The following is a 70,395-nucleotide window of genomic DNA, read 5'->3' on the forward strand; positions in this document are numbered from 1 at the left end:
TTACAACTGACCTGATTAAACAAAAGCAATTTTAATGCCTATGTTGCAAAAGAAGTTTTTGCAGTGCAGAAGAATATACACTGTATATACATGTAAGTACAATGTTGTACATAGGTTTTGTACATTATAAACTGATATTATTATTACTATTGTTGTTATTATCATTATTATCATCATCATCATCATTATTATGTGGTGGTTTAGTATGCTGCAACTTGTTTTAGCACGAGTTATGTGTGACTCTGGTGGTACCAAATGTCAGCAGTTATTCAGATCTTGTTTCCATTCTCTTCATAAAACGTTTGTGGAATCCTAAATGTTCGCAAAACATCAATGAGTGTTGTTTGTGCAAGTGTTACAATGTAAGCACACAAACACACACACACACATTTTAACATGTTTAGTTGTACAGCACTGACACTTTTAGCTCTCCGTAAGCCCACTTCCTTTTACAACCCAACCAATGGACTCTGTACTTGAGGGGGAGTCAGATGTCCATGTAAGAGAAAAAAAAAACATACCTGTGATATCAGGCTTTGTGTCCGACATCAGCTGGTTGGTTCCTGATTCACTTCCTTCTACCGACTTCCTCTCTGAGCGGCTCAGGGGTTTTGTACGGACAACCTCAAACGTATGGTGATTGCCTTTGTCCCTGAAATAAAGGATATTCATTCAGAGATCACTTACCAGAAGTTTTGATTTCAGTCACTTATTATTTGCCCTCTGCCGAGACAAAAGTCACTAGTCACACAAACAGGTATGAGAGTAGGAGCACTTTGGTTCAGGAAGAACAGAAAGTACACGTCATTGAAGTTATCATTAAAATTGTTTCAAGTTGAAGTGCAGGGGTAAAAATCATTCATCCTCTCTCCATAAGTACAGGTACTGGATTGAGATCTACTGTATTGCCGGATGAGATTCAATGCTCGTTTGATCTACATTTGTACACCCTATTGATTATGGAACATCATCTTCACACAGATTCTGTCATAATATCAGTGGTTGTGTGTGAAGTTAAATGGGCAAGATATTTTTTAATAGTTCATGAGAAAACATTGAAAGTTAAATTTTGCAGGGAATCAAAAAGTTAACAGATCTACTCATCTGTAGAAGGTGCAACTATAATGTCAAATTCCATGTCTAAATTTCTGGTTCTATTCTCTTCATGTATCCTTCATGCTATTCTACAAAGTGCGTTCTCAAGGAAAATTTTACAATGGATTACCAGTGAAAATGTACTTTATTTCAAAAATAGGTAATAGCTTTCATTGGAAATTACTTGTATATTGGATTTCTGTACTGTTTGGAGTCACAATTCATAACCTTTCCTTCATCATATCATTTGCATGTAAACATCATATATGACTCACAAATTTCACTCATGCTTGTTTCCTTTTCATTATTGTCATTTCTCTCACAATTTCTTTCTTGAATCTGTCCTTTTATCTTTTCAGTGACTCCCCTGTTTTCCCTTTTTCTGTTCTCTGCATGCCTGCTATGGCAAGGAAGAGAGTATTCCCATTTTATGGCAACCAACTGTGTTTGATAACTAACATACTAAGTATTACAGGACAGGTCAAGTAGAGTGAATTACGTGGTGACAATGTGCGCCAATGGGGTCATGGAGTTGGTGTCATACTGCACAGCACTCACGGCCCTGTTTCCCATAGAATAGCGCGCCTTGGACAGGTTGAAGAATCCCTGCATGACGAGAATAAAATATGAGCTAGTGTAAATTTCTAATGTAGCATATATCACATTACTCTAAAGATAAAAAGAAACAAACATGGAGGAAACTCTTGGCATGAGAACAAACAGACTAAAATTCTAGCTGTATGCTCAGTCATTTAACATTACATGATACAAACAAATCAACAGTAGTTAAATCATCACAACTTTGTTTAAATGTTTATACATTGCAGTTGTTTAATAGGTGGCAGATATTTGTATTGGGCACAAAGGGACAGGAATTTGTAACTATAACAATGGAAATGTTCTGAAGAGCAAGACATGTTTGATATTCTGTGGAAAAAGAACAAGAATGAAATATTGCTATAACATTTTTCTATTTAGAGAATTCAACTGTAAGAAAGGTGTGTACGTAGTACAAATGTGCGAATAATTTTATGTGTCTGTCATTTTATGTGTCATTTATGCTGAATATTTGGGCAAACAAGAAGCTACCTTACCTCTCTCACAAATTTCTCGAATCTTCTCCTCTGTTCAGACAGATCCTCCAAGATCTGGAAATAATTCACAGCCAGTTCATCCAGCTCCTCACACAATGCAGCAAGATCCATACTGGCTGTTGATGGTGGAGTTCTCGAGTGCGGTGTCAACTACTGTAACTATATGTAGCTTGGGTTGCTGCCTGTCAGCTTCAATTCCCCTCTTTGTATCCTTTACTACAGCTTTAGATTGTTACAGTAGGGAATAAAAATGTTTATTGGCGATTATACAACACCTATTTAGAATGTAGCTATCCGATTGGTCGATTGCCTATCATGTGACATTTAGTGAAAAGTTACATCGCACGCTCTGGCTGTCAGCCGTGCAATTTTGTTTGAGCAAAAAGTTCCATTGCACGGCTCTGATGTCATAATAAACAAACATGTCATGTGCCACGCGCACTCAACAACTACAAGCGCGCTTACAAACGCGTAGTTTTGTCACTCATTTTTGTAAACAACTTCGTTTCACATAGGTACGTACACGGTGACTGTGACTGTGAGGCTACTCATTCGTCTTTCATGGAAAATGGTAACTATACACAGCCCTGTCGCTGTACACAAGTGTAAGTCGCGACAGGGCTGTACGGTGTGGACACTACGTAATCTCAGTATTCCGGGGCGCCGACTCGATTTTGAATATCCTGCACCATATTTGTTACTAAGACTACATAAGGTGAAAACTTTATCTATTTAGCTACCGTTTTCAGCTATTGATATTGATATGGATAATATTCATTTTACAACTTACCAAAAATTGCACTTTTAATCCTGTACGCCGCATAAACCGTAGAAATCGCAGAAATGATTCGAAATGTCGGCGCAGCACTGGGCAAAGAGGGCGCTGTCGACTTTGCGGGTGTACAAACTCTAGCAGCGCAATTTGCATCGTTCAAAGCTGGGAAAGGTTTATATTGAAATGGCCCAGCGATGATCACAGCATTCCGGGTTAAGATTGGACTTTTTGCTCAGCGTATATTGCGTGAAGGCTCACTATGGACTGAAATACCATGCTCACAGTCCAAGCATCTCGATTCACGCGAGTGATTCGTACAATTTGTGATGAGAATGTACAATGTAGAAATTTCCAACAGTTTTGTTGTTGTGTGGCCGTGTTCGAGGGGTCTACTAGATATGTGTATGGGGTTTCGTAGATATGTGTATCACACACCGTCAGACGCTGTGCTCGCGTCTGGACGGGCTAGGAAAATGGTTGCCATTTCTGTGCTAAATTCAAGAATCCGTGAGTACCAAATCTGTTGACGTTTGAGGTGTTGTATTAAACAAGTGTATGGTCTTTACTCGTGCAATGGAACAAGATTTCGCACTCGCTGAAAGATGAGTCGCACTAAACTCCGCTTCGCCTCGTTGAATAGCGCCTCTATCTTTCACCTTGTGCGCGTGCGAAATCTTGTAGTTGAACCATCGCACTTGTGACCATTCACTATTTGTATACTAATCCACAGCTGTTAAAAAAGAGGGTTTTATCAAACTGCCACATATCCAAATCAGGGGCGGATCCAGGAATTCCCTACAGGGGAGGCGCCTTTACAAAAGTAAAGGGGGCGCAGGCACCCTCCCCCATTTTTCTTTTTTAATATTTCTGTTTTAACAAAAAATAAAGAGGGGGCACCCCCCCCCCCCCCCCCCCCCCCGGATCTGCCACTGCAAATGACAAATTTCACATTTTACTGTGGGAGCCAGTTACATCTGTACGTATTCAAATGGAAGCAAATTCAAGTAAATTTTTATTCAAGTTGGATTTCATGCGTGATACTACCCCGTACGAGACCAAAAATCCTAGATACTATCCGCAGCCAGAATGCGATGCGTTCGGGGTGGTTGCAGTTGATTAATTACCTGCTCCCCAAATTTCTATCTATGGCCCTCAAGTTCTGCTGGAACAAACTGTGTCAAGAATGGAAAACATACTATGCTTGGAAGTTGAAAGAGTAGGCTCCTACTTTACTTAGGTACACAGTGACCACCTGACTTATATTATCTCAGTTCGGGAAACCCACTCACAAGGGGGGCCCCTCCTTATAAGTAACCCGTCCCCCTTATAAGTAACCCCGTCCCCCTTATAAGTAACCCCCGGGGCACCCCTTATAAGGAGTCTCCACGCTTTTTTGCAGTGCAACGCGAAAATGAAAGGACTGCGGCAATTCGCTTGATTATGTCCATAAAGCTTCACAAGTTTCCTAGTTACTCACGAAATTTGAGCAAAATCGGTTTGAGGCATCATATCTAAAATCATGGATTTAAATGCGATGTCAAACGACCCATGCGAATGCTGAAATGCGAGCGATTACTGGCGTGAGTGTCGCCAGGCGCGGCGGCGCGGCAATGCTTGAGTGCAGACGTTGCGACCGAGTACTAGTACGTACTCAGTCGCCACGTCTGCACCAGAGTATAGAAGCGCACGCATCGTGCGCTCTATACTCTTTGGTCTGCACTCAAGCATTGCCGCGCCGCCGCGCCTGGCGACACTCACGCCAGTAATCGCTCGCATTTCAGCATTCGCATGGGTCGTTTGACATCGCATTTAAATCCATGATTTTAGATATGATGCCTCGAACCGATTTTGCTCAAATTTCGTGAGTAACTAGGAAACTTGTGAAGCTTTAGGGACATAATCAAGCGAATTGCCGCAGTCCTTTCATTTTCGCGTTGCATTGCAAAAAAGCGTGGAGACTCCTTATAAGGGGTGCCCCGGGGGTTACTTATAAGGGGGACGGGGTTACTTATAAGGGGGACGGGTTACTTGTAAGGAGGGGCCCCCCTTGTGAGTGGGTTTACCGAACTGATCTTAACCTTTATTACTTAATCCTTATGTTATGTTTGCATTCACATTACTAATAATACTAACAAGTTATTTAAACTGATCGTTTAATAGCAGAAACAAGTCAATGCAATGTCAATGACAATGACAATGTGTAACAATAGATTCTACATTTCCCAGTTGGCAGTTAGTTACATAGACCGTAGTTAGCTAGATAGAAAGACTCACAGAAGTGGTGACAATAGTACAGGTATTAATCATTCTTATGAAATGCACAAATCAACTCACCGAATGTACAAGCAGCAGGAGATGATCCTTTTAGGGCCTATCTCTGATTTTGAGGTTTTCTGCTGACGCTAGCTTAGCTGTCAATATTGTAGTTGATGTACCTGTGTCTGTGTAAGTAGATGATTTATCTGCGATGCGATGGGTGCTTCGCGCGATCGCGCGCGCACAAGCGGTCGTACAAGCGCACGTAAAACTGCATTCAGACTGTACTACGATCCTTGGACGGCCACGGGAAACGGCTCGCCGAGCCAGATGGATCCGGGCTAACTCGGCCCACGGGACAACTCGTCCCACCCGTCGAGGGTGGGCCGAGTTGTCCCACCCGTTGGTATCGATAGTGATCGTGAGCGCTTGTCTGTGTTTGAGGTTATTAGGTGATCCGAGTATCCTCTCGGATCACCTATTGTATCTGTACGGATTCTTTCTTCTTCTTCTTCTTTATTTCTTTCTCCTCAAATGTTGTGCAGAGGTTAACTCAAAAAGTCATTCACCTATCACTTCTAAACTGATACCATATATGTATCACGTCATAAGGACGACAGATCTAATGTATCACTGTGATCAGTCAACCATGACGTCACTATGACGTCATTATCTGAAAACACGTTCACATTCGTATCTCATTAATGGAATGGATTTTCTCAATGAAATTTACATATCATATAGTTCAAGTCAAGCTCTATTGATATATTTCATAGAATTTAGTCACGTTCATAGTAAACGAGCGCGTACGCGCGCGTTGAAATTTTAACATGCTCCAATCGAGCTCAAAATTGTTTTGCACACGTTTCAGGTCATTTGGAGTATTTCAGAAAAAATTGACGGACGCGTACGCGCGCGCGCATATACGCACGCACAGCTCATATGCAATAGAAATTTCCCGTTTTTTCACACGTATCGGATGTCTGAAATGTCAAAGAATGTTTCTACCAAGTTTCAAGTCAATCCGATTCAATATGACGTCATACGGACCCGTCAAAGTTGAAATTCCGCGCGCGCGTCAATGGCGATATACAGTGCAACAATGCCAAAAAACCGCCAAATTTAAATCCGATTTTACTCGTCAGGATGGACGGTGACCCCCCATTTTCTTTACATATTTTGAAAGCTGATGAGTTGTACATATCATTTCATGGGTTGGCGATACTGAAAAAATGATTAAAAGATATCAAATTTCTTAAAAAAGTAAAAAAAGTAAATTTTCAAAATGACGTCATCAAAATTCAAGTTCACTCGAGCGTATCTCACTTATCCTTTGCCGATTTTCACCTAACTTTCAGTATGTTGTAGCTTATTTAATGTTCTTTCATATTTGTTATTACAAACTTTTGATTGGATACGTCATCACCTCGTAAAAATGGATTAAAGTATCCTTGTAAAATTTGACCAGTTTACGTGTTATCTCTATGGGAGAGCAGTTTTTCTGGAAGTGAAAATTGACATGACTATCTTTTTCTAGCACTAGCTCACTTATGCTTCGGTGAATTTTTTCCAGATTTTAATATGTTGTAGCTGAGACTTTGGGCTATCGTAATGTGCCCTTCGTTTTTTCATACAATGTCGGGATCACGTCAAAAAACTTACTTGAAATTAAAGTTTATCTTCGATGTATTGAAATATTTCTTTCTTTTTGCAATGTTATGTGCAATAACTCAAGAAAAACATACCCTATCACCACCATATTTTGCACATATTTAGTTCATGTCACGAACATTATTTCATAAAATAACAACGACTTGATCAGACGCCATCTTGGGTATGTAAATTAGGGTCAAAGGTCATAGATGTTTCATCCTGTATCTTGGTGAATACATGTCCTATCTTTCCCATATTTTGCACACGTAAAGACCATGTTACAGGGATCATTTCATAAAATAATCACTTTTTGCCCAGATGCCATCTTGTCTGTGCAAAGTGGGGTCAAAGGTCATATGTACTTCTTTTTCTATTTTCGCTATGACGTGTTATCTCTATGGGAGTGAATTTTTTTAGATGTGAAAATTGACATGACTCTCTTCATCGAGCACTATCTTACTTATGCTTCGGTGAATTTCTCTCAGATTTTAGTATGTTGTAGCTGAGACTTTGTACTATCACGATTCGAATCATTGATTAAAAAAGAAATCGGATCACCTTAATTTGTCAGTGATGACAAATTACAATCTCTAGTTTTGTCTTTGTGACGCCTTTTGTAACCGTAACTTTTATGGAATTGTGCTCAGTGGTTTCTGTAAAGAATATTTGCCAACCTTTGGGGGATACAACGACGTAAAAATGAAATTTCAGACGTTTTTATCGCGGTTCGCGATCCCCATAGGTTCACGTTCATTTCGCGCGGTGGGCTAACTCGGCCCAGCTAAGTTTTAGCTGTTGTTTTGTCAGTAAATCTCCGTAAAAATATCAATTTTATCATGTATGAAGGTGTATTCAGGGTTCCTTCAACTAATTTCATCTTCGAGGGAATTTAATTTTGCACATGTTTGGTGAAATGTTGGATATTTGTTCGCATGATTTCATCTTTGCCGTATCCGCACCGCACCGGTCTCGCCACCAGCAGCTCGCTCACGCATCACTGTGGCAGAGCTGAGCAGCGCCATGGCCATGCCCACTCCTCTCGGCGAGGCACGGGGCGGCGCGGGGCACCCGCGCGAACGGCACAGAGGGAGCAGCCAGCCACTCCGTAAACGTCGCTACGGATACGGGCGGTGGTTGAAATTGGAGGAAAAGGCGTCATTTGCTGCACTTCCCAATTTTCTCGCGTGAGTACTAAATTCTATGCAGTAGTCAGTTGGCATTTTCCTATCCATTGTCTTGAACTTTGAGCTGAGAGCTAGAGAGGGAGCAACTTGTTTCAACTCAACTGTCTGTGTTTTGCTGCAACGTCGCGTGAATTGGGCTGAGCTGGTGTGCTACCGCCAGCCAATGCCAAGGTGAAAGGGCAAGGGTTTCTGCTAAAGGCTGGGCATATTGCTTGACTCTTTTTTTTTTTTCTGATTTTTTTTTTTTTTTTGTCTTTTATTTTTTTCTGATATTTTTTTTCCAGGATGACTCAATAATATGTATTCCAACCTCATGCAGTTTGCAGTCGTCATTTTGCTGTTTTTCTGTCTATCCCCCAGCATCAGCGTTATTATTATTATTAATGATTGATACTGAATTAAAAAAAAAAAAACACACACACACAACACACACATAAAATAACGATTTGGATGCATGCTGTATTATTGGCAATTATCACGTGACTCGGATGGCACTATTCGCTATGTTGGGACACTGCTCCTTAATTTACGAATATGTAGCATTTGTGAAATAATACGAGTTTTGATATGTGAAAATGTCACTTTTTTGTGTCTGAAATGATTTACTAGTACTATGGTGAAGTCTGTTTTCAAAGTGATATTTATTCAATGTACTATAAAAACAGAAATACTGTTGTTACTGCTAATGATTGACAAATTGCCCTACACGTACATCGATATAAATGTTTATGTAAATATGATGATTTATAGAGATAATTATTACATCGATGTAGGGCAATTTGTCAATCACTTGCATTAAAAAACATCTCGACGGAAGAATTTCATGAATTTGAAGAAATACTGTTATACCAGTACTGAAATGAATGGAATATATAACCTTGTAACGAAAGCAGCAGATAAAGCAATAGTAAATTACATTGTGATCGAAGTACATCTATGTAGCAACCTAACTTATCACTTTATCATTGAATTGTCATATAGACTGCACCTTGCTACTAACAATGAATACTATTGGCCCTGAAATTAATTTTACATTAGTACATGTATGTTCTTTCTTTCTTTTACGCCCAAGTACCAGGTATTACTTCTCTGGCAGGATAGACCAGTAAACTCTGTGGTATTGAATTGCATGCAGACTTGTGCAGGATGGATACTGCAAGTAGTAGTAGGGCCTGGTAGGGGAAAATATGACCAGGTAAGCTCTGAGATTGTAATGTAGTACTAGTTTTGGAACTACATTGCATTAAAGATCAAAAGTGGGATTTTTTTTTTGTAACACCTATAACTTTCGACAAAGCGTAACATTTGCTAATATTTCACATTTTTTCTTACCTGTGCCTAAAATTGTATTATGATGGCCTGCTATTATGTAGGCCCACGGTAAGACAGCAAACTTGAATTTGTTGAGCTTCTTGGCTATTTCATTCTTTTCAATCTCAGATCATTATATTTTGTTCAGTTTGTAATTGTATAGGTTCATAGGTTGACACACATTCTCATTGACCTGTATGCTGTTTCTTTTTATCGCCCTCATTCCTTTCCCATTCATGTGTTCATCCCTTTCACACCACACCTACTCTTTTGTTTAACATTCCATATTAAGTTCGGTAGTCCGAACTTAACTTCCCTTGTCCAGTCGGCCACTACATTGGGATGTTCGACAGTGACATAGAAAAAGAAGAAATAAGTTCTCACCTCAGCTTGTTGACACCTTCGTCCAGTTTATTTTCATTTGTAGTCATAGTGAGTTGGTTTTTTACATTGTAGTTGGTCTCTTCCATTCCTTTTACTCTCAATTTCAATTTCAATTTACATGTATTTTCATATTTCTCATGAAAATAGTACAGACAAAATAAAAATGTACAGTAGTCTGTCTCAGCATGAAGTCAAAGGTGAGTTTAGAATTGGGCTATGGTACTAGAAATATGATGGGGCCTATACATACCAGCAAGTTTGTTCAGCTGCAACTTATACATGGAGAATAAGCTCATCAGGAGTCACATTCCAATAGGGCTCCTACTGAGAACCAGACTGTGTGACCATGGTAACCGGCAAGCTGCCACGTACAAGAATTCTGAAATCAGTTACAATAACAAAACACCTAACAATGATGTCAGAGCATTAATGTGACCAGAAACTAATTTTTTGTGTAGCTTTGGTTTGTTGTTGTTGTTTTGTGTAGCTTTCCATATTTGTAGTTTACTTTTCAGACATACCCCTAATGAATTATCCACATTTAGTTTTCCACACAACCTAATTCTCTCCACTCACCTCCACACCTACGTCCTCAAACTCTTTTGATCTGTTTCCATTTATGTTCAACTTCACCTTGTGATCACCTGTAGGCCCTACCTTTATTTTCCATCGGTTCCTTCGGTCCTCGGGTGAAACTACTTTCCTCCTTTCGTTTTTGGTTGATTTGTCTATCTTATGATTTTAATATGTAAATTAACTACCCTGGAAAAAGTAAGTGGGTAGAATTAAGAAAGAGTCTACCACAGGAACTGACCGAGAACAGATCTGCTTTCTTCAGCCCCTACAGCTATAGTGAATATTCAGTTTTGAGAGGACATTGTCTAGTTTTGCGGAGTGACTGAGCATAATGTTGGACACCGAAATGAGTGTTACAATAATGCAACATTTCATGAAGTGTATCTGGATTGACATATGTACAATAATCTCATTTCCTGCGATGCACCTCACCTGGGGCAGAGTTCATCAATTGGCAACTATCTGGTAAACTACATGTATGTTTTACAGGTAGGTCAAGAGGTGAAAATGTAGAAGAAAGCAAAATATCGACTGAAGTAGACCTCTTAACTGAAGTAGGACTGAAGTCAGTGTCGTAATGGTTCCATGACATTTGCTCCTGCAACAATTGTTCACTTGAAATTCTGCATGCTAAACCAAACAAAAATTCTATGAAGGAGCATTACTCTAACCCTACTCCTATCACAATCCTAACCTTGATCCCAAGTCCTTGGAGAAAATGATACACCAGAGCAATTGTTACAAGGTCACAGGAACAAATGTTGTATTACCGTTATAACACACTATAAAATGTGGTGGAATTGAATTCACATTTTATGAATGCACACTATTCACTGATGATGAAGTGTGATGACTCTAAAAAAAAAAAAAAAATGATGTTTTTGTCACATATGTTTTTTAATCCATAGTACAGCGCTACTTGAGACTTTCTTTTTTATTAAAGATACCAAATTTGTCTACATTGAACATCAGTGTAGATATGCACACACTAGTTGTTCTATGTAAATATGAATTCGGAAAAAAAAAAATACTGGTGTGCAATTCACATGAAGTATGCAGTGTTTCAAATCAAATCTCATTTGACACTTGACAAACACATTGATCACGCATAAGAAAAGAATGGGTTGATGGAAGAGTGAAAGAGAGACGGGGAAAGGAAGCGGAAATATTGGCAGTAGGCGATCTATAGAGCCAGACGAAGAATCATTAAAAAATACTGAACTTTACAATGCAGTTGTGGAAAGAAAGCTTTGTACACAGATGATACTTGGTAATGTGATAATTAAAAATGAAAGCATTATTTCAAGTCAAATGAGAATGTTCTGTTATTCAAGAAAAAAAAAATAGAGAGGAAATAATAAAGTAATAGATGTTAAAATGACAAAACAAAACAAAGCAAAACATACTTTACATGCTCACATTAATATTATTCAACATTTGCTGTGATCTTGCAGTCTTGGAAAGAGCAGTACCGGTACATTGTAATCAAGGGCAGGCAGGGCAACAGTCGAAAGGATGCAATGGCCACAAAACAACAGATTCTTTTGTGAAGGAAGATGAGAGCTTATATGCGTGACCTTACGGATGCCTACCAGTGCATGTTGTAATGTTTCTTTTGTGACCCTGCATGACTGCAAATTATGTAACACTTTGAGTACCGTGCTTGAGAAGGAAGACCATTTGAGAAGCTATTCATCTTTGCTGCTTGTTTAAAAAAAAAAAAAAAAAAATGTGCATGAATTCAACAGTATGAGTGCAGGACAAGCAAGGATTTGAGAATTTTATAATCAGCCTTGTTTTGTACAAATAAATAAAAATGTAAAAGATTAACACATATAATAGGGATAAGGCATGGAAAAGATTAAGATATGTTTAAGTCAAAGTTTGGTTCAATAGATCATCACAGTATACATAACATAGATACAGTAGAGGGAGAGAGAGAGATTTACACTGTATTAGGAAATTACAAAAAAGAAAAAGAACTTGACGGTTGGCCATTATCGTGCAGGTACAGGTGGCAGAGGATTTTTCTCTTGAATTACGGTATAACCCATGGCAAAAATGGCAATGTCATCAAAACAAAAACAATTCCTTTTTATTTTTGAAAGTACAGACAAAAGGTAGGCCCTACAATCATAAACAAGGCCAATCTAGCTAGCACTACACCTGTACATTTCATTACCGGTTTCATGATATCAACCATTCAACCAAACCATCCATATCTACAGGTCAAATAACTGACCACTGGATATCAAACAATTTATTAATTTCCACGGTAATGCCCATAAACAGACTCACCCCTTGACTTTTGCTTGTTTTTATTAAGAAAAAAGGTAACATAAATTGGACAGAAATAACTTTTGAGTAGAACGCGGATCTATACATAAAATCAGCAACAACAACAGCAACAACAAAACATTTAACAGTTAAAATCAAATGCATATAATGACCGTCATGTAGTTCACATCGAATGATCTGCTACATAATTTGATTTCTTGTCTACTGGGGATACGGGTACGGAGTGGCTGGCTGCTCCCTCTGTGCCGTTCGCGCGGGTGCCCCGCGCCGCCCCGTGCCTCGCCGAGAGTGGGCATGGGCATGGCGCTGCTCAGCTCTGCCACAGTGATGCGTGAGCGAGCTGCTGGTGGCGAGACCGGTGCGGTGCGGATACGGCAAAGATGAAATCATGCGAACAAATATCCCACATTTCACCAAACATGTGCAAAATTAAATTCCCTCGAAGATGAAATTAGTTGAAGGAACCCTGAATACACCTTCATACATGATAAAATTGATATTTTTACAGAGATTTACTGACAAAACAACAGCTAAAACTTAGCTGGGACGAGTTAGCCCACCGCGCGAAATGAACGTGAACCTATGGGGATCGCGAACCGCGATAAAAACGTCTGAAATTTCATTTTTACGTCGTTGTATCCCCCAAAAGTTGGCAAATATTCTTTACAGAAACCACTGAGCACAATTCCATGAAAATTACGGTTAGAAAAGACGTCATAAAGACGAAATAAACTCAAAGACAGACGAGCGCTCACGATCACTATCGATACCAACGGATCCAGGACAACTCGCCCTCGAGACAAGTCACCCCGGAGACAGCTCGCCCTCGATTTTCGAGGGCGAGTTGTCTTGGGTCCGAGGGCGAGTTGTCTCAAGTGGCGAAGGAATATACCTCAAATGATTAATTTAATTTCAGACAAAATAAAAGCTGCTTCAAAATAATTTTGCATTTATCTGCCTAAGTTAAATATCAGAATGTACACAGTTTCTATTTTCTCCGATTAAAATCATTGTTAAGATGAAAATTATGGCATTCTGAATCGCATTTTCCCAGCCCTGAGATCGCAAGAATTGCCGAATCGTCATGTCCGATCTGAGCTCGCCTCCTGATTCCCATCGGTAAACTGCAGTAAATTTTTTGACTTTGAATGCACCTCTTAGACTTCATTTATGAATCAGGTTTGTATTATTGATTAATGATGCTATATAGTAGGTTGAATTCGATTAATATTTTACTTTCTTTGTTCATTCAGCAGAAGAAGAAGTAGAGTCAATATCGCCCTCGCCCCTTTTTCTCCGGCTAAACTTCTCTGGCCTCCCGTTGGCTTTCCATTACCGGCCGGGTTTAACTAATGGGTTAATGGATTTAATGCGTCGCCGTCTTCACGATTTGAAGTTGAATTTGATATAATTTTGATGATGAACTTGACTTATAAAATATTTCTCCCCTGTGAGTGGCTGTGGGTGAACATAGCCCTAATCTAACCTGTGCAATTTAGTACAACTTCACTAGTCTTTTGATGACCATGGCATAAGTTAGACCTAGATCAAGGTACCAGGGTAAAATCACGGTAAAGTCTGAGTGACTTAAAATTTTACTAAAAATACTAACGGTACCGGTAGTCAATCAGTGAGATCTAGATTTCTAGATTCTCATTACTGCTTACTGGGCGTCATGCGCCATCATGAGTATATGACATAGGAAATTCAGGTAGGCCCATCGGCCTACCACAACTTTATACGGCCATGGTCATAGTCTGGACTAAAACTGTTAGTCTGGATCTGGATCTGGATGTGAGTACAGTGCAGGACCGACCTTTCGGTATAAAGCACCAGCTGAGAGAGGGCGCGTGGTTTTTAGTCATAATGGAGATGGCTTTTCTCGAGTTTTGCTTTAATTTAAAGACTTCTGGTGATGTACTACTGACAACTTCAGTGGGAAACTGATCGATGAGTTGTTTTCACACACACACACACACAAAATTTTTAGTTGCTCTGTTTTACAAAGTCTTACTGAATACACTTTGTATGATTTGTAACGTATTTCTCTACAGTTAATTGTCTACATTACAATCTTTGAATTTCTTGGCTGTGATGTTTCGCTTTGGTCTTATTTTTGAGAGAAAATTTTCAGCCATGAATTGTACATATGTAGAAATCTATTGTGTGAAAATTTTAGCAAATTTGAGCAATGAGAACTTATTTTTTCATATTTTTACAAATTGCTGAGGAAAAAAAAGACCGATCCACGCCCGTGTTATACTGCATGAAGGTCATATAAGTGTTCAGTGTTCATATTTCAATGCTTGTTCAATTTCTAAAGATATCATAAGCAAAAACATAGTATTTTGGCTTAATATGTCATTGTTTGAGTGTCACAGCTTGGATATCAACTCTAGTCATAATAAATCTCACATTCATTCTTCTGTGTTTACAAATATGAGAATGGATCCAAACACTGTGCGCACATTCAAGGTCAAACTGTACAGATAATTTTTTGATGAAAAATATCATATCTTCCAAAGTACCAGCTCTAATTTCATAAAACTTTGTAATAATGGCCACTATATGTCTGTTACCTGTTCCTGAAAGTTTCACCTCTTCACTCTTTGACATAAGTGAAATATGATAAAATATGTAAAAGTGGTTTTATTTGAATTCAAAATAATGCCTACAAAATTGATCATCCATTTCAAGAAGTGAAAATATGACATTTATTCATAATTTGTGATATGTCATAGCTGTGTGCTGGTAATGAATGAAAGGGATATTTATCAGGAATATCTAACAGCAATATCAGATGAAAAAACATTCTTTCTTTTTAATGAATTTTTCCAATATATTAGTCATTTCAATGTAATTCGACACCCCTAATTAAAATGCTAATTTATGCACAGTTTAATGCAAAATTTTGACTCTTTCTTTACATGAAATGAAAATTTGAACAGTCAGCTACAACATAAAGCAAAAAAAAAAAGCATTTTCACAAAGTTTTTTTCATTTTTCCCCTGTTACACAATTGCATACCCTGATTGTGCTATTGACCAGTAGGCATACAATAAATGTCAGGACAAATGTAATTCAGCGATATGATATCCATTTGTAAACTGCCCTCTGCCTGCATGGTCCTTGGAATACTGTAAGTTATGTAATTGAGTTGGGGGGCAAATTTTATGAAGTTATTTGTGTTTAGACCTCCATATATTATTTCTTAAATAGCCTACCAGCATTTTTAATGTAGGCAGTGTATACTGACAAGCGTGTGTTTTATTCTTGCAGCCAAACACCGATATTGATATGTTGGGCTTCGTAAGTGGCTAAATAAGGCTGTATAAGTAAGGGAATTAGGCTCAGATCACACACACACACACACACACACACACACACACCAACGTTTGTTTTTACTCACAGTTTACACTCTTTATTGAACATACTTTCCTATTTCACTGTTGGCCAATGACTGCATACATGCACATCATACTGACCTATTTGCGATTATGTTTCATGAATCGCTCCCCTGGTTGGCTCTAGTGCTTTTCAGTTCTAAGCAACGAATACAGTGCCCACTTAGAGGACAAATCCGGGCCAAGATTGTTATGATTTAACAGTAAAGAGGAAAAATTTTACCTACAGAATGGTGCAAAAATTATGAAAATTGGATGAGAAATAAGGGAGATATGACATTTTGAAATTTCATGTTTTTTTTTCAGAAAATAAAATTTCTTGACCTGTTCTTATGGATATTTAAATGAGTGAGGTGATGATGTCATCCCCTCACAATTTGTTATATATTATTATACATGAAATTTGATTTTTTTTTTTTTTTTTTTGGCTGATACAGGTAAACCCATATCCCTGTATGAAAATATGTCAGAATAGCAGGTAAGCTTTACCGGTACTGTCTTATATCTGAAAGATGAGATTTTTTGTTGTTGTCATTTCTGTAAATGAATTGTGAAAATTGTGAGGGAATGACATCATTAACTCCCTCATTTGAATATTCATAAGGACTTGTCAATAAATGTTTTCCAGAAATATGTGTAATTCCAAAATGTTATATCTCTTTCATTAGGTAGGTATCCATAGGTAAGTCAGCCTCGCAGTGTAATTTTTAGAACATCATCGGAATCTGCAGCATTTTCTTCACAACACGAGTATTTCAGCTGACGTTCTACAGTCGTACAGTCAACGATATATTTTGATTACCAATCAAACTTTAGGGTGCATGGCAACATGTGGCTTACCCACCCATAGGTCTACATCATAAACCAAATGTTACTTTTACTAGTGTTATAAACATACTGTTAGTGAATAGTATTAGTTTGCATAGCCTAGGCTACTAACAGTTACAGTTTGAGTTAGGGCCTATTTAGCCTCTACTTTCTATTAAAAAAAAAATAAATCAATCGAAATTAGGGTTATGCTCACCACTCAGTGGGAGACATGTAATTAGGAGTCGAGTTCATCTCAAAACGATAACAAATTCAACTTCAAATCGTGAAGACAGCGACACATGAAACCCCGCCAGCAGTGGAAAGTCAGCGGGCAGCGGGAGGCCAGAGAGGCGAGAGGTTTACCCCGGAGTCGCCCCCATGCGACGCTCAGCTCTGCCTCAGCTCTGGGTATAATGCAGCGGGCATGCAGCAACCGAACCCACAATGCACGCCGCGCTAGCCGGAGAAAAAGGGACGAGGGCGAGATCGACTCTACTTCTTCTTCTGCTGAATAAACAAAGAAAGTGAAATATTAATCGAATTCAACCTACTATATAGCATCATTAATCAATAATACAAACCTGAATCATAAATGAAGTCTAAGAGGTGCATTCAAAGTCGAAAAATTTACTGCAGTTTGCCGATGAGAATCAAGGGGCGAGCTCAGATCGGGCCATAATGCAGCCCATACAATGCACTCCGCGCTAGCCGGAGAAAAAGGGGGCGAGGGCGAGATCGACTCTGCTTCTTCTTCTTCTGCTGAATAAACAAAGAAAGTGAAATATTAATCGAATTTAACCTACTATCTAGCATCATTAATCAATAATACAAACCTGATTCATAAATGAAGTCTAAGAGGTGCATTCAAAGTAAAAAAAAAATTAACTGCAGTTTGCCGATGGGAATCAGGAGGCCGGGCATGGACGATTCGGCAATTCTTGCGATCTCAGGGCTGGGAAAATGCGATTACAGAATGCCATAATTTTCATCTTAACAATGATTTTAATCAGAGAAAATAGAAACTGTGTGCATTCTGATATTTAACTTAGGCAGATAAATGCAAAATTATTTTAAAGCAGCTTTTATTTTGTCTGAAATTAAATTAATCATTTGGGGTATATTCCTTCGCCACTTGAGACAACTCGCCCTCGGACCCAAGACAACTCGCCCTCGAAAATCGAGGGCGAGCTGTCTTCGGGGTGACTTGTCTCGAGGGCGAGTTGTCTGGCGCCCGATACCAACGGGTGGGACAACTCGGCCCACCCTCGACGGGTGGGACGAGATGTCCCGTGGGCCGAGTTAGCCCGACCCCGAGCCAGATATACTCACGTAGGCCAGAGCTCTCCCGCATCTCTGGCCTCAGCTAGTCTGCTCCCTGCTCTTCCAGTCCAGGGAGGATACCTCCCTGCATGCTTCCACCTTGCTAAACGCAGGGACACGGCTACAGCTGCTGCAGTGCATGCCGCATACAACTATTGCGTAATTACCGCGCGGAGTACGATGAGTACGAGAGCGTGCGCGATGGTATCGCGGCAGTAAAATGTTATGTAGCCAGAATGTTTTACAGTAGGAGGCTTCAGAACTTCTTAAAAAAGTGGCCTGGTAGACGAACTTTTGGCATCTATCGGTTCCTCCCCATATTCTTCGTGACTGGAGCCTGCTTGGAGTGGGTAATGATCAATGCTAGAATTGCACCGGGAAGAGAAACATTTTGTAAGTCCGTGTGTGTGGTGGTGAGGGGTGGTTTATTTAAGCGTAGTCCCATTATATTAGATTTTATGTAGTTTTTCAATTGATTTTTGTTCTTTAAATGTTCTGAAAGAAATTTTCACACCTTGTTAGACTTATAGATCTAGATCTATATCATGCAGGACTGCCAACTCTCACTCATTGAGAGTGAGACTCACTCATTTTGGTCCTTTCTCACTCTAAAACTATTACATTTGCATGCATTAATTCTACTATTGATCTCACTCATTTTGACTCCGAAATCATCAATAATATTGGCCTATGAGAGTCTCATTCTCAAATAGTTTCCAATGTTGGCAGCCCTGTCGTGTATAGAGTCTATATATTATAGATATTTATGTACGGTGCTTGCTAGTGTACTTTCGCACCTGTTTTGTCAAATGATCTCCAAACATGGCACATGCCCATGCACAAACTCGCTGCACCCTTGCCCCTATACTGCTATACCTATACCGCAGCAGGGACCCCAATTTACTGTGTACAGCGCCCCGCGCCAGGGTTACCTTGCCCCTTGCCTTGTTCCTGTTGTTCAGTAAATTTACCCTAATTTAACTTGCATCTTGTAATAAGTCTCTAATTAAAAAGTCGAATAGAAGTTAAAGGGGCATAGTCCAGGTAGTATAGATGGCGCTGTTGATGATACTGCCGATCACCGTTAGCATTGATACGAAGATTACCGAAGTTGAGCTGTCATCAAGAGTAAAGTGCGTAGGTGTTGCTAAGTAACGTTGCCTTTGTCTTCTTTGCGCATCGCGCAGTCTGTAGTAATGCCAGGGTGCATGCATATATATGTGCTTGTTATTATGACATCACAAAAGAAGTTTGCTTAAAGGTAGGGAATCCCATTTGCATGCCTTATAAATGAAGAGTTGTATAAATGCAGTGGTATGTTGAAGAGAGTATCATTTTAGAAACTCCCATAAAGTATTGAAAGTGGAAGGTAACATTTAGTACATTTTTATTGACCATTAGATTTTGAATTGAATTTTTTTCTGGGCTCACCGTAAATTCCAGTACATTACTAGGCTACCTTTGCAGACCCATGCACTGCATGTGTGTCCATCATGTATATTTTGTGAAGAGAGTTCATCAAAACTTACAAACCTTTCTATATACATTCTTGCCACACACTCTTATGTTATTACATCAGCTCTTATACTTTTAGATTTGTGTTTATAGATAAAAAAAAATACAGAAGACTGCAACGAAAAGGCTTAAGTGTGGCTGACACACAGAACTACTGAGTAGTTGAGTTTTGTGCATTATTCAAATTGTAGATAACTGTTGACATCCAAATTTCTCAGCAGTGGCCTAAACAAGTCCCCTGAGGTTCACATTTAATGTTTTGCTGCATTTTGGGAGGTCTGTAAAAGATATCCCCTACCTTTAAGCTGTCATCCTCCTCAGCCGAATTATGAGCCGAACTGTGATCGGACCACTGACTACAGTGAATCGGACTTCTTCGGACTCGGGGAAAGTGGGCCAAAGCGTAAGCGCCAAAGAGAAGTCGATAGCGTAGGTCTCTATAGGAAACTTGCGCCGTGCGCCCGCGTACAAATTTGACTAAAACACTGGGACCATGCACCTTTAAGTTTTAACACTCTTGTTACAAGTGTCAGAAAATCATTGGAAAATCTTGATCGCTTGAAATGCTGCTCTGTGCACAAGCGCAGTACAAATGCGTTCAGCACATGCACTGTAAATGTAAGGGTCGATCATTTTGATTTGGTGTGGATGTAGATACACAGCGGCTTTTTCTATAGTATCGTTGAAAAGCTAAAATTTGTTTTTCTCTTTTCCTCGGCCAAGTCTTGTGTTAGCGGTTGTAGCTTCAGAGCGGTTGAGTGAGTATCTGCTGCCACTTATATCTTTCTCTTTCTTTTCTATCTTTTCTTCTTTAATTTTCAGGTAGAATCTATACCTAAATTTCCCTTTTCTTCCTTTCAATCATTTCTTAGTGGTTTTCCTCTTGTCTAACTTTCTCAATTTCCTATTTAATTCTACTTTCTGCCTAATTGCTGTTTGATTCCTTCACGGGTTTTCCCCTCCAACTACAAGGGTCTTTCTGAATAGCTCTCCTTTCTATCCAAGCTCTCCAATATCTTTTTTCTTATGTGTCGTTCTAATGAATCATTTTCTTTATTTCCTTTTGAACCTGGATAATTCTTCTTTCCTTTCTATTCATCTTTGCTTTCATCCAGTTTTGATTCATCTCTCATTCTATTATTCCACCTTGTGCTTTCAAGCATATACATCTCTCCTTTGCTTTCCTTTATAATGCAAGTTTCTGTTCTTTCTTTCCTTCCATTATCTTGTAGTGTACTCCCTCTTTTGTAAATCTTTTGTTTCATTTTTTCTAGGTTTTTTGTATATTTTCTTTCATTTCTTTCCCCCTTTTCCTAGCCTTATAGGCTTTATATTCTTTCACCCTTGTCTTATAGTTATAACCACATTTTTCACAATCTTCTTTCATTCACACACATACCACACACACACACACACACACACACACACATACAAACAACCCCAATCCTCAATCGCTACCGCAACCCGGTACAAGCGGAGAGAAAGGCAGAAAAAGTATTATCTTTTCAAAGATACCATAGAAGACCTTGCTCTGATCCCTAAAGCCATATTCAGATCAATCATGGCGCTCGTTGCTGTGAACATGTTTTGTATACCATGCTGCGCTGCACTGTCTGCTCCTCATGTGCATCATAGTTATCACAGAGCGAACTAGCTATAGCTGCGATCACAATTTTGACAAGTGTAAAAGTGTCAAAACAGTGAAAATTCCTTTTCTACTGGCCTTGAATCTTGCTCAGATGCAACTATTCAAGGCTGTTGGATATTCAGAGTGAGTTTGTGCATGCTTGGAGATCATTTGACAAACAGGTGCAAGAGTACACTGGCACCATATATACCTATTATGTATATAACTGTATCATACAACTGTATATAGATCTGTATAATTATGTAGTGATATCAATTTCAAAGGGCTAAACCTGAACATGGTGCAAGGACACTTAAATATATTGCCAACAAAACTTGCACGGGAGACGTAGCTGCACGGAATTCGTCACAATTCTATTGCTGCTGAGTGCAACACACACACACACACACTCATACTCATGTATGCTAGCTAGCCAGAAAACATACAGCCATGACAGTTGGAATAGCCCAACCAGATGCCGTGCGAAGCGACACTTGTGTAGGTACTTCGACAGGGCTGTGTATAGGTAACAGTTGAAGTAGAACCATCATCTTCAACATTATTTTGTGTTTTCTCAGAACATTCACAAGTTTGCTTGTTCGTCACTCCATTAGAGTATTACTTATTTGTGGTAAAACCTGCATAGTATGTATATGGTTGGGTGTCTGATATCAACACCATAATGTTTTTCTATCAATAATAGAAACTTAAATTATTGCAATTTGCCTGAAATTTTACTCACAAGTAAAGAAAATACTTTGAATTCACGAGTGCATAGTAAAAATGTGATTGTAGGTACACGTTCTGAAATAACTGCTTCTAATGCATGGGGTGTTATTTTGATGCATTCAGTTGCACTGTACTTTATTAAAAACTAACACCCCTACCCTCTATTGATATTGCCAAATGCCAATACGTGTGAAGTGCATGTAATGCTTTTCCTACATGCATTTATAATCTACAGTATCGAGGTATTATTGTTTTGCTGTTGCTACTGTTTATTATTTTTTTTTTTATATTTGTAATATTTAAATCCCCAGTGGAGAGGAAAAAACCACTGCGCATAGTCTAATACGTGCACTTTTATTCTTTACACACAATGCTATAAATAGAGGGGTGTCAGTTTCAGTGTACAGTGTCGATTTGTTGGACACCTACCATACAAGTTGTTTGTCACCCCCCACCCCCCCCCCCCCCCCTTTGTGTTTGGTTTAGTCTTGTTTTGTTTTTGTTGTTTGTGTTTTGCTCTTTTCCAACATTCTAAAAGAGTGTGATACTTTTAATGAGGGTCGAGTCAAAATAGGGTATGGTATTTATTGGGGCAGCATTATAAAAGAAATACCTGTATTAGATACAAATGCGTTAACCCAAACCCTTGGAATCCACATTAATTTGGCATACCCTAGCATGCATAAGACTCTGTAATCCAGCATAGAACCCTTTTGTTCCAATTTTCTCACTCTAATAGGGCCTAAGCAGTGTACACTGTTGGAATATTATTATTGTTATTATTATTACTATTACTATTATTTATAGTGCGCTTTTCCCACAAGGCCCAAAGTGCTTATTTCCAACTACTTTATATGCTGTTATTTTATATGCTGTTATATGCTGTTGACAAACAATATGCTGTTATATGCTGTTATATGCTGTTACTTTCGTGTACAGATATTTATGCGAATGAGGAGGTCGTAGACGTTTTCATGAATTGACGCCGAGGCTAACGTAAATGCACTACATGTACATGCATTACCCTAGCCCATGGAGATGTTTTCGCGTGTTGTTAAATTTGCAATCCAACTGTGATTCACGAAGTTTGTGAAAATTAAACCCTCACGAAAGTAACAGCTTTTACAGTATGCAAGATATAATACCCTTATAGTATAAGGGTATTAGTATTAAGACAAAAAGGATCACACTTTAAAGTATTATATAATTTCTTAAACCAACATAATTTCTTGAGTTTTAACCCCCCCCCCCCCCCATTTAAAAGATCTTTTAAATTACCAGTTTGATTTAATCATTCTTTCTGTGATGCAGATGACGTGTACAGAAGAAAGGAATCTGAGCGCCAATATGCAAAGAAACTAGAGCAGGAGCTGGCAAAGGAAAGTTAGCAACAAAACATCGTCAAGTCTGTTGGACTATTACAGGCAACCGAAGGTGTAGACTTAGCCCGCTTTCTCTGCCGAGGAAGAAGAGCCGAGCATCTGTGGAGCACTGTGCAGAAACATCCACCTGACCATGCCTGCTGGAGTGGACTGGTTACCATACCTCAAGTTTATGACAGCCAGTATGCTGTCCATGTTCCTTGGAGCACAGCTGGTTCATTCCTACTACAAACCAGAGCTGGTGAGTTGTCTGTTGTATACTGTCGACATGCCTACTTTAGCAACTCTCACCTTTCTTCTTCTCCCTCTGTTTTTCCAGATATACTCTGTAATTCAAAGGCTAACCTAGCTTTACATTGAGTACAGTGCACTCCCGTTATAACGAAATGCTCGGGACCGGCAGTTTTCTTTCGTTATAACGAAATTTCGTTATAACCGAACAAATACAATATATAACGAAAACAAGGAAACCACGTATGTAATATTCTGTTTTGCTGAATACTCATCATACACCGGAAAGCTATGTGAAATGTGATGGGATAACTGTATTACAATAACAAACGCAAGTTCCCCTCAGAAACTGTGCGTGACACAAGGAGCGAACACACAGTGGTATGAAGCGTTCACCCATGCAGAGACGCTATAAATGCTTGTTCCACTACGTATTTTCGAAAGCAATTCGCATTTCGTTATAATGGAGCACATTTCTTTTGTTTTTCTTTATCTGTGGCGCTCGGAAAAGACTTCGTTATGACGGAAATTTCGCTATAACCATGTTCGTTATAAGCGAATTTTGTACCATAGACTTTAATGGTGATAATTTTGGGACCAGAAGATTTACTTTGTTATAACAAAATTTCGTTATAACCATGTTCGTTGTAACGGAAGTGCACTGTACATGCCATTATTGACTATGATGATGGCACTGGCAGTGGTAGTGATGATGATGTTGAAGATCAACAAGTCAACATTGCATGAAATGAAAACCTGGTTGGCACCAAAGTTAACCCACTGAGGATGGTTTGATTTTGCTGCAGCACACATTTCCCATAGACACCTATCCTAATATATTCTCGACTTGTCCTCAAGATTCCCAATAGTGCATTTTATTCAACAGCAGGCATATGGGTAGTTCGGATATCACACAACATGAAGCTTTTCTTTAGCTCACCTGGTGAGCTATTGCGATCGTTCTTAATCCGTCGTCCATCGTACGTAAACTTTTTACATTTTCATCTTCTTCTTGAAAACCACAAGACTAATTTTCACCAAACTTTGCAGGTAGCATCCCTAGGGGGTTAGGATCTCAGTTTATTAAAATGGGCACCCTGCCCCACCCAGGGGGCCCCAGGGGGCCCAAACCCCCCAAAATTAAGGAATCTTTAAAAATCTTTTTCTCTAGAACCAGAAGTGATAGAGCTAAGTTAACACTATGAGTTAGTACATTGATGACTGTAGTTTCAAGTTTGTTCATGGCGGAATCAGGGGTGCCCCCCTTGGGACCCAGGGGAGGGGGGTGGGGAGGGGTCCCAATGGGGCCTAAATTGTACATTTTCATCTTCTTCTTGAGAACCCCATGACCCATTTTCACCAAACTTGGCAGTTAGTATCCCTATGGGGCTAGGATCTCAATTTGTTAAAATGGGCACCCTGCCCCACCCAGGTAGGGGGTAGGGGGTAGGGGGGGGGGGTGGGGAGGTCCAAATGGGGGCCTAAATTGTACATTTTCATCTTCTTCTTGAAAACCTCATCAAACTGGGCAGGTAACATCCCTAGGGGGTTAGGATCTCAATTTATTTATTTTATTATAGATCTGCGGGTCTCTTGTTCAAGTTCAACGTGGCTCAACTTGTGTAACAGTGTAAATGCTCTGGCCTTCTTTGTTCTTTTAATCAAGAAAACTTGCAATTGATATTATAATATAACTACACATGTACTCCTTCTACAGGGTATTCCCGAGGTGCCACCAAAACTGGGCGAGCTTGGAAGGATGCGGGACGAGGCCAAGAGGAGAAGACAGGAGCAGGCAAGGAAAGATTCTGAAAACTCATGACGAACATGGAGCAGGAGTCATGTGCCTGTATTTCTTCTATCTAAGTCAGATTCAGTCTTGGAAGAGACACCAAGTGCTTGTTACGTCTAACGTATATATCACATTTGCCCATTATTAGAGATTAACTGTCAGGTTGGTATGTGTTGCGGTGACCACCATTTGTAATGTTTAAGATGGAGTTCTGCTCCGTGCCAAGATTGCTAGACAGTACAAGTATTATGAAGTTGTGCTCACTCCTTCTCACAATTGCAGCCTTGGTGTGGTGATTATTGTCACAATTTGCAGTGGTGAACTTGTTCAAGGTACTGCTGTATTTCTCTAAGTTTTGCTCTCTAACCTGTGGAGTGATGTACAGGTAGAGAGAGGAACAAAGTGTACCATGTATTCACCAAAGTACTTTGTTTTTAATGATCACACGCCAATTGCAAACCAACATTAGACGCTCTTTTAGACTCTAATACATGTACTAAATAGTAATAATTTCTTTAAAAAACAAAACACACACACAAAATTTTTTCAATCTTGAAAACCATTGTTATAGTGTGTTGTGTGTACATCTGAATGGGCATGTTTACACAATGTTTAAATTACAATGGGCAAGTTTTGTAATCTATTTCTACTCTTTTCTGTGTCAGAAAATAATTTGTTGCCATTTATCATTGATAGAAGTCTCACATTTGCCCTGGAGTACTCCTGCGAATTATTATTGCAAGAGGAAAAAAAGAAGTTTAGACTGTATACAGGTTGTACTGGCATATCGTCGCTGGGGTGACAAAACCTCGTATCTCAAAATTGTCAAATGTTCAGGAGAGCGAAAAAACATGGCGGCCAAAGCACTATAGTGAATGGGAAAGCCTTCTCTTTGACATGTCATGGTGGCTTCATTTTTGGAGTAAGACAGTTAGGATTTGGCCAAGACATCACTTGACCCATTATTTGACCATTAAGCTAAAAAAAATTTTTTTGACATTTTGAGATACGAGGTCTTGTCACCCCAGCGACGATATGTATTTGTTAGTCTGCAGTGCCACTTACAGTATATACAGTATACAGATATCATAAGTTCTACTTCAGTGCTGGATGGCTTTGAGTCCTTATGCTTTGAAAGACTACAAATTATTTGTTGTATTAAAGATAGTCACTGTGAGGTCATAAAAAATTCATATACCCGAGTATACTTCCGATTTAATATTTTTGTGTGTGTGTGTGTGTGTGTGTAACTTAAAATGCACAGAAAAGGCTTTCACTGTGTAACATAGTGGATGTGCTCTCATAGCTTTATGCAGAGCATATATCTATACAGATGCAATATGTGCTTTATTATTTGCTTATAAGTTAGTACAAGTATAATTATTATTGCCTAAAAGTAGTCGGACTTGTAAGGTTGGAGTGCGGCAGAAGTTATGTGTCTGCATCAGTTTGTGAAATATGTCATCTGCAAGAAATGTGCTTGTATGGAAACATGCATCACATACTTGTGCTAAATCATGGCTTGTATTCCTGTGACACTACTTTTAAAAAAAAAAAAAGAAAAAGTTGTGATAATCTTCCACTTGAATTGCAGAGCATGAATTAAAATACTTAGAATTGAAAATTGATACTCTGTATGTGCCAGTTTTGTGTGGATTTGCTTGTACATGTTTAATTTCTGTGTATCCATCTGTCTATACACATGTGTGTGTATATATATATATATATATATATATATATATATATATATATACAGTCAAACTCGGATACCTCGAATTCGTCGGGACTGATGTTTTTTTTTTTTTGTTTTTTTTTTCAAAAACATGCGCTTTCCTCGCCAGGATAAAGCGTTTTAATGCCATTTTAGGTTTTAATCTCATATATCATATATAAGAAATTAGACTTGACGCGGACATCCGCCTCGAGTCCTTTCACTATATGCTACCCACAATGAGGCACCACGTACGTTTTAGAAAGGAACAATCTCTCGCACTATATATACATGTACATGTATAATCTAAATATCCATTCCTCAATATGAAAATCAACAACCAAGAAATGAAACTCCAAATAAGAATCTTTTATTTACACACCGGTACAGTATACTGCAATACATACACCAAATATGACATCTATACAACTACAATGTACTGAATTGTATGTACATACATTCTGTACACGTTATTTACAGTATTAAATAAAAGACCATTGTAGAAAAAAATTGAATTTTTTAATCTTTTAAAGCCTTTTGATGCCAGATATGACCAGGGCCCTGTTTCATAAAGCTGTCCATAAAGTTACGAATGACTTGAGAACGACCGGTGATCACTTCTGATGTGCTATATTTATCAGAATTTCAATAATTCAGCACAAAAATTGATCACCAGTCATTCTTAAGTCGTTCATAACTTTACAAACAGCTTTATGAAACACCCCTCTGGACTGCAAAATGCCACAATGTGACATTTATCACTTGCAGCAGAAATCTATAATGAATGCAGCCCTTTCCGAAAGCATTTACATCCTTGACCTTTCTTTTCTTTATGCATGTATTGGCCTGATTAGCTTTCTAATTTTTTCTGTAACCCATAATTTCTTCCAGCTTTTTCAATTCGCTTTCTTCAATTGGAAAATCATAAAGACTGGAGATTCCTTCTGCTTTATAGTGAAAAATGTGCTTAGCAGGCATACTGTACATATAGTATAATGCTCCAAATGCTGCAATTTTGTTGAAGGTCATTAGGTGTCAACTTGGTAGGAGCAAATACATGTATGAAGATCTACAGATCTGTGTGTGGGGCCATTTGAAGCAGAAATGCATTCCTAGTAATATGGAGAATATTGTGATTTCATATCACAATGCACTTGAGAGTAATGCTTATGTCTTTTTCCACTTGAAGTACAATGCCTATGACTGGCAGACAAGGCATTTTGAGGCAATTTCAGATTAAATACTGAGGCTTTGAATTGAGTCTGTCCACTTTTGGAAGTTTCTGCTCACAGAAGTCTAGTGAAACACCAAAGTGACAAAAGAAAATGTGCAGATGAATCTCGGAATGTTTCAAACTTGTACTAGAAAAGTGTCTGTGATATTTACAACATACTTGGAATACTGACAAAATAAAAAGACATGCAGTACCTTCTGAAATCCCATTCAGCTCTTCTTTGCATTATTAACCTTGCATCTTTTTTTCTTTTTTTAAATTCTTAGTCACATTTTCACACATTGAATGTTTCAGTGCCACTGAAAGACCTTGACTCTATGGCAATGTTTGCAAATTCCTGATAACGTTTGCCTATGCCCAGCATGTAGACAGACACCAAGTACTTTTAACTGGCATCGCTTCACTGCCTCGTGTTCATGAACTGTATGACTGTAATTATTTATCCCTCATGATAAATGAATCTGATCTAGTTTGCAAAGTGTTGGTCTCATTGAAAACTTGAGTTGACCTCAGCTGATTTTGCCAAAGTCAGAAAGCTGTTGACAATAACATCTGATCCTAGTCCCCTCATCCACTTTTGAAGTGCTGAAAACATAAAAACTTCACGTATAGCCAGCTTAATCTGTTATTTAAAAATGGATCTGACTGACTGATTTCAGCATTGTGGACGGTTTACCTCTCCTTTTTTCCCCAGAAGTGAAGAGGGAACAAGGATGATCAAGTTTGCCTCACGACAGAGTTGACTGCAACCTATCCTGACACCAAACTCGGTGAGAGACCAAAACCAGTCCATGTCCTCGCTTCACAGAAGTTCCAAGCATTTCTTTGCCGCGGAAGATGACAGAGAAAAATGTCAACTACTGCAGCCAAAAACTTCGATTCAACCTTGCACAACGTTGACTGCTGATGGTCCATACATTCATAACATTTTTTTTCTTTTCTTTTTTTTTTTTGGCCATCAAAGATGGAGAGGAACCAATCGAATGCGGTTTGGATCTTGCGGATGTCGTGATGCTATTCCACACCGCAGTAAGAGTTCAACATATGGGGGCCAAAAGACCTCACTGACTGGTATATAGGGGTCCAAGTCTCCACCCATCCCAGTGTTCATCAGGAGCTGGAGAGGAAATAAGAAAAAATAACCAAAGCGTGATTTGGCGTGATGATAATAAATACTGATAAATACATCAAATATATTGAGAAATGCTATGTTAAAGCAATGATTGACATTTCTGTTGTTCCACTGTTCTGTTTCAGAATTGCAGAATTGTATGGATTGTAGGGATATCATGTGATTTGAGACTGTCACAATAATGTATTCAACATTGTGTGAGGCATCATGCACAATCTTCATGCATGCCACATTGAATTTAGACTGGACAATTGAGAAATAGATACATGAAACTTACTTACCTCTATCATATCCAGGAGCGGTGTAAACTTGCAAAGTTCTCCCTGACATATGGAAGAAAAAAAAAATGATAAGTTCAAAACAGAAAGTGTATACTCTTATATGCATATGAGGGCAGTAGACTGATATGATACGAGTGTGACGAGCAGTAATCTCTTGCCTTTAAGCTGTAACATTTCAGCACAGAATTTATACATAACACAGACTGATCTTAGAGCCAACAGGGTAACAGTAATAGGGCCAATGTATCTGAATCATAGAACTTTGTGTATCTGTATTCTATGCCCTGTATTAAATATGAGCAGGGGGGGGGGGGGGGCTTGTAGAAGAAACTGTCAACTACAAAGTACATGTCCAGAATGATTTACAGTAGTAGGCTCCAATTGTGCATTTATACAGGGCATCACCTCAAATAAATGTTCTACTCCAAGTAGTACAATTATCTTGAATCTTGGTCAAAATAATTCTGTCACATCACTTTTTCTTTTTTTTTTAATGTGACATCTTCTCACAGCTGTAGGCACATAAGGGGAAGAAGCTGCCTAACATCACCACACCTAATTTATGCAACATTCATTTCAAGTATTCAAACACAACTACTGTAAACACTGACTTTTTTGCGGTTCATTAATTTTTGCATACTTCGCGCTATTTTTGGCTAGTGCAAATCCTAAAACCCATTAAAATATCTTCACAAGTTTCTCTGCACATTTTGAATGGGTGCAAAATTGCGTAGCATGAATTCAAGAACCCGCAAATATATTTTGGAGCCGCTCAGCACAAAAAAATAAAAAAATAGAAAAATAAAAAATAATCCTGCGAAAATATTGACGTTTACAGAAGTACATAGAGGAGAATAGAATGACTTGTAACTACATCCTCAGAGGAAAAATATCCATAGATTTGAAGACATTATTGTATTTGAGCCTGCCTTATGAGGAACTGACCTTTGAATTTCGTGTGGTATCCTGACTGGGAAGAGGGAAATGTTTGCCAATGAAATCAGCGATCTGCTTCAGCAGTCTGTTCTGGATCTCCCTGGCCTTTTTCTGCTTTCTCTGCAGCAACTTGACTTGACTGAAAAGTCCAAGATAAAAGACAGAACCTATTTAAAACATCCTCTGCACTGACATCTCTCAGTGAATACACGTGCAGGGATGCCAGCCTTTAGAAAGGTATTGCAGTATTCTGAGGCCTGAATAGGGATATTTTTGGTGGAAAACAGTACTTTTACCTTTTTCCCGCACGAGACATTGTGTAGGCAAACACTTTGGGAAAAAAGTATTTTTCAATGAAGTCTGTAGTTTTTTGGCAAAGAGGAATAATAAATACTGCAATCTCTGGTATACTGGCATCTCCGCACATGTTAACGGCAGACAATATTAGAAGACCCATACTCTCTGTAGCCTAGATAAAACCGTTCCAGGAAATGATTACGATAGCTGGAGGTATACTTGGTTTCCTTTCATAAAGCAAGAAAGCACATTTTGCTCACCAGTACCCTCATACAGTGGACTCCCATTATAACAAAGTCCTTGGGACCTGCAGTTCTCTTTCGTTAAATAAAAATTTTGTTATAACCAAACAAATAAACAATTGAAAACATACAGCCGAAAATGTGGCAGCTTGAAATGTTACTTCGTCGCAGCCGGAATTTTGTCATAACCGTGTGCGTTATTTATTACGAGAGTGCACTGTATCACAATAAACCAGTTAGTTTACGTTCCCTGGAGGGTACAAAGAGAAAAGATAAGACCCTCTACCCACAGTCAACAATACTTATTCTCCTGGAGTGCCTGGTGTTACAGGCATTTATTCCAAGCCTAACCCTACCTGTCTTCAGTGGGTCTGCTTTTCCGGCCTCCTTGTTGTGCCTCCTCCAGTCTAAGTTCCAGAGCTGAAGCCATCTCTCGATGCTGGGTCAGCAGTTCCTCTTGTCTACAAGATACCACGATAATGAAAAATACAAAAGAATTTGGCCTATCTTGCGTACTGTAAAAGTGGATATTTTCGCGCGACTAATTTTTGCGCTTTGCCGGGTAAGAAGTGTTTCACATATTTTTAATTCCGCAGAATGAAGACATCAACTACTGGAACATATGGCAAGCAAAAATACTCCCATGCTTTTATTTTCACGCTAGTTTCTGGTTGTGCAAAATGCACGAAAATTTCACCTTTACAATATATCTATAAAACACCTGATGAAAAACCATATGCGTATCCCTGACAAGCATAACAGGATGTTGGGTCCTTTCATAATTCAGTCCGCAAAAGTCATGTTGGCATAATTAACTTTTGGAAATTATCTGGCTTTGCAATTATTGTCATCTCTCTACCATTTTCATTGATGTATCAAATGTTATTTTCATTGTCACTGCCTCTAAGTCTTGACTTACTCACCAGTACAAAACCATCAGTATCATTAATTATCTTCACATTCACTGTCATTAAATACCCATTAATGATACATATCTCAGTAGGTTTGGGAAGAATATTTCAGTTTATTTTTGTGTCTGGTTCCCCGCTGAGCAGTTGAGCAAAATAATAATCGTTTAGCAGAATAATGATGATTATGGTACTGATGCAAGGCACTTGTTTTATGCGCTATCAATTATATAGAATCGTTTTAAGGCACATAAAAATTCATAATACAGATAACAACAACAAATAACACTTATATAGCGCTTAATACTGATGTTTCTTAGCGCATTAATATGGAAAAATATTAAATCAAAATACAGCATTATGTACATATAACATAACAACAAAAATAGGAATGAGTAAATAGATAAGTTTTCAACAATGATTTAAACTTATCAACATTTTAGGATTTTGAATATAAAGAGGGAGTTTATTCAAAAGAGATGATAAAAATTAATGTTTCAAATACCCTTGTTACTTACTCTGACAGAGAGCATATACTGTAATATACAATTCATATATGGTGGCTCTAAGCTGCATTTACATTCATGGTAACAAATGTGTTACAATATTTTCAAGGTTCAAGCCCACTTTTTAGTCAAACTGGATATAACTTTCCATGACCACGACAAGCCGTCCTTCCTTTTGTATATGTTTTGCCTTTGGAACCTTCTGAATGGGTCTTCGTGGTCTCTATAAAAAACAAACAAACAAACAAAACAAACAAACAAAACAAAGCAGTTGCCCCCCCCCCCCCCACAAAAAAAAAAAAAAAAAAAGGGGGGGGGGGAAAAACCCCTGATGAATGAATGCATACAAAATTAAGAAGCTGGAATCTGATAACTGCAGTGGATAAACAGGAAAATGATTTTGCCATGGCTGTAATTTTCTCATTTGGCACCACCTCCATGGAAAACAAAAGTTTCAACAAGTATTGTCAGGCTCCAAGAACAAAAGCTATTTGACGTGGTTTCCTGAGATAAGAGAGTGATGGCCCTTGGACACTTTGCCTCACCTTTCTAGGTCGTCCTCCAGCTCCTTACGTCTGCCCTCCCCCACAGCCAGGCACTCCTCTAGCTGGGACACCGCCCTCTCCAGCTGACTCCTCAGCAGGGTCTCAAGAATCACCGGGTGGTTGGGAAGAACTGGAAGGGAAGGACAGCACTCTCAAATGATTCAGCACTCTGAAACCCAAGGTATCTTCCTACACCGGGTTAAGGCATTATGCAGTGCCATCTTGTGCTCGTAAGATGCACAGTACCCTTACACATTGCTATTACAGCATCCAGATTTCAGCACACTGTGATAACGATTCCAATTCAAAATCAACACGGTTATGACATGTTCACCGTAAATACAATAACAATGATACCTTCTTTTTTTTTATAATCACTGAAGGAAAATTAGGAAAAAGGTTAGGCCAGCTCATTTGACCTACATTTCATAATGAACAAAATTTAATTTCCAGTTTAAATTTGGAGACCCAATACCGATAATTTAAAAGAATTCATAGTTTTAGTTTATTATATTTTTTTTCTTATTTTATCGCCACAAAATATTGCATAAAGTAGTAAAACTTAACAAAATGACAGATTTATATTTGGTATCCTAAGATGCCAAAAACTGCATCAAGTATATGAATGTATATAATGTATTCCATTTTTATGCACACCTGTTTCACAAGGGTTCCTTTAAACAACCAGAAAGCTTGCTCAGGGCTTGTACAGAGCAAGATCTCACGCATGCGAAGTGGTTTCAAGGAACTGAAATGTATTTGATAGGAACAGGTGAGTTGAATAGTTCCTTCTCGGCTTGTCAGGGCAAATATACCTGTGTCAACATATCTGAATGAACTATTACAAAGACATAATAGCAGGGTAGCTTGTAGTCAAGGCTATCCTTGATGAATCAAAAGCTGACTACAGGTAAACTAAAAAAACAACCTTCAAGCTTCGGCTTACTAACTGCTATTGGTAGTAAAATAGGAGAGTTGCCAAACATTGTACATGGTTGAATGACATTAGTCAAATAAAAGACAAGGACCCAAAGAAGGAAGCAAGGCAGAGCCTACTGACAGCTTCTCTTCATCCGAGCAAAACATATACAGGAAACTATTTTAAATGCTTTCTTTTTCTGCTCTTTGTTTGTTTTGCATTGATTCTGTCAATTTTGGTGGGGGATTGTACAGGCACACACAGCTCATTCATGATTCATACACCCTTATACAACATATTTCTCAAAGATTTAAGATATCCTAAAAGAACTACTGTAAAAGTGGAAATTTTCACGGTGTTGAAATTTTCGCGCATTTCGCGCAACCAGAAACTAGCGCAAAAATAAAAGCACGCAAATATTTTTGCTTCCCATAAGTTCCTGTGCGTGATGTCTTGATTCCGCAGAATTAAAAACATGTGAAACTCTTCTTACCCGGCGAAGTGCGAAAAATTAGTCGTGCGAAAAAATCCACTTCTACAGTATTGTATATAATATGACCATATAATGCATGTATTTTTTTTAAATGTACTTACATCATCAATGCAGAATAGATTAAGAAGAATATAACAAAATAGGCTTTCTGGCTTGCCATGAGATGATCATACCTTGGATCTCTTTTTCCTTTACTGCATCTATTTCTCCTTGTAGACACTTAACTCTGACTTCTGATATTGCTGCCATCTACAGAAAGAAAAAAGGGAAAGTGCATCAATGATAATTAAACATGAATATTTCCATTATCCAGCAAAAAAAAAAAAAAAAAAAAAAATATATATATATATATATATATATATATATATATATATCACAGCTGTAATTACTCAATTAATATTCTAGCAATATCTAGAAGAGGTGAATTATCAAACAAATAGATGCCTGTGAAGTTCTTTTGCACAGCTCATTGATATTGACAGCATTTGCAAAGTAACTGTGGTGATCATAGCATGTTATTATTTTTGGCTCCTAATCTGTATCAAAAGGCATTACAATCAACATGCATTATTTCATCAATGAAGCTCCTCCTTCAAATCTTCTCAGTATGAACGTAATAATTCTTGCTTTCACATGTCTCAATGATACACCAATTGCATCAAGTGATATATAGTTAAAGAGCATCAATCAGGCAGAAGACTGCTTGATTGTTGTCCAACTGTGAAGTTGGCTGGATTTTTTTTTTTTTAATGAAGACTGTTGTGATAATAGCATATGTTTGAGTGGTGTAACTGTGATATAGAAAAAACATAACAAAGCAAATAAACAAAATCCTTCCCCCGCAGTACCCTTTAAAAACAATGTTTTAAAGACTACCAGGTCAAAACCAGCATTAGTACATGTCAACTCAATTTGCATTTTATAAATTGGATCTGCTATTAACATTCATATTAGATTTTGATCACATGACTGTTCCAACTTGAAAGCCTCTAATATTTATGTTCTCATCTCCTAAAGGCCATACATGTATATTCTTAGTAACAAATGTCTGTTAAAATTACAGGAGTGTCGTAGATGCAGGGATACAAACTGTGCTCTTAAAAATAAAAGAAAAATGTAATCAAATATAGCAAAATGACTGAATCAAATTAACCTTTGCCTCCACTCAAATTAAGAAAAAAAAAAGAAGTGAAAAGTAAAGTAAACATTTTTTTCTTCACTCCTCTGTTAAACTCATGACTGTGTGAAAACATCTGTTGCACTTTGTTCATTTATATGCTTTGATTTGAAGAAAAAGACAGAAATTTTACCTGCCCAAATGGGTCAAAAGGGGCCAAAGTGATAAGATTTTGTAACATTTTAATGTTCATATCATTCCTACTGACAGTGGATCTGTGAAATGGCAGCACCCTGCTGGTAGAAGTGGAGCAAACTCCAGCAACTTACCACATTTTCAGTGTCCTCTCTAAAATCAGATCCAGAATGTGACTTTAAGACAGCTTGATTCTGGAAGCAACAAAGACATTTATGCACTAAGTGTATGACAAGCAATCTACTGGTAAAATTTATGTGATGGGAGTGGAAAGATAGAAACAGTTGTCAGATACTCTATGCAGCAATCACATAGTACCCTGTGTTTTTAGAATTTTTGAGGTTTGCTTTCTTTTTCAAATGACTTCAAGACAAGCAGAAGTACCGGTAAGTGGAGTTATTGAGTGCCTATCTTTACTGGGCATTAACAATCAAATCTTAAAGAAAGAAGTTCTGATTTCCAAGTATTGTTGGGAATCTTGAAATGGAAATTGGTTTTAGCATCACCTAAAATGATTTCCTGGCAAGACTATATTCATTACATATTTTGAATGGCAGATGTGACAAGTCACAGAAAAGAAAACAAGTGCTGATAATTATGCAGGTTCTGAAACACAAACATAGCTAGGCATTCTTTTCAATCATTTCAGCTCAAATCTTAATACCTTGGTACTACAAAGTCGACAAACTTTGTAAAAGATCAGATTAGAAGTTCTCATAATATCAGATCAAATAGAGTTCAGACACCTTCCTAAGGTGAAAAATGACAAGCTGACCACATTGAGTTACAATCAGAAAATTGGCTGAGCAATGACTTCAGTATACCCATTTGCATCTAGGAAAATTATGTTTTGTGATGAGATATTTAATTATCAATCATGAATTCAAAATTTCAACCATCCTGACAAAACTCTTCCTTGCTACATAAGACTGGCATTCAATAAGATCTGGCTTTCTCTATAATTTTCTACATCCACATGGCAAATTTCCTGTCATTCTCTTTACAAAGAATTGTACCATACTGCATTTAATTCATTAAACACGGGCCTGAAAGTCACATATCTCCTGCCGCTACCTTGTTGACATCTTTCCACAGACTTTCACACTTTTCCTTCATCATTGCTTCCACATCCTGGCGGGCTCCTTGGGATGCCATGTTGGCAGCACCAAGTGCAGGGGAGAGAGAGAGAGAGGGAGGTGTTTTGTAGTTGCTACAGCTTTGCAGATCTAGGCCGGAAAACTGGGAATATTGATACAAAGAATAAAGTCGTTAAAGACACATTGTCAGCGTATAAATTACTTGTTTATCAAAATCATATGGTGCAAGCTTGAGTGCAAGACAAAATTGTGACATTTCTATTGATATAAATCTTGTTCTGAAAGCATAGGCCTACTACTGATAAAAAATATCTAATATAAACACAAACAAGAAACAGACACACATGTATGTTTTCACATCTAATCTAGTTTCTTATGCTGTACGTGTACATGTAAATGAGAATAAATGCAGTAACTGGAAATGTTTACAACTGCAGAAAGTATGTAAAAATAACATCATTTTAACTGAAGACCAAGCAGGCTGAAAACTACTGCAAAGATAGAGGCATGTGAGGTCGAACTATATAGTACAGTACCATGAATGTTTGCAATTTCATTTTGAGTAGCATTTTCAGGAAGGCAAACAGTCTGGGGGAAAAAAAATCCATCATCAAAAAAAATTTCACAGTGAAACCATTTCTCTTCAATGTGATGACATTAAGACAAAAAAAAAAGAAAAAAAGCTCAGTTTTATTGTGGTGTTGTATTAACATAATGAAGTGGGATTAGATTAACTGCGACCAGCCCCAACGCTACAAGGAGCGCCCCAGGGTTAGGATTAGATCTACATACACATTATATGTGCACTGTACATAACGGTTTATAGACGAGGTTCCACTGACGTCACCAAGTCATGCTGAGGGGCAAAAAAATGCGTAAGGGGACCCCCATACGAGTGGGCAAGTGCGTAAAGGTGCGATCACACATCGCCGGTTTAGATGGCGGTTCATGGCGGTTCTCAAACCGCCGTGAACCGTGTCCCAATGATGGCGGAGAGCACTTAAACGCGATGTGACTACGTTCTCAACACGTTTTGAACACGGAGCAAACGCGGATTGACGCGGTAGTAACACGGATCTCCCCGGAAGGTGGAGTCGTCCATACCAAGCCCATGTAGTTGGATGCAATCAGAGCCCTTTCACTTGTCCTCAATGAGTTTCAACAAGGAGCGTTTTGCTTTGTTTGGTAAACACAATTTTAAAGAAACTATGAAACGTTGTAGCCCCCTGTGTTTTACAGATTGATATAAGTGATGCAACAAGCAAATATCTTCAAGTTTCAACGTGCTTTTTCTCTTTCTCTTAATTTTTTAAATATCTGTATTAACTGCCATTAAAAAGGCATACATATCAAAGCAGAATCCAACATAGTTTCAAAAGTTTCCTGTTCATTTGCACGTTTAGTGATGTACAAGTACTTACAGTACTTGTTACAACATCTCTTTTTTTAACTAAGTTTTCACATAATTATTTCGCGTATTGAATTTAAGATCTTGTTGCTTGTTTATCCACGTTTTCACAAAATTGCCCCTTCTTACCTTTCAGAGCTCCTTGTGAAATATGAGCCTTGAGAGTTTCTAAATCGTAAGGGGAATCTGTATGTGATACCCTCGATCCATTACAACAAACTACTATGGCAAACGTAGTATATATAATGCCGCCTCAGAATTGTGGAACAGCACCCCAAGTGATAAAACATGCAAGTTCCATCAATAAGTCCAAAATGTTTTTAAAAAGTTATCTGTTGAAATAGTAACAGAGTGATTGTAGAGGATAATTTATGCAGCATGTTGCTGTTTCTGAAATTATCTTTTCCTGTTTATCTTTTTGTTTCCCCCTAAAGCGCATAGAGACCTTGCCAAAGGTATTATGCGCTATATAAGAATGGCAATGATGATAATATGATAATGATATCTTTAACAACAGTCAATAAAAAGACATACATTATACATTATAAAAGAAGCATACAGTATGTGTGCATAGTTTCCTCTTTACTAACAGGTTCACGTAACATAATAATGGTGGGTTTTTTCAAGTTTCAACATTGCTTTTACCTCTGCTCTCTTAAGTTTCAACATATCTGTATCAACATGCAGTCTTACAAAAAGGCATACATAATCACGAAAGCAGAACCCAACATATTTACATAAGTCTTCTGTGTATCACTTATCAGGTTCACGTTGTTGGTCATCTTAGAAGCTGTTAAGCTTTAATAAACTTATGCACTTACCTTTTAATGTAAATGATGTACTATTGAACATACCTAACAACTTTTTGAACATTAAACTTTATTTATTACTGTCTATGTGTTAAAGAAGTAAGGAAACTATAGCATTCAATATATTTATCCGATCTTGTATTATAGGTTCATCTTTGCTTTTTTTTTTTCTCCATTTTTTTTTTGCTCCGCCACGAAGTGTCGCCGGAGCCATTATTCTCATTGTTTCTTTTCTCTTGAAAATTATGGCGGTGTTAACACGGCATTATCACGGATCTTGTGGTGCAAACACGGAGGATGCCGTTCTTTACACGGTGAACGGCGATGTGAACACGGTCCATTTCAAACCGCCAAGACCGCCACGAAAAATTAAACATGTTTAATTTTTCTGGCGGTTCCCCGCGGTTCCCCGCGGTTCTCAGGGTTCATGGCGGATGAGAGACGGATGACCACGGTTTGTGTACGGTGTAAACACGGTCTTTGGCGGAGCACGGCGATTTGCTGAACCGCCATGAACCGCCATCTAAACCGGCGATGTGTGATTGCACCTTAAGAGTTACATAATCACGTCTCATGATAGGTAGGCAGGTATACACTAAGCATACACCGCGCTTGAGCCATACGCGTAACACGCATGAAATTTACTTTTGCCCCTCAGCCAAAGCGTCATTTGACGTCACGGAACCTATAGTGACCTCGTCTACAGCCACTCTGTCTATTTTCCAATTGGTCTACTGGCAAATCGTCTATTATCGATTCTTCTAATACCCATTTGGTCTACATTTTGTTTTGTCTAGTACACATATTGTCTAATAGTCACTTTGCCCACTACCCGTACTGTCTAATAACCAACTCGTCTAAGGAGCATTTCGTCTACTGAGCAATTGATCTAATAGCCAAGTCATCTATACTCACAATGTCTACTTGTCATGTCGTCTAATATCCATTCCGCCTACTGCCACTTTGTCTACTCCCACCTCGTCTACACGTCATCTCGTCTACATTCACTTTGTCTAGTTATCATATCGTTCAACCCTTAGTTCGTCTATACCCAACATGGTCTATACCCATCTGGTCTACACCCAACTGGTCTACTCCCATCTGGTCTACTCCCAACTTGTCTACTCCCAACTCGTCTATACCCAATATTGGTCTACTCCCAACTGGTATATACTTTCAACAATTTACCCAAACTGATCATTCCCATCTGGTCATGCTAATAATGAATATATCACTTTGTCTAGTGTCCAAGAAATAAAATTGTCATAATTAGAGCAAAAAATTTAAACCAAATGGGGCACCAAGAGTGTTCAACCTATTTCAATGGGAAAGGAAACTGGATGAAGTAGACTTAAAGGTGCATGGTCCCGGTGTTTTAGTCAAATGCGTACGCTGGTGCACGGCGCAAGTTTCCTATAGAGACCTATGCTATCGACTCCTAGAACTTTAGCGCTTACGCTTTGGCCCATTTCCCCGAGTCTGAAGAAGTCCGATCCACTGTAGTCAGTGGTTCGATCACAGTTCGGCTCATGATTCGGCTGAGGGGGATGACAAGCACATATGCACGCATCCTGGCATTACTACAGTTTGCGCGATGCGCAGAGAAGACAACGAAGGCAACGTTACTTAGCAACACCTATGCACTTTACTCTTGATGACAGCTCAACTTCGGTAATCTTCGTATCAATGCTAATGGTGATCGGCAGTATCATCAACAGCGCCCTCTACACTACCGGGTCTATGCCCCTTTAAGTAATGAGTTTGGAGTAGACAAAAAACAACAACAACTATATAACAAGTAGACCAGTTGGGAGTAGATCAGTTGGGAGTAGACCAGTTGGGAGTAGACCAGTTGGGAGTAGACCAGTTGGGAGTAGACCAGTTGGGAGTAGACCAGTTGGGAGTAGACTAGTTGGGAGTAGACCAGTTGGGTGTAGACCAGTTGGGCGTAGACTAACTGGCTATTAGACTAATTGAGTATTAATAGACAAGGTGGATGTAGACCAATTGGCTATTAGACAAAATGAGCTGTAGACTATTTTATTCATAGACCTAATGATTAATAGACGAAATGGTAAATAGACATAAATGGGTATTAGACGAAATGTGACCTACATGTAGACAAATTAGAGATTAGATTAAATGGTTAGTACACGAAATGGCAATTAGACTAATTGGCATTTAGACAAAATGGTTGGTGGACGAGTTGGTAGTACAAGTAGACGAAGCGAGTTTAGACGAGATGGCATTAGACTAGGTGAACAGTGGACAGTGTGGTTGTAGACGAGGTGCCACTTGCAGTTTACCTACATAACATACACACACACACACACACACACACACACACACACACAAAATGTGTTTTTTATTTTTGCGCTAGTTTAAAAATCATTTGCAAAAATGAGCAAAAATTTCCAATTTTACAACACTGTCGACAGTCTGGTAAGATTTCTAGTGGTATTTCATCTCGAGCAACATGTACAAAAACACAATTCAGGGGCTGCACGCACAGCTTCCCTCCCTCTTTTGACGTTTAAAAAACAGCAACAATAAATAATTGCAAAGTGAAAATGGCAACACCCATGCATGACTTCCAAAGTCCCAAGCCAAGGGTTCCGAGGGTTAGAAAATTGAGCCTTGAAATTCAATGACAAAAAAAAAAAAAAAAAAAAAAATCAAAAAAAAAAATCTGCAAACCCAAATTGGAGGTTGAAAGAAGTCCCCGGCTATGACGAAATGAATGGCAGTGAGTGGAGTGGGGACCTATTTCGCGATAATGCCAATAGGCAATACCACCAAATTAGTCACCAAAAATTACAGGAAATACACTGTACTAAAAAATCTTAATATACTTATGTCCAATGGCAATCACTCATCTGATCATGTAAATTGGAATCTACACTGGTAGTCACTGCACTGCGCAATATACATTGCATGTACTTTTAGTTTTCTATAAATTTACATCCTTGTCAAGTCACCTTGAAGGAACTAATGGCATGATGTACGATTGTCAATAGGTTTTATATTCGTGTACAAAAAGCTTTAACTTTACAGTACACCACCACTTGATCACTTGATCATTACTAAGACATTAAATCTATTGACCACGCTCAATACGCCACTTCTTACCATCCATCATGCATGGCGCTAGATAACTAGATTTACACAGCCCAGTTGCTGTATAAAAAATCTTCGCACAGCGTCTGGTCGGGCTAATGTTAGGCGCTAAGAGTTAACTGTCAGTGTTAGATAGATAGATTCAAAACCACTGACTCACTGTCTGTAACAACAACAGGTTTGAAGTTTGAAGTTTAAAGTTTGAAGTTTATTTGAACAATTTCTAACAACCCCTTTCGGAGTATGAGAAATTTACAATGTCTTTGTCACAGTAAAATACAACAAACATGATGTTAACATATATACATACATCAACTGAACAAATATAATAATCATAAAGTACATTGAAAACGCGATGCAAAGGGATGCCTGACACAAAAAGGACATCCAAGGTACCCATGTACAATGTATGGTAGCCCTACTACATATCGACCACCCTTTTTGAAACCGACCGCATATACACTGGCGCACAGAACGCTTAGTACGCACCTCACTGCGCGCAGAGCACATAAAAATGGATTGGCTTTGACCGTTGATGAGGATGGTGTGGGAAAACGCGAAAATTCACTGTTCATTAATGCATGGTTTTAATCAAGGACAAAATTTCGAATGAATATTTTCACCGAATCGTAATGTAATGTCTATGGAAGTTTCTAAAAAGCTTTGTACAACACGGTGTTCAATACAACTCGGTTTGCGTGCATTGTCAATGCAAAAACAGCGGTCGATCTCAATAAGGAGCTTTACCACGGGGAGCTGAAACGAGGCCACGCAAGTTCGACGGCGATATTTTTGCACTGAAACTTGGAATTGAAAAGGGAACAACGGCGTTTGATAGTGCTGGATTTTCTCAATCACATAGGTCAAGTTTTTTACGTGAATTTCAGTGTTAAATATTCTTATCAAGCAAATAAACATTAGGCAGTCGATGAGTAGTAGGTCCAACCATACACCCATACAGTTGTATGTGTGTATGGTAGCCCTACTACATATGGACCACCCTTCTTGAAACCGACCGCGTATACATTGGCGCACAGAACGCTTAGTACGCACTTCACTGCGCGCAGAGCACATAAAAATGGATTGGCTTTGACTGTTGATGAGGATGGTGTGGGAAAACGCGAAAATTCACTGTTCATTTAATAATGGTTTCACTTGAGGTCAAAATTTCAAATATTTTCACCGAATCGTAATGTAATGTCTATGGAAGTTTCTAAAAAGCTTCGTACAACACGGTGTTCAATACAACTCGGTTTGCGTGCATTGTCAATGCAAAAACAGCGGTCGATCTCAATAAGGAGCTTCACCACGGGGAGCTGAAACGAGGCCACGCAAGTTTGACGGCAATATTTTTGCACTGAAACTTCGAATCGAAAAGGGAACAACGGCATTTGATAGTGCTGGATTTTCTCAATCACGTAGGTCAAGTTTTTACGTGAATTTCAGTGCTAAATATTCTTATCAAGCAAATAAACATAAGGCGGTCGATGAGTAGTAGGTCCAACCATACACCCATACAGTTGTATGTGTGTATGGTAACCCTACTACATATCAACCACCCTTCTTGAAACCGACCGCGTATACATTGGCGCACAGAACGCTTAGTGCGCACTTCACTGCGCGCAGAGCACATAAAATGGATTGGCTTTGACCGTTGACGAGGATGGTGTGGGAAAATGCGAAAATTCACTGTTCATTTAATAATGGTTTTAATTGAGGTCAAAATTTCGAATGAATATTTTCACCGAATCGTAATGTAATGTCTATGGAAGTTTCTAAAAAGCTTCGTACAACACGGTGTTCAATACAACTCGGTTTGCGTGCATTGTCAATGCAAAAACAGCAGTCGATCTCAATAAGGAGCTCTACCGCGGGGAGCTGAAACGAGGCCACGCAAGTTCGACGGCGATATTTTTGCACTGAAACTTCGAATCGAAAAGGGAACAACGGCATTTGATAGTGCTGGATTTTTTCAATCACGTAGGTCAAGTTTTTTACGTGAATTTCAGTGTTAAATATATTCTTATCAAGCAAATAAACATTAGGCGGTCGATGAGCACTGATGAGTAGCGTCTAGTCAGTAGGTCCAACCATATATACTTTAGAATACATGTAATTCATATCATGTAAATTTACACACATACAACAAAATTTCCAGGTCCAGAACCTCGCTGTAACAAGCTACCACTGTAGTTCTGTAGTGTAGTCTGTACCATATTTTTAAACAGTCGTGTAAAAAGAAAAGGTGGTGAGTTCTAGGTTGAACGTGCATAGGCATTATATGTAATATTACTATAGCTAACTATACACAGCCCAGTCGCTGTACATGGTACGTCGCGACGTACCATGTACAGCGACTGGGCTGTGTATAGTTAGGCCTGGCGTGATAGATTGTGTACCGTGTGGACATGCTGGATATGATGATCAATTTCGGTAAGTTTCATTGCGTACATTTGAATAATAGCATCAGATGTAGAGTAAATATTGAAAAGTATACTCGTTGAGTTTGAGGTGACAAAAATGATGTTAAGCATGTTAAGTATCAACATTCAAAGCTATCGTAATACGATTACGTCGCTCTCCTAGTGGTTGGTGGTCGCGCGCGTACAGCCCTGTCGCGACGTACCATGTACAGCGTAGCGACTGGGCTGTGTATAGTTATACTACTGGTATAGCTAGCTCACCTCGCCTTGCAAGACCGTGAAGACGATACGATACGGATTAGTAAATTACTAAATATTGGGGCAAGCTCCCTGCCCAACCTACAGCTACAGAGAAAGCTGCCAAGAAAGCACACAGGTATATGAAATAAAATACGTACCAGGATATCACGGATACATCAGTTCGGTAATCAGTTTGGTATATTACTAGGGATCTACAGTATTGAATACTACCAACGTTCAAATAACGCGCCACAACGTGCACGTACACGAGTGGGACTAGCCTAGTCGACTTTTCGCAGCTACTAGCTGAATGCTCTCTACAGCCAATACAGCCAAAGAGCCTAAACGTTGCGCAATCTCTCCCTTCCATGGACTCGCCCGTAAACATTGATCGAACTCGACCTGGTGCGCCGCCAAATAACTCTTGCGGGATTTTGTGCCATCACCTAGAGAAAAACGTCACGGATAAATTCAATTTTACTAGGGCCTATTTCAATATATTTTCAGTAAAATAATGTCTTTTTTTTAAAGAATACAATGCTCAAACGAATATGTACCACAATAGCTCAGAAATTCTAGTAAAATAAGATTTTCAAAGGCAGTATCGTTGCATTTTAAATGTTACAGGGCCGTCGACTAATTAAAAAAAAAAAAAACCACGTATGAGATGACAGCCCTCCCCTCTTGACAGAAAGACTAGATAACTATTCTCAAAGATTTTCTCACAAGGGGGGGGGGGGGGGGCGAATGGGAATCACGAATGGCCTGGTTTGATTTTACTTAAAAAGTAGAAAAAGAAATATACTGCGCCAGTGTGTTATACTGCCCTCTTACGGGCAGTGTTTGAGAAGTATGTTAAATTGTTGTTGTACAATCTTCGCCCCTTTCGGCCGGCAGTTTGTGTTGCGTGAGCATAATAAAGATTGCTTAAACCTTAACTATTGTGACTGGTTATCCATCCCCGAACAATGTTCTTTTAATGGCGTGGTGGCAGCTACATGGGATAAAGTACCCTGCTCTTCCCTCATTACCGATGGATTTTATGCATGATATGGCAGCCAGTTGGTCGGCAAAAACGTGTCGTGATAGGTAGTTATGGTTTGCTCGCATCTGCTGTAGTCCCATACGTAGCCCTTGAATGGCTGTTCCCTTGGCCCCCTTTGAGGCAACGACCTCGCACCCAGGCCCGAGAGAGAGGCCGCCCCTACCAGTATCGTAACCAGAAGTACAATGTACCAGGTACCTTACCGTGTTTATGATTCTGAGCCAATTCAAATCACAAGAAATGAAAGCAGAAATGAATGGATGACTGAAGATGATTATGTCGGTCTTGATTATGATGATTTCTGTGTCGATTATGATGATGAAAGTTATGACAGTTGTGATGAGCCCTTCGGGGACCCTAACCAACCTCGTCCCCATGAGGATCTAGTATTGCATGCTACTCGGTGTGATGGCGTCAATCCAAGTTCATGTAGCATTACTCCTCGTCCTGTCCCTATGCGTATGAGTAGTCTTGGTGTTAGTGAGTCCAGTCGTTCTAATGTTAGACATACAGTTCACAGTTGCCCAATCTGTCTCGTGGCCAATCGCCCGAACCAGCATCACATCAGTGATTGCTCATTCCTACCAGAGCATGAAAGAGATATCATTACATGTGCTCGCCAAGCGGCGTCCGTCCTTGGCTACTCTGATTCCCTCTGTCCATATGACAATTATCTGGATGATTATGATGAGCTAGATTCAGAATGTGATTTCTCAGAAGTTGATGAATGTTTTTATGATCTTCATGACAGTTTTTTGTCTACAGATATCGTCTGCTTGTCTGCTAGGGTATGTGTTGCTGATTCAGACTGTACTAGTCTTGGAGATGCAAAGGATATGTCAGATTTAGACAGGTCAATAGGGTTTCAAGACAATTCTTGCTGCTATAATCGTGGCTCATCGGAGTCGGATGAGTTCCACTTCCGGGTTGATCAGTCGCCACAGTCTCCAGTAGCTAGTCCCTCAGTGTTGCCTGAAAAGGCCTGTATGTCTCCCTACATTGATCTTGACCATGGCCAACAGAGTGTCCGGGTTACTCTTGTCAGCGGTTCTCCACAGAACTTGATTGGCTATTCAGTGTTTAAGAGTCTTGGAGGTGTTTTAACGGACTCTTCTGAGGCTTATTCAGTTGACCGTTCTTCACCGTATGCAATCATTGGAGGGACGTGCCTTACACTCACAAGAGATGGAAAGGCATTTCTCTTTGAAGGGTTAGTTGTTGACTCTCCGGATGTTTTAGTTGAGGCAGGCATTCCGTTCATAGTGTTACACGACATTACCATCCGTCCCGCGAAGCGCCGCATCACAATTGGTGATGGACCTTCGTACACCTATGGTCCTGATCCTACACCAGAGGCAGATATTCGGCTGTCCCGTACGCCTTCAATGTCTCTCAGCCTTCCCCGTTACAACCCACCCTCATCCATCCCTGATGATGTGACCGAACCTTCACCAGCCAGCAACTGTCACCACCAAGGCATAGGCCTACGCCCCTGTTCCCAGGATGCTCAACCTGCACGTCAGTGTCTAGTTCAGTCTGAGCTAGCCATCATTCGCACCCCTGAGATGAATGGCACCGTCCCTGATGTCACTGATGATGATTCCTGTGATGCCCTAGCCACACCTCGTCATCTCTGTGGCTGGCCAGCATGTCAGCCATCTTCAGATGTCATCCAGTGTTCCTTGGACACCTCGCCCCCTGATGAGCTTCCTGTGGATGTTCTAAACATCAGTGTTGGTAGCACTACCGCTCCTCATCGACACAGTGGCCCCCCCGACCATCTTCGCATTATCAAGATCAATGACCCTCCTGGGCGCCCCCCCAGATGCATCCAGTGAACCCCGTGCCTTCACCAATGCCTCAATTCCTGGAGGTACATCTCGCTTTCCACGGGGCGAGAAGATTACTGCCTGTCATCTTCATCCTAACACACCGGTGATGTCTCCAACCCCAGACATTGCTCCTCACCCTCAACCAGGTCACTACATGTGCTTGCGTGTAGGACCCCCTCCTGGCCGTCCTCCAGACATTGACTGTTTATCCAGCAGCTGATAACCTCCACTTGTCACCTCGGCTACCGGATGTTTCTGGACTCTGATTTGTGACTTGAATTATGTGTTATATACTACTTCACCTTTATCAGTTTTGTTAAATTCATATATTTGTGTATGTAATAGGATGAATGGATTGTTTTCATTGAAATACCAAAGGATCTTTTAAGTTTATGGAATATTTTTTTTACCACAATGTATAACGTACGTGTAATTAGTGTTTCGAAGTGAGAAACAAACTTGCGATGTATAAGTTTGTGATTTATTATGTTTTATGCCCAAGGTAATATTGTAAACTTTAGTTCACAAATTATGTTAACCCATTCCCTACGGGAACCTGGTTATCTTTGTGTGGAGTCTATGGGGATTTAAGAATTCAGTATGGAACGGGTTAATTACATTTGAATTTTTTTTCTGACAACGAGTGAAGTTGTGTGTGAATTGTGTAGTTCTGCATCTTTTGATATTTACGGCACTCTGAGATTTAAAACTCGTGTTCATTTTTTGTTCGTTTGTTTTTGTGATTGTATGGAATGAATCTATGCATGTGTTGTTATTATTTTTTTTTTTTGTTTAAGGATATTATAAACTTGATAATACAGTGTACTGGTATTCCTGTTATGGTCTGCAATGTTTTGCATTGATTCTGATTCAATGTAATGTACAGAAACAGTACATGTATATTGTTATTGGATGCAAGTCCATGTTGTTGTAGTATACATCACGTAAGCAGCCAGGTGACTTGCACATAGCAATTTGTGCAAATTAGAATTACATGTTTATCTTCTTATTTGTATGTAGCATACACATGATAGTTTTGATGGTAACTCAGTAAGTATACATCAGCATTTTTATGTGTGTGTTTTTGCCATTCATTTTGCCCAATGTGTATGATTCTTAGAGTCATTTTTTGTGTCTTATGTCAAATACATATTGCACACATGTAGGAGAGGTGAGTTTTTGTTATACGTATAGGATGCTCGTTTGATTTTTTTTTTTTTTTGCACGTGCAAGGGTAGCATATCAGTATCAGGTTTTTGATAAAGAAAAGATGAATGTATGTATGATGATGATTTGTAATTATATGAAGCCTACATGATATGTATGATAACACATTGTACATAGCACATACACTGTAGTTTTGATGTACCTCATGTAGCTCATCCTTCCCCTTTTTTTGATACATGTACGAATCATGTGTCGGGTCATACTGTATGGAGTGACGTCGATGTAGGATTCTGTTTTTGATGCATGTGTACAAAGCAGTTCATATAGTGATACACTTTAAGGACAAAATATGGTTCGGAAGTTTGAGTATGTATTCAAAAGTATAATACAGGTGTATTTGATCTCTGTGTATTTCTGATAATTTGTTTTCATATGCAACATTTTTTTTTTTTACTGAACGTATCGTTTTCAGTTGTTTTGTTTGGTATATGCCAAAGGGTTGTATATTTTGTAGTGATAACTCACATGATAAGTTGATGACACTAAGGTTTTGATATTGTTACATCAGGTGGGTGATTATTCTCAGCGGTTTTCATGTACACTGTACATGTGTGTCTTACTCATACCGATTTAAATACGAGTATCAGGTACGACATGTATTATAATGCATACATACCATTGTTGTTTCCATGCCACCCATATACTGTTTACTTAACCTGTAATGTGTTTATGCTTTAACCTGATTGATCTAGGGATTTTTGTTTTTGTCCTTTTGGGGCCTATAGTTGGTCGTCTATTTGGTTCTGACAGCATTGTGTTTCTTTGGGGGACTGTAAAGGAAAGACAGCTATGGTGTAGTGTTCATGTACTGTTGTTTCACATTCCATCAGAAGAAAAGTGATTACAGCTGTATGTTATTCATGTACAGTGTTTGATAGTGTTGTAACAAAAGAGTGAATGAGAATGTGGAGATCATGGTACTTATGTACAATAGTAATGTTTCATGTTGTGAGAAAAGGGTAGAATGTGAGTGAGTTAGGTATGTATTTGATAGTTGATATTGTGAAATATTTTCTGGTTTTTACTACGTAAGGTAGTTGATTTTGCAGTTGTATTTAGTGTTACTTTTTATAATTGGTAGAATGCACATGAAGGCACATGCCAAGCGTAGATTGTTACGCTTGTATGCACAGGATTCTGACTGTTGCTCCAATGAGTGGGTATACATGTATGTACTGTATAGCAGTGCTGATTACAGCTAATGTAAAGTTAATGTTTCATATTACACTGTAGTTAGTTGTCAGTTCATACACGCTTTTGGAGACATTGTGTCTATATCGTGATAGTGTTTGTGTTAATATTATCACATCACAGAGTGTTCGTAATGTGGTCTACCTATCCATGCAATTAGTCGGAAGTTTGACTGGCTTAATTCAACACACATTCCTGGCATATTGAATGTGCGTGATTATTCGAATGCCAAGTGTGTTCCTTTCTGATATGTAGAAGAAGACAGAAAGAAGAAAGTGATTGCGCCAGTGTGTTATACTGCCCTCTTACGGGCAGTGTTTGAGAAGTATGTTAAATTGTTGTTGTACAATCTTCGCCCCTTTCGGCCGGCAGTTTGTGTTGCGTGAGCATAATAAAGATTGCTTAAACCTTAACTATTGTGACTGGTTATCCATCCCCGAACAATGTTCTTTTAATGGCGCTGTATATATAGGCCCTATAGGCCCTATTTTGTGATTATATCTGTAACGGTAACCTTATGCTGAAATATACTCAGTTCTGCGTTTGTGTTATAGTTGTCAAATGATTTCAATATATTCTTATGAATAATCATTCATTTAAAGAACACATCTATCATCATCAACTTTAATTTTCTTCTAAGTTTTAAGAAGGATGGGAATCAGTGCTCCAGCTGATGATTAGGCCCGGGATAGCATTTCGTATCAGATCCGACAGCGGATTTATGTGTCAGTAGCAGTGGTCCATCCAGAGGGGTGCACGCCACCTCTTGACCTTTTTTTTTTTTTTTTTTTTTTTTTGTAAAAACAAAATAAATATTGAGGGAAAAAATAAATGAAACCCGCCTTAAAGGGATGGTACAGTATTGGTAGAGATGCCGAGAATTGGGCTTTTAACTTTTTGCAAGATACCGAGAAAACACTTATAATATAGTACAGAGCATATACCAGTTTAAGAGGAATACAAAGTTTATTTGATGAAAATCGGGTTTGGAATGACTGAAACATCCAAAAACAAAGTAAAACAAAGCGATCGTAATAAAGTGTGGGTCCCTCACTTTATTAGAATCACTCTTTTTTGGATGATTATCTCAGCCATTTCAAAACCAATTTTCATCAGATAAACGTTGAATTCCTCATAGAATTACATGCTCTTTCATATTTCATAAGAGGATTCTCATTATCTCACCAAAAATGTTAGAAATTTGAAATTACGTCTCAACCAAAACTATACGACCCCTTTAAGTAGCACTAGAAATAACCCCCCCCCCCCCCCCACACACACACACACACACACCTTTACGGAATTCCTGGATCCGTCCCTTAGGATTCTTCACTCTAAAAAAAAGAAAAAAAAATCCGGGTCAGAACTGACACTTCCGTTGGGGTCACACCCCGTTCCGGGTCAAAAATGACTTGGAATTTGGTCATGAAGACCCGGAATGGGGTCACCTTGACCCAATTCCTGACTCTGAATGGGGTCAGAAATGACAAGGAATGGGGTCAGATAATTATGACCCCATTCAGAGTCATGAATTGGGTCAGGGTGACCCCATTCCGGGTCTTCATGACCAAGTTCCAAATCATTTTGACCCGGAACGGTGTGTGACCCATTGCAACGGACCCAGTTCCGGGTCAGTTCTGACCCGATTTTTTAGAGTGTACAAGGAAATACAAAGAGAGATTATGACCGAAAATCAGACCATGGTATATACATTTGTAGGTCTAGAGATTGCTATGACTACTCGTGATTAAGAAAACTTTCCGACACTAAACAAAATTGAGTTTGTTACGAGAATGAGAATTTGAAAGTCAGGTGCATTTATCACGACATGTAGCACGACTGCAGTCTATTTACAAAAATGTAATTTGATCCCCCCCCCCCCCCCCGAAAAACGTTCAACGACCCCTGATATCAACAGCCTATCCTGTAATATGAAAATTGCTCTCAATTTCCAAACATTCCTAATCTTTAACCAATTTTGATAAAATTTTGCTGTTGTATGTAGGCCTACTTGTATAAGAGTTCATCCATTCTTATCAGACTAACTATAGACCTAACTGGACTGGAGTCTCTTAATTATCTTTTTTTTTTTAAAGGGAAAAAGGTCAACTATTATATTATGCAGCAGGGCCCTGTTAGAAAAAAAAAAATGATAGCTAACAAACTTTTTGCCCTGTACTTTTTGCCGCGATAACATGCACCAATCTAGGGAAATTATCGACTTCATCTGGTTATGAATTCGCTATCCAGTTGTTCAGTGTTAGGCCTATATATTTTACATTATTTATAGGCCTATTGAGTGTAATGTGTTTTTGAATATACAATATCAAAATATGAAAGTTCTGCCCGCAGGAGCCAAAAATTTTATATGCAATTATGTACATATATGTATGTATATAATATGTGTATATATATATATATTTATATATATATATATATATATATATATATATATATATATATATATATATTGTAACGCGAAACCCTCCAAACCGGTATGCTGCCACCACGTGTCGAGAGAGGGACACGACCTCATTAAATGGTCTCATTGCCATGTGTACATAGAATGACGTGTGCGAGGGAAGTGTCTATAATGTCAGGACTTTGGCACCATGTGACTACAACAACTTCCACACCGCCTACTCCGTTCATCCACACAACCACATCACCACTAGTAACCCTATACGTTTCGCGTGTAGCGTGTTCACAGTTTATAATGCTGCCGAGCTTCGACGCTGGGTAAGTAGCTCGCAGTCCACGAACTATTATTTCCAAACTGCCTACTAAATAGATGTTAGGGGATTCACTGCCACAATCCACACACTCAATTAGATACTTGAAACTGCTTCAACTCTATGATGACTTTGCTGTAGACTTCACACTATAATACTAGCATCCTATGTGTAATTCTATGTGTATGAGGGTAGGGTTATGATTGTCATGCCTACAATACATGTCATTGTGTTTATGGATAACCATAGCCTACATAGACTTGTGTGGGTATCCATCACTAACCACACATAGCACTAGCAATAGCACTAGTCATTATCACCCGCCATTTATCACTTGCCATCATCACATGCCATCATGACACGCCACTTGGCATCACTTGCCATTATCACCTGCCGTTATCACATGCCACATACTAATGTACTGCATGCCATCAAGACATGCCACTTGATATCACACGCCACTAACACATGCATGCCATGTACTGGAATACTGCATGCCATCAAGACATGCCACTTGGCATCACTTGCCATTATCACCTGCCGTTATCACATGCCACATACTAATGTACTGCATGCCATCAAGACATGCCACTTGATATCACACGCCACTAACACATGCATGCCATGTACTGGAATACTGCATGCCATCAAGACATGTCACTTACTGGAATACTGCATGCCATCAAGACACGCCAGTCATTACATGCCACACATCACTTGCCACTACACCCATCATTCACCACCATCTTCACCAGCACCACATCACAAACGTCATCTTAAGATTATTCCATCCTGCCTATCCTCCTAACCATGAGTGTAATTGTTGGTATCAGTACCAGATGACTGTAAGTAACACAAATTTCAGCCTCGAATAACGTTTGTACATTTATTCACCGGCCATCCAATGCCATGGCCTGATAAACGTATTTACAATTCATAGCCATCACTGGCTGGTAGGCTCCATTATCAGCCCATCCACTCATTGTTGTACCACATACTATCAGAAGAAGCCTGCGAAATGTTGTATGTGCACACCTTAACATACTTAGCACAACGTGGTAGTTCTCATTAACTGTCAGATGTCAATAATAGCTACTATATCAGTAACCTTATCCTCACACTGAGGATATTTGTTCTAAGACCTGTTATCTTATCCCCTACAATTATTTTATATGCACGTGACTTTTATTACTACTATTTCCCTAATATAACATTCTGAATTTTGGAGAACATATTGGCATTATACTTGGCAGTGTTCAATAGCAGTCCAAAACGAACTCTTCCGAGGTAATAACTTTCACGTCCGCGTGACAACCACGTCTGCCACATTGAGACCCCGTCCTTGTCAACTGACCGGCATGCCTGGCCAAGGCATCCTTTATCATAATAATCCTTAATTTATACCGTTCCTTATCACCTCTCCGGGTTTTAATAAGAATAAACCAATAACAATGTAGCACCACTCAACTGGTATCCTATGCAACATGCAACCACTCAGTCCGTCGGTGGCCATGCCATAACCATACTGTCCACCTGCCCCGCATTACACCCTAGCCTCGAGCGTCGAAATTCCATGATACTCCTAAGGTCATATGCCAAACGAAAACTATAAACCTCTTCAGATTTCACTTGACTGACCATATATCTTGCTCAACATTACTCCAAAACCAGTTTCCGGTTACTTAATAACTTTTATAACCTGTATTACATACAGTAATCAAATGGTAATAGACATATGGCATGGTAAATATAAGAAGGGAAAGGGGGGGGGGGGGAGTGCCTGGTTCCAAAAAGGGGGGGGGGGGGTCATTGCCAACTGCCATCAACCGCCATCACCTGCATCCACTGCACTCTGCCACGCCATGGCCAGTGATCTCATTATGTGCCTTGCTCAGGCTTGAGATACATTCTACGATGGTTGTTAACTTTCCTTATTCAGGATTACATCCAATCGACCAAAGCCTTCCATTCTTGATGGCGGTTGTTGATGAACTGCCAGCGCAAGACCATTTACTCGTACCTTGTTCAGGATTTCTAATGGGGCTCCCTGTTCGGGATTGGCTACCATTTCTCGTTATTGCCAACCATCAGCAGCCAAGGGCTAAATCAAATACTTATACCACTTAACTTTACCAGCCATTGTTTCTTACCATTCAGTATCACCTAACGACTTAACTCCTACAAATTCTAACACATCTGACAGTTTTACAATATTTCACCCTACCACTAACTAACTACTGAGGCACACCATTATTCGAATAATTTGCATTCTATCGTAAACTCCGTTCTCGTATGTCACTGCCAAAATGACATAGAAATATATCAACCAAATATTCTGTCACAAACCGTTTATATTGTCAAACATTTCCAGAATTTCAAATTAACCAACGAAATATGCTATCACAATTTGTTCTCGTTAATCGTTTCCAGAATTTGAGTAACTATTAAAATGTTCTAAGTTCGTTCTCGTTATCAGTCGGTTTCGAAGTGTCAAAGTAACCTATAAAATCTATCATAATGTTATCCAGACATGTTTATTCCAGGGTCAAAGACCCTACTCCATGGAAAAGCTATCATGCTGACCTCTGTTATAACGTTATAGTTGTTAATAAAGACAAAAGAATTGACAAAAGATACCACTCGTTAATTGTCATTTACTAACAGAGTCCATCTTACGACATGTCTACTTGTCACGAGAATAAGCGTGGAAGAGGCTAGGCTTCTAAGATTTAGCTACAATGCCAACAGTCAGCCTAACTGTGACACATCCTGGACTAAATCCGAATTCAGTGTGATGCCATGATTTTATGACAATCACCAGAGAGTTAAAACTCTAGTCCGAAAAGAAACGGGGTTTCACCTCAACCACGGGAATTCTTTACAGTGACTTCAATTTGTGTCTTTGGTCGTGAGCCACAGTAGCAGACACTGAATAAAATTGATACTCCAATATGAAAGTTCAGTCCGAAAAAGCCTAACAATCAATCTCTCAATCCAATATCATGACATGGAAGAATTGAGATACAGAATCTCTGCTTGAGGAATACTGAAAATGACGCTAACAAATATCTCTGCAAATATCACTATATTTTGGGCCTTTGTGGCAAAGTCTTGATATGCCTATCAAAACACTCACCGTGTTTGCCGTCAGCAACACGCTTTGAACTATCGGGAGTGATCGGGAAGCTAGAACTTGACAGAACTTGAGACAACTGTGAGTAAACGGCCTTGAAAGTTGTGGAGCCAAACCCTTCTGAGAAATTTTCCCCGCTATTTATACTTCCCACCGAGGATCCAAAAACGCTTTCAATAATCCCGCAATCAATTCTCATTGGTTAAAAGTATAATGCTTCTCTTTCTATGAATGGACACTTAATATGCAAATAATCATCGGGACTTGCCGACTGACCAATGACGGCCTAGAGAAGTTTACCTCATAAAATAAACCAGCTTTAAAGAAAACTCTTCTTGTTAAAATTCTCATACGTTATCCGGCAAATTTATCACTCTATTCCATGTAAAAATCATTAAACTATCTGTGTATACCGTAATCCACACTCATCTCTCCAACAATCAAAATATTATAGAGTAAAACGAGTGGATCAAAAGAACCGCGGGAAACTTACTACTTTGTTTATGCAAATTAGCTTTGATCCTCTTCATCATTAAAATATTTGGTGATGCACACCGCATCCCTCTCTCAAATGTAATCTACAGTGGAGTCACTCGCTCTGCGATGCGACAATGGCGCATCATTAACCTTAACATAACCCGGCTCTTTACTCGGCCACAGAGCGAGATGCTCTTGCATCTCTTGAATTATACCACATAAAATAAACCATGCCATTAAATCCATATTAACATTCTTCATCCTTATGTTATAGACTCTCGAAATCTATATATGAAATGACATATTTCATCTTATAATTGAGGTAAGAGGGGAGAGTGATGAGGATAAAAGATCGTTTTCGCTACGATCGGGATTCCTGAGAAAAGGACGCTACCGAAAAGTTTATTGACCCTGCCAGGACTGTGCGTAATGTGACAAAAGAGGGCGCCCTTTCACTTTTATTCATAAGCGCGCATGACTTCGGCGTGCGATCATTTCTCACGTCTGAAATTTGCAACATACAAAGCGTAATATAAGATATTTTGAAAATTTATGATATACATGTGTTATTATTTTTTTTCTTTTTTTTTTGGGGGGGGGGGGGGATGGTACATCACACTGCCCTCCTCTCAGACATCGCTGTCCTCAGCGATTGAATTAAAGTCACTTGTACTACTATGAATGTAGATAACACTTTAAACATCATCATGAAATTTACAACATATCCTGCCTGAATTAACACTTAACTCCAGAATCAAATACAATGTGTTTACAACAATTCATTCATTCATTCCTCCAGGCTGGACTGTGGATAAAACAAAGTGGATGTACTCTCCACCAGCTTCTTCTTGCCATCAATGTGGGCATACCGTTCTGTGTAGACGGCCACTTTCACCAGCTTTACATCGCTGCCGTCAGGGTGCCGGACTCGAACAGTAACGTCCGTCGCCCTAGACTCTGTTTCGACGAGGACCTGGCTACCATCTCCACCCTCAGATTCAGATGTCATGCTACCAGCATCATCGACATCGCTGTCCTCCTGGTCTCTTATCTCCTGCCACCTCTCCTCCTTTGCAGACTTGATGGGGGAATTACGGTGAGTTCCAGATGCATTGTCTCGTCTCTCCATCTCCTTTTCCTTCTCCTTCTCTTTCTCACGTTCCTTCTCCTTCTCCTTCTCCTTCTCGCGTTCCTTCTCCTTCTCCTTCTCGCTTTCCTTCTGCTTCTCCCTTTCCTTCTCCCTTTCCATCTCCTTCTCACGTTTCTTCTCCCTTTCCTTCTCCTTCTCCTCCCGTTCCTTCTCCTTCTCCTTTTCTCTTTCCATCTTTACTTTCTTCTCCCCTTTTTCTTCCTGGGCTTCCTGCTTCCTTTTCTCCCCAGACTTCCAATCGTATGCCCTTCTGTCACCTTCCTTTTCCTTTTCACTTCCGCCTTTGCGCCTCTTATCGAGATACTTCTGGGTTGCCGGGTCTGGTACAAGGAAGGTCGTTTCCCGGCGATGGTGTGGGTGTTGACGATTGTAATGGCGATTAATGTCAGCTCGATGTTCACTTTCATAGTTGCACCTCTGACACTTTAAAGTCATGGGGTGTCCATGGGCATCGTTGATGTGGGCCGTTAATGCCGCATAATTTGCCTCGTGACGTTCGCAGTGTTTGCAGTATGGCATCTAAAGAGAATAAGAAAAGGGGTGTATTCATATGATTAGAAACACTTTAGACATCTGTATATCTTCTGGGCATAATTCTGGGTCGAGTAGGATTCTTTCTGACTGGGGGCAATTCCAACCAATTCTTGAGTTTTGGGCCACAGTAGGGCTTCATTCTGTCAATGTGTATGACCTTTGGTTTACCCCTGGGATTCTGTTGGACTCGATACACTACATCTGACAGTCTTGTAACAACCAAATACGGACCAGTCCATTTGTGCATGAGCTTGGGGCTATAACCTCTTTTTCTCGACACACCATGCAGCCATACCCATTCTCCCACTCTGTAGCTATGCGGCACGCTATTCCGATCGTAGTTACGCGACTGATGATCCGCAGACAATTTCAATTTCTCTCGAGCTGTTTCATGCGCGTCTTGCAACCTATTTCTGAGTTGGGATGCGTAATCATTGTCTTCAATCTCCTCATCTCCAGGTTGACTGAAATACAGGTCTACCGGGAGGGTGACTTCTCGTCCCAGCATCATCATTGATGGTGACTCTCCAGTCGACTCTTGGACGGCTGTCCTGTACGCCAGCATTGCAAAGGGGATCCTCTCGTCCCAGTCGTGCTGATGTCGGTCGGGGTCAAGGGATGTGGTCACCATTGTGATTAAGGTACGATTAAATCTCTCTATGAATCCATCTCCTTGTGGATGAAAGGGGCAGGTCCTAGTTTTCTTTATTTGCAGCAGCTTGCACACCTCTCTTATCAGCTGTGATTCAAAGTTTCTTCCTTGATCTGTGTGAAGCTCTCGAGGCATACCAAAACGACACACAAACTCCTCAACAAAAACTTTGGCTACAGTCTCAGCCTCCTGGTTTGGAAGAGGAAAAGCCTCTACCCACTTTGTGAAATAATCACCAATGACTAAAACATAGACATTTCCACGGTCTGTTCTGGGAAGGGGGCCTAAAATGTCCATGGCGACCCGTTCGAGTGTTCCTCCTACTCTGTACTGTTGAAGAGGGGCTTTAGCTCTCTTTGGGGGGTTCTTCACTCTGGCACAAATGGTGCATTGTCTTACCCATGACCTCACGTCAGCTGCTAGGCCAACCCAGTAATAACGGTACTGGACTTTGTGGAGTAGTTTATTCACACCGAGGTGACTTCCAGTATTAGTGTTGTGCAATTCAGCTAACACAATGGGTCGTAATGCTTTAGGGAGAACTGTTTTCCAATGTGTTTCTTTCCCATCGTCTGATTCCCAACGTCTTACTAGGACTCTGTCTTTTACCTCTAGCACGTCCCACTTAGCCCAGTAAGTTTTCACGGCCGGTGATAGACTGGATACATCTTTCCACGCAGGCTTGTTATTTGATTCCTCCTTCCATCTCAGAACATGCTTGATGTCGACATCCGATAGTTGTGCTCTCCTAATTTCATCTGAAGTCATCTTTGGGGCTAGTGTCACAGCTTGTAGTCTACTCTCTATCCCAGTTACATCTCTATCTACTGTATCATCACAGTCACCAGGGCTGCGGCTTTCCTCAGCCATCCTATAATAACAAATAACAGTAAACCTCAATTAAGTAAAGTAATAACTACTACTTCACTCGATAATACAACATTACTCATTACTTCACTGCTTCCCTCCACAGATATCCTGCATTTGTCCACATTGTGAGCATGGACGTCGTGACAGACCATCAGCATTGCCGTGACTGCGGCCTGGTCGATGATGCACGGTAAGCTTGTATTGGCTAATAACCTCCAGCCATCTAGCTAACTGACCCTCAGGATTTTTGAAGTGCATCAACCACTTGAGTGGTGCATGATCAGTGCGAACTAGTACATCTTGTCCATACAGATAGTGTCGAAAGTGCTTGACAAAGTGAACCACAGCTAGGAACTCTTGACGTGTGATGCAGTAGTTCTGCTCAGCCACATTTAGTGTTCGACTTCCGTATGCTATCACTCTCTCCACGCCATCACTTTCTTGAGACAGGACAGCTCCAATAGCATATTTGCTAGCATCGGTGTCGAGGATGAAGCGCTCTCCCAGCTTCGGATAAGCTAAGATTGGTGCAGTAGTGAGCAGCTCCTTCAGAGTAGTGAACGCTTTCTCACATTCGTTGGTCCAGATGAAAGGCTGGCTCTTCTGAGTGAGGGCTGAGAGTGGCTTGGCAACTTTGGAGAAATTCCTCACAAACCTACGATAATAGGAAGCAAGTCCCAGGAAGCTCCTTACTTCTGTCCGGTTCGTGGGAGTAGGCCATGATGTCACTGCTTCTACCTTAGCAGGATCCGTGCTCACACCATGCTCTGACACAACATGTCCTAAGTACAAGACTTCTCGGCGAAAGAGATGACATTTCTGTGGTTTCAATTTCAGCTTGGCCTCACGTAGTCTGTCGAAAACTAAGTGCAGCCTCTCGATCATCTCATTCATAGTTGAACCAAAAACGATCACATCATCGATGTAAATGAGTAGGATCTTACCATGCAGTCCTCTAAGCACAGTCTCCATAAGTCTCTCGAATGTTGAAGGGCCGTTGCAAAGTCCGAATGGCATGACTTCGAACTGGTATAAACCGCCGGCAACCACAAATGCAGATTTCAGCTTGGCATCGGCGTCGAGTGGAACTTGCCAATATCCAGAGGCCAGATCTAAGGTGCAAAAGTACTTTGCACCTGCCAAGTGATCAATAGACTCATCAATGCGTGGTAACGGGTATGAATCCTTCACTGTGTTCTCGTTCAGAAGTCGATAATCTACACAGAATCTTTTCTGTCCATCTTTCTTATCTACCAACACCACCGGGGACGACCAGGGTCTAGATGACGGTCTGATGATTCCTCTTTTCAGCATATCAGCCACTTGCTTGTCTATTTCCTCCTGTTGACCCATGGGGGGACGGCGGGGTCGTTGCCGTATTGGTGCTGGACATGTCGTATGGATACTATGCGTCACCTTGTCTGTTCGACCGAGATCATGATCACCAGATGAAAATACGTCATGATACTGTGACAGAAGCTCAGCAACTTGGTTGTGGTGTTCCTTACTGGTATTTGCTGTTGCATCTTCATAAAGCTGAGAAAGATGTAGAGGGACTTTGGTTTGGTCTGGCTTGAGTGAAGCTACTTTCATAACTTCGTCGGCTTCATTTACACATGGGATGTCTTCTCCATTCATGTATATGGTCATTCTCTCGCAGTCAATGGAAGCATTGCAGTGGTGAAGAAAATCCATACCTAGAATTCCATCCTGCTCGATTTCTGCCACTACCATCTCACAGTCGTACAGCTTTGTTCCTATCTGCAGTGGTATCTCAGCATCGCCGTGAACATGAATGGGAGCTCCATTAGCTTGCAGTAGTTTAACATCACTAGACTTCAACTCACAACTAACATCAACAAACTTGTGAAACACCGAACTCGAAATAACCGAAACAGTTGCACCAGTATCAACCAACAGTCTAATCACTTCTCCATTGCAATTTGCTTCTATGTACATGCCATTAGTGATTTGTGTAATGGTGCAGATAACACTCTTCCTCTCTCCCACTTCATCTACGCCTTCGGGCCTGGTTGGTTGGGTGGCCTCGCCGTGGCCCATCGGGAAGACCTCATGTCGTTTCCCTGTCTCCTATCTTTAGCTGGGCATGCTCTGCTGAAATGACCAGGGTTCCCACAGTTATAACAGACAGGATCTGACCTAGATGTAGGGGGTGCAATCAATTTCTGAATCATGTCTGACAGTTGCTTCACACTTGCTTTCAATTCACCAATTTCCTTCTTTGTTCTGTCATCCATAGGTGCTGACTCAGTTTTGGCGTCTACTGTGCGGATGGGACGAGACTGACGATGACGATCTCGGGCTTTCTCTGATTTCATGAAGGACTCTGTCGCCAAGGCAGCTTGGATTGCATCGTCTAACGTCACTGGGTTGGAACGGAAGATGCTGGCGCGAATCTCAGGCTCATTTATCGCCTCCATGAAGTGAACCTTGGCCAAACGTTCCCGAGCAACAGTTCCCATCTCGGGGTAAGCCAGACTTGACAGGTCGCGGATGGCTTGCCCTAACTCCTGAACCGATTCATCTCGACCACGTCGCCTCATTCGCAACTCAAGGAGGAAGTTCTCGGCCTGCTCTCCCGGGCCAAAGCGTTTCTCCAGCTGAGTAACCAGTTCACTGTACAGTATGGGCCCATCTGCTGACAAATTGTTCAACACTCTCAACGCAGGTCCTTGGAGCCTTGTCGCTAGATACTGCCCTGCTTCGACGTCATCCCATGCGTTAAGTCGTTTGCAGACCTCAAAATGCCGTCTGTAATCAGCCCATGGAGTTCTCCCTGCGAACTTCTCTGGCAGCACGTCCTTACGATACAGAGCTGTAGCAAACTGGCGTCCATGTACTTCAGTGGCTGCTTGACTGTCGACGTATCGGGGGTTTGCCCTAAAGCTGCGTGCATCATACTCGCGACGCTTGTCTGCCGGAATAGCGTCACCAAACTCTCTCACTCGCACAGCAACCTCTGGGTCACTATCATCAACTGCCCAACTTTTTGCACCTGGACTGGTGTTAGTCCCTAAGTCAAACAGTACTTCAGGAGAGCCGTTTTCTTTTTCAGTGCTCATCTGAATTACGCAAGATAAAAATAATGTTTTCGTGTTTGTTTGTTTGATTTAGATTTTTGTTCATCTAATCTTTTTAAAAGACATTAATTAACTTTGGTGTGCCTCTTACAATATATCAGGAGTATAACTCCAGTGTTATTAACTACGCGTGCACATACAGCCTCTACTGTACCTGTACCTTAATATTTACTACCACCTACTCATACCAATGTACTTCTTTTATGAGCCTCAGTTGTACAGTACAGTATACCAACATTAACTCCTGTTCTGTTTTAATCTAACTGCAGTATTCCGTATAACCCATTCATTCCACGCTCACATACACACAAACTAACCTGACCATCTCCCTATACTGTCATCCCTTGATAACACAACCTTAACACACTAACTTGCCACTTCTTATGACTTTCCATAACCAACATCCAGTCATGTAACCTTACCCAATAAGCTGTAACCCGGCGCCTGCGGTGATGCTTCCATCAGAAAAATCTTTGACACCATCCATATTCCAGCCATCGTCTTACAACACATTTTTAGCAAATGCTAACTCCAACCTTCAATCCCAACATGGCAATCAAAAACTGGCAGTTAGTAAATCTCACCACTACTCATCCAAAAACTGTAGCAATTTACAACATCCTCCCGTGGCAGTCTATGTTTCCTCTTGGCAGTTTGAACCATCCCACCGCTGCCACCAAAAACTGTAACGCGAAACCCTCCAAACCGGTATGCTGCCACCACGTGTCGAGAGAGGGACACGACCTCATTAAATGGTCTCATTGCCATGTGTACATAGAATGACGTGTGCGAGGGAAGTGTCTATAATGTCAGGACTTTGGCACCATGTGACTACAACAACTTCCACACCGCCTACTCCGTTCATCCACACAACCACATCACCACTAGTAACCCTATACGTTTCGCGTGTAGCGTGTTCACAGTTTATAATGCTGCCGAGCTTCGACGCTGGGTAAGTAGCTCGCAGTCCACGAACTATTATTTCCAAACTGCCTACTAAATAGATGTTAGGGGATTCACTGCCACAATCCACACACTCAATTAGATACTTGAAACTGCTTCAACTCTATGATGACTTTGCTGTAGACTTCACACTATAATACTAGCATCCTATGTGTAATTCTATGTGTATGAGGGTAGGGTTATGATTGTCATGCCTACAATACATGTCATTGTGTTTATGGATAACCATAGCCTACATAGACTTGTGTGGGTATCCATCACTAACCACACATAGCACTAGCAATAGCACTAGTCATTATCACCCGCCATTTATCACTTGCCATCATCACATGCCATCATGACACGCCACTTGGCATCACTTGCCATTATCACCTGCCGTTATCACATGCCACATACTAATGTACTGCATGCCATCAAGACATGCCACTTGATATCACACGCCACTAACACATGCATGCCATGTACTGGAATACTGCATGCCATCAAGACATGCCACTTGGCATCACTTGCCATTATCACCTGCCGTTATCACATGCCACATACTAATGTACTGCATGCCATCAAGACATGCCACTTGATATCACACGCCACTAACACATGCATGCCATGTACTGGAATACTGCATGCCATCAAGACATGTCACTTACTGGAATACTGCATGCCATCAAGACACGCCAGTCATTACATGCCACACATCACTTGCCACTACACCCATCATTCACCACCATCTTCACCAGCACCACATCACAAACGTCATCTTAAGATTATTCCATCCTGCCTATCCTCCTAACCATGAGTGTAATTGTTGGTATCAGTACCAGATGACTGTAAGTAACACAAATTTCAGCCTCGAATAACGTTTGTACATTTATTCACCGGCCATCCAATGCCATGGCCTGATAAACGTATTTACAATTCATAGCCATCACTGGCTGGTAGGCTCCATTATCAGCCCATCCACTCATTGTTGTACCACATACTATCAGAAGAAGCCTGCGAAATGTTGTATGTGCACACCTTAACATACTTAGCACAACGTGGTAGTTCTCATTAACTGTCAGATGTCAATAATAGCTACTATATCAGTAACCTTATCCTCACACTGAGGATATTTGTTCTAAGACCTGTTATCTTATCCCCTACAATTATTTTATATGCACGTGACTTTTATTACTACTATTTCCCTAATATAACATTCTGAATTTTGGAGAACATATTGGCATTATACTTGGCAGTGTTCAATAGCAGTCCAAAACGAACTCTTCCGAGGTAATAACTTTCACGTCCGCGTGACAACCACGTCTGCCACATTGAGACCCCGTCCTTGTCAACTGACCGGCATGCCTGGCCAAGGCATCCTTTATCATAATAATCCTTAATTTATACCGTTCCTTATCACCTCTCCGGGTTTTAATAAGAATAAACCAATAACAATGTAGCACCACTCAACTGGTATCCTATGCAACATGCAACCACTCAGTCCGTCGGTGGCCATGCCATAACCATACTGTCCACCTGCCCCGCATTACACCCTAGCCTCGAGCGTCGAAATTCCGTGATACTCCTAAGGTCATATGCCAAACGAAAACTATAAACCTCTTCAGATTTCACTTGACTGACCATATATCTTGCTCAACATTACTCCAAAACCAGTTTCCGGTTACTTAATAACTTTTATAACCTGTATTACATACAGTAATCAAATGGTAATAGACATATGGCATGGTAAATATAAGAAGGGAAAGGGGGGGGGGGGAGTGCCTGGTTCCAAAAAGGGGGGGGGGGGGGTCATTGCCAACTGCCATCAACCGCCATCACCTGCATCCACTGCACTCTGCCACGCCATGGCCAGTGATCTCATTATGTGCCTTGCTCAGGCTTGAGATACATTCTACGATGGTTGTTAACTTTCCTTATTCAGGATTACATCCAATCGACCAAAGCCTTCCATTCTTGATGGCGGTTGTTGATGAACTGCCAGCGCAAGACCATTTACTCGTACCTTGTTCAGGATTTCTAATGGGGCTCCCTGTTCGGGATTGGCTACCATTTCTCGTTATTGCCAACCATCAGCAGCCAAGGGCTAAATCAAATACTTATACCACTTAACTTTACCAGCCATTGTTTCTTACCATTCAGTATCACCTAACGACTTAACTCCTACAAATTCTAACACATCTGACAGTTTTACAATATTTCACCCTACCACTAACTAACTACTGAGGCACACCATTATTCGAATAATTTGCATTCTATCGTAAACTCCGTTCTCGTATGTCACTGCCAAAATGACATAGAAATATATCAACCAAATATTCTGTCACAAACCGTTTATATTGTCAAACATTTCCAGAATTTCAGATTAACCAACGAAATATGCTATCACAATTTGTTCTCGTTAATCGTTTCCAGAATTTGAGTAACTATTAAAATGTTCTAAGTTCGTTCTCGTTATCAGTCGGTTTCGAAGTGTCAAAGTAACCTATAAAATCTATCATAATGTTATCCAGACATGTTTATTCCAGGGTCAAAGACCCTACTCCATGGAAAAGCTATCATGCTGACCTCTGTTATAACGTTATAGTTGTTAATAAAGACAAAAGAATTGACAAAAGATACCACTCGTTAATTGTCATTTACTAACAGAGTCCATCTTACGACATGTCTACTTGTCACGAGAATAAGCGTGGAAGAGGCTAGGCTTCTAAGATTTAGCTACAATGCCAACAGTCAGCCTAACTGTGACACATCCTGGACTAAATCCGAATTCAGTGTGATGCCATGATTTTATGACAATCACCAGAGAGTTAAAACTCTAGTCCGAAAAGAAACGGGGTTTCACCTCAACCACGGGAATTCTTTACAGTGACTTCAATTTGTGTCTTTGGTCGTGAGCCACAGTAGCAGACACTGAATAAAATTGATACTCCAATATGAAAGTTCAGTCCGAAAAAGCCTAACAATCAATCTCTCAATCCAATATCATGACATGGAAGAATTGAGATACAGAATCTCTGCTTGAGGAATACTGAAAATGACGCTAACAAATATCTCTGCAAATATCACTATATTTTGGGCCTTTGTGGCAAAGTCTTGATATGCCTATCAAAACACTCACCGTGTTTGCCGTCAGCAACACGCTTTGAACTATCGGGAGTGATCGGGAAGCTAGAACTTGACAGAACTTGAGACAACTGTGAGTAAACGGCCTTGAAAGTTGTGGAGCCAAACCCTTCTGAGAAATTTTCCCCGCTATTTATACTTCCCACCGAGGATCCAAAAACGCTTTCAATAATCCCGCAATCAATTCTCATTGGTTAAAAGTATAATGCTTCTCTTTCTATGAATGGACACTTAATATGCAAATAATCATCGGGACTTGCCGACTGACCAATGACGGCCTAGAGAAGTTTACCTCATAAAATAAACCAGCTTTAAAGAAAACTCTTCTTGTTAAAATTCTCATACGTTATCCGGCAAATTTATCACTCTATTCCATGTAAAAATCATTAAACTATCTGTGTATACCGTAATCCACACTCATCTCTCCAACAATCAAAATATTATAGAGTAAAACGAGTGGATCAAAAGAACCGCGGGAAACTTACTACTTTGTTTATGCAAATTAGCTTTGATCCTCTTCATCATTAAAATATTTGGTGATGCACACCGCATCCCTCTCTCAAATGTAATCTACAGTGGAGTCACTCGCTCTGCGATGCGACAATGGCGCATCATTAACCTTAACATAACCCGGCTCTTTACTCGGCCACAGAGCGAGATGCTCTTGCATCTCTTGAATTATACCACATAAAATAAACCATGCCATTAAATCCATATTAACATTCTTCATCCTTATGTTATAGACTCTCGAAATCTATATATGAAATGACATATTTCATCTTATAATTGAGGTAAGAGGGGAGAGTGATGAGGATAAAAGATCGTTTTCGCTACGATCGGGATTCCTGAGAAAAGGACGCTACCGAAAAGTTTATTGACCCTGCCAGGACTGTGCGTAATGTGACAAAAGAGGGCGCCCTTTCACTTTTATTCATAAGCGCGCATGACTTCGGCGTGCGATCATTTCTCACGTCTGAAATTTGCAACATACAAAGCGTAATATAAGATATTTTGAAAATTTATGATATACATGTGTTATTATTTTTTTTCTTTTTTTTTTTTGGGGGGGGGGATGGTACATCACAATATATATATATATATTGTGTGTGTGCATGTATGTGTGCATACATGCGCCCATGTTACCACATAATTTCTGATGAGAGATGGTTAAGTGAAAAATAATTAGTAGGCCCTATAACTTACTTTTCTTTATAGATTCCATGTTAGTGAGTGATAAACTGTCCATTATACCACTGAGTCCAATCCATTTAGTTTTATAAACGTATGTCCCACCTCCAAAAAACAACTTACTTTCTGCAACAATAACTTTGAAGTTAGCTCAATCAAAATGTAATTTCAGGGCATCGGATTAGGATAATGCTTGGTAAGATTTTAACATTCCTAACATACAAAGAGCAATCTTATACAAGAAATTATGAAGATATAGAATAATTATTTATGATAATTATACAGAGGCCCCGGAACGTTTTTCCGTGTAAGGACCCCCCCCCCCCCCCCCCTTTATAGACGGGAAGAATCTCATGATCTCGTGAAATTCCCGGGTGTTGTGATTTTTTTTCCCGAGATTTTTTATATTTTTTTTTTTTTTATATTTTTACCTTCTTATTCATTGACGAGTTAAAAGTGTCGGGGGAGGGGGTTGCAGACGGGAGACCTCCCGCCAAACGGAAAGCCCGTTTTCGCAAAATCTCCCGTTCTCCTGCTTGAGATTTGATTTCTCCCGCCCTGGCTCTGTGTCTCCCGCTTAACCCGTTCTATACTGAATTCTAAAATCCCCATAGACTTAGGCCTATAATACATATAAATGGGTGGTCTTGTGAAAGTTTAAAAGCAAGGTCAGTTTGAGTTGTTCTATATGTATGTGCCAAATTATGGCATGATGTTACATCAAATAAAAACCTTGATTTTAGCATATTTTCCTATGTATTTATTCTTCATAACTATTGCGGCGAATAGCACCTTCACCGAGTGATCTTGAGAAAGTGCAAGTGTAGGGTCACCGTCATGTCGAGTTTGAGTTGCTCTATACCTGTACAAATATGACGTTGATACATCAAATAATAGAAGTCTTATAAAAGAAAACCTTTATCTGCTAATACATTGTGTACATTTAGTATCAATAAAAATATCTTCAGGCATTGCATAAGATATCTGGGGAAATTGTGAAATTTTGAGAACTAGTCCCTGACATTTGACCTTTGACCTTGAGCATGTGTGCATATATTCCAAGTTTTACGATACCTCAGTATATAGTTTCTTACACTGTTCACAAAATTGATAACGGATGGACAGACGGAGGAAAGGACGGACGGAAGGACATAGCCGAAAACACAATCCCTCCGGTGATGCTTTTAGTAAGGCATAAAAAAGGCGTAACTACTCAGCGACATAATCACACATACAAGGAAGTGGCAATATTAAAAAGTAAATAAAAAAACCCCCCACACACACACACTAAAACTGAAGAGTTTATATAGTGGATGATAAAATGGTTACAGTTCGTTATTCCGAAGGTTCTATAGTCCAAAGGTTCGTTATTCCGAAGATTCCTTATTCCGGAAGTTCGTTAATCCGAAAATGTGATAAGGTTTGTTATTCCAAAGGTTCATTAATCCGAAAATGAAATAAGGTTCGTTATTCCGAAGGTTCGTTACGGACCCTATTTCATTTTGGATCAACGAACCTTCAGAATAGCAAACCCTTATTCGGATTAACGAACCTTCGGAATAACGAACCCTATTTCATTTTCGGATAAACGAGCCTTTGGAATAGCGAACCCTATTTCATTTTCCGATTAATATAACGATCGATCCTTCGGAATAACGAACCTTCGGAATAACGCCATAAATGTTCGGATTAACGAATCCTTTTTCATTTTCGGATTAACGAACCTCTATATAGGTTTAGGGAATTTGTGTGTTTCGGATTTATGAACCTTCGGAATAACGAACAGCACCCGATAAAATATATGTTGCTATTGTAAAGTATATATTTTCATGTGTAGGCATCCTAATACAAGCACAAGATGCTTTGAAGGCTGCCTAGCCCGACCAGACGCTGTTACGCTATGCGAAAACAGCGTCTGACGAGCGCGGCATGCAGCCTCAAAGTGAGGAACCTCAACACAACTACAAAACTTAGGAAAATGTATACTTTTCTCCTTTAAACAGAATACTTTACTCGCGTTAAATGCATGTTTCTATTACAGAAGAATAGTTCGCCACACTGGGTCCATGGAGACCACTTGCGATAAGTCCGTGGAACAAATAAATGACACCTTCTGGCGCAATTCCTGACC

The 70,395-nt window shown here is 39.8% G+C and overlaps 2 protein-coding genes and 1 long non-coding RNA gene across 4 annotated transcripts in view; 1 reads left to right on the top strand and 2 right to left on the bottom strand.

Moving 5' to 3' along the window:
• Nucleotides 1-2,368, bottom strand: part of LOC140240936 (coiled-coil domain-containing protein 115-like) — a 4,000-nt gene extending 1,632 nt beyond the window's left edge. The window contains exons 1-3 of the mRNA XM_072320710.1: nucleotides 2,190-2,368; nucleotides 1,595-1,701; nucleotides 522-652 (exon numbers count right to left, since the gene is read on the bottom strand). Of these exons, the coding sequence (XP_072176811.1) occupies nucleotides 522-652; nucleotides 1,595-1,701; nucleotides 2,190-2,300 (349 nt within the window). The 5' untranslated portion in view covers nucleotides 2,301-2,368. The remainder of the gene's footprint in view (nucleotides 1-521; nucleotides 653-1,594; nucleotides 1,702-2,189) is intronic.
• A 5,597-nt stretch (nucleotides 2,369-7,965) lies between these two features.
• On the top strand, nucleotides 7,966-23,404 carry LOC140240946 (uncharacterized). Its single transcript, XR_011902048.1, has 3 exons — nucleotides 7,966-8,057; nucleotides 9,130-9,252; nucleotides 23,343-23,404. It is a non-coding gene; the product is annotated as an uncharacterized lncRNA (long non-coding RNA).
• Nucleotides 23,405-27,454: 4,050 nt separating this feature from the next.
• LOC140240954 (centromere protein K-like) lies at nucleotides 27,455-45,353 on the bottom strand. 2 transcript variants are annotated; one of them, XM_072320729.1, is made up of 9 exons: nucleotides 45,205-45,353; nucleotides 37,027-37,191; nucleotides 36,087-36,146; nucleotides 34,814-34,889; nucleotides 33,229-33,358; nucleotides 31,626-31,730; nucleotides 30,740-30,869; nucleotides 29,795-29,836; nucleotides 27,455-29,498 (listed from the first exon to the last, which is right to left on the bottom strand). In XM_072320729.1, exons 2-9 carry the CDS (start codon nucleotides 37,105-37,107, stop codon nucleotides 29,340-29,342), a joined length of 783 nt encoding a protein of 260 aa, XP_072176830.1. In that variant the 5' UTR covers nucleotides 37,108-37,191; nucleotides 45,205-45,353; the 3' UTR covers nucleotides 27,455-29,339. The 2 variants fall into 2 exon arrangements, with proteins under 2 accessions (XP_072176830.1, XP_072176838.1); XM_072320737.1 differs by lacking the exon at nucleotides 45,205-45,353 and adding an exon at nucleotides 44,528-44,578.
• Nucleotides 45,354-70,395: the final 25,042 nt, after the last annotated feature.

Source organism: Diadema setosum, chromosome 2 (genome assembly GCF_964275005.1).
Source record: "Diadema setosum chromosome 2, eeDiaSeto1, whole genome shotgun sequence".
NCBI classification, from domain to species: Eukaryota; Metazoa; Echinodermata; class Echinoidea; order Diadematoida; family Diadematidae; genus Diadema; species Diadema setosum.

What these genes read in the sequence shown, in the direction of transcription:
- LOC140240954 (XM_072320729.1), bottom strand. Translation starts at nt 37,107, where the DNA reads ATGGCATCCCAAGGAGCCCGCCAGGATGTGGAAGCAATGATGAAGGAA. An exon ending in TGTGGAAAGATGTCAACAAG is followed by an intron (nt 36,147 to 37,026) that starts GTAGCGGCAGGA and finishes TGTTGCTTCCAG; the next exon opens with AATCAAGCTGTCTTAAAGTC. An exon ending in AGCAGACCCACTGAAGACAG is followed by an intron (nt 30,870 to 31,625) that starts GTAGGGTTAGGC and finishes TGGACTTTTCAG; the next exon opens with TCAAGTCAAGTTGCTGCAGA.